The 72,089-nt window shown below is 44.6% G+C and overlaps 1 protein-coding gene across 1 annotated transcript; it reads right to left on the bottom strand.

Annotated features, from left to right (window-relative positions):
* Window positions 1-39,017: 39,017 nt before the first annotated feature.
* Window positions 39,018-71,066, bottom strand: wnt11 (wingless-type MMTV integration site family, member 11). Its single transcript, XM_084319809.1, has 6 exons — window positions 70,893-71,066; window positions 68,570-68,774; window positions 62,455-62,699; window positions 58,733-59,010; window positions 57,442-57,734; window positions 39,018-40,226 (listed from the first exon to the last, which is right to left on the bottom strand). Exons 2-6 carry the CDS (start codon window positions 68,650-68,652, stop codon window positions 40,052-40,054), a joined length of 1,074 nt encoding a protein of 357 aa, XP_084175935.1. The 5' UTR covers window positions 68,653-68,774; window positions 70,893-71,066; the 3' UTR covers window positions 39,018-40,051.
* Window positions 71,067-72,089: the final 1,023 nt, after the last annotated feature.

Below are 72,089 nucleotides of genomic sequence, written 5' to 3'. Positions count from 1 at the left end.
TTAAGCCGGTGCAACGCTCCTTGGCTCCGACTTGGGATCTTCAATTGGTCCTCGGTCGGTTGTCCTTGGCCCCGTTTGAGCCGCTCGAGCGGGCGCCGTTGGGACAGCTGTCCTTCAGGACCGCGTTCCTTCTGGCTGTCACTTCCGCTAAACGCGTAGGTGAGCTCTGTGCTCTCTCGGTACGTCCAGAGTGCCTGTCTTTCCGGACCGATTGCGGTGTCACTCTGCGACCTAATCCTGCTTTCGTGCCTAAGAATATCCGGAGTTCCTTCCGCTCCCGGGATATTGTGGTTCAGGCGTTTCGTCCTCCTCCTCACACTGGTGAGTTAGATGCGGGCCTTCACCTGTCATGTCCAGTCCGTGCTTGGGGATTTACCTCAGCCGTACTCAGGATTTCAGGGTTACCGACCAGCTTTTTGTCTGTTACGGTGGGGCTCGTGCTGGTAAGGCACTGTCGGAGCAGCGCCTGTCCCATTGGTTGTGCGAGGGTGTTACCCTCTGCTACACGCTGGCTGGGCAGGATCCCCCTGGGGGCGTCAGGGCGCACTCCACTCGTGGGGTGGCTGCCTCTGCCGCTCTCCTGGGTGGGGCCTCGGTGGAGGCCATCTGTGCTGCAGCTTCATGGTCCTCCCCGGGCTCCTTTGTAAGGTTTTTCCTCATGGACATGACCGGGGGTTCTGTCTCCCAGGCGGTTCTGGGGTCTGTGGCCTTTCCTGCTTCCCGTCCTTTGGTCGGGTAGCAGGAGTGTATGGGTATGGGCCGCAGTGTGTTGAGTCACACGTGGTTCCGCCTGTACGGTGTGTTCAAGGGGTTCTGGCTCCCTCTTGTTCGCATTCAGGTGGAGTTGACTGCGCCCCCCCTTCGTTAGGAAGGATGGGGTGACAGGGCTCCCCGCACCCCTTGATGTGGGCTTACGGGTCCTCAGGGGGTACATCTGTCGGGTCTCGCACCCGCTCTTCCCCATTATCTCGTAAGGCTCAGAGCGGGAGCGATGCCATACGAAATATAACGATAGGTTATGTAGATAACCTAGTTATATTAGTATTGGCTGAGCTCCCGCTCTGCGCGCCCTGAGTTCCCTCTTGAGGGATCTTTTCCTGGGACGGGTTTTTGGCGAGGAAGGGTGTGTCATGACCAGAGTCATGATTATATGGGTGGTGCCACCATAAGGGGCGGGGCCCCATACAGGTGGGGTGCATGTGTTTTTGTTCGTGGGAGATACATTAGGTATCACAGGCGATATAGAGTATCTCGTAAGGCTCAGAGCGGGAGCTCAGCCAATACTAATATAACTAGGTTATCTACATAACCTATCGTTATGTGTGTACATTTATAGTTAAATAACCTAAGGGGTTGAGCTCTTTCACTCACACTCCCCCGAGTGATTAGGGTTGACTTTAAACAATAATAATAATAATAATAATAATAATAATAATAATAATAATAATAATAATAATAATAATAATAATAATAATAATAATAATAATAATAATAATAATAATAATAATAATAATAATAATAATAATAATAATAATAATAATAATAATAATAATGATAACGATAATGATAATAATAATAATGATAATAATAAACATTATTTGTACAGCACCTTTCATATAAGAATTGCCGCCCAAAGTGCTGGAACAATAGACATAAAGTGAGCATAAAATAGACAGAATAAAAGCAATGCAGAGAATAAGAAAAAAGGTAAAAGCAATGCAGGTAATAACAATAGAAATATTGTCTGACACAGTTTAGACCCTGACAGTTTTTCTTCCTGTTTGATACCCCACAGTTACAAACCTGACTGTCTTTCTTCCTGTTTGATACCCCACAGTTACAAACCTGACAGTCTTTCTTCCTGTTTGATACCCCACAGTTAAAAACCTGACAGTCTTTCTTCCTGTTTGATACCCACACAGTTAAAAACCTGACAGCTTTTCTTCCTGTTTGATACCCACACATTTAAAAACCTGACAGTTCTTCTTCCTGTTTGATACCCACACACTTTAAAACCTGACAGTTCTTCTTCCTGTTTGATACCCACACAATTTAAAACCTGACAGTCTTTCTTCTTGTTTGATACCCACACAGCTTAAAACCTGACAGTCTTTCTTCCTGTTTGATACCCACACAGTTAAAAATCTGACAGTCATTCTTCCTGTTTTCTACCCACACAGTTTAAAACACGACAGTTCCCTGCTTTATACAACAATAAAATAGCTCTAATTTACAATACAAACAGTGTGGATGTACAGTAATGAGTGTAAAGTCACAGAAAGGCTATGGTGAAGTTTTTTGTTTACTTTTGAAAATATTTTGTGAGCTAATGTCCATGTCCTCCCTAAATATTGGTGAAAGTGGGCCAGGCCACTATAAGATCAATAGACCTCAGTCATCCAATCCTGTTGAACAATTTAACCTATAACCTGAGCAGTGTCTTAATTTTTCTTTGTTAATGACTAACTGGTTTGGAATACAGATACACACTGCAATAGTCACACACTGAAGCAATAATATACAGTAGTTCACCTACAGTATGCAGTGGTGTATAAAGTACTTGAAAGCCATCCTTGAGTAAAAGTAAAGATTACTTGAAAGTGACCCATAAAAAATGACTTGAGTAAACGTCTTAAAGGTGCACCATGCCGTTTTGGGGAGGGGGATTTGTTTACATTACACAATTAGTGTACAAAACATATTCACTATACATGTAATCCTTATAATTATTGTATCTTGTGTTGTCATAAATCTAAACAACATTATTTTGAGGCACCGTGAAACAAATGTAAGCCTTCTTTGTAAACAAGAATGCGGGCCCTACCATTGTAAGCAACGGCAGTGAAATTTGACAGTTTGCTTATTCAGTTATGAAAATATACCATAGAATTCTTTTCAATTCTCAGAGTTTCACATTTCGGAAATGCAACGTCTTTTGTTTCACCGAGACTTGGTTGACTCCGGATGTCCCAAACCATGCAATAGAACCGGCAGATCACTTCTTCGTTCTCCGCAAGGACCGAACGGCAGAAGAATCACTAAAGACGAGAGGAGGCGGCATAGCTTTCATGGTAAACAAGGAGTGGTGCGATCCATGCAACGCAAAGGAATTGTCTAACCACTGCTCCCCAGACCTGGAGTTTATCACCATCAAATGCCGAGGGAGTTAACGTCCATCATCCTGATCGGAGTGTATATTCCACCACATGCAAACACTGGGGTCGTACTCTCGAAGCTTCACGATGAGGTAAACAAACTACAGACAGCTAATGTTGACGCTGCCATTTTGGTTCTGGGCGATTTCAACAGCGCAAGTCTTAAAAAGGTGTTGCCGAATTTCTATCAGCATGTGACCTGTCCCACCAGAGGCGAGAACATATTAGACCATGTATACTCGCAATTTAAGAACGGGTACAAGGCACAGGCTCTTAGTCCATTCGGTAAATCGGACCACGCCGCCATCTTTCTTTTGCCAAAGTACAAACAAAGTCTCAAGCGCGCGCCGGTAGTATCGCGAGAGGTTAAGCGTTGGACTGTGGCGTCAGAGGAGACACTCCAGCTTGCACTTGAATGCACAGACTGGAGTGTGTTCCGTGATAACACAGCCAATATTAACGAATACACTGAAATGGTGCTTGACTTTGTCTGTACTCTGGTAGAAGAAACATCTCCTTAGCAAATTATCTCAATACCTTCTATGCGAGGTTTGAGGCTGTGAATAACAACACCAGCCTACAAACCACTGCAATGGAGGGGGGGGCGCTGCTGATGGAGATTCAGTGTTCAGGATAACAGAACATAAGGTGAGGAGGACCTTTAAGAAAGTGAATATCAGGAAGGCAGCAGGACCGGACGGCATCCCCAGCCGCGTCCTAAAAGTCTGTGCCGACCAACTGGCCCCGGTATTCACTGACATATTTAACCTGTCCTAAGAACAGGCTGTCATCCCCACCTGTCTGAAGAAGTCCACCATTATCCCTGTACCCAAAAAATCTACGCCCGCTTGCCTCAACGACTACCGCCCTGTAGCTCTCACCTCCATAGCCATGAAGTGCTTTGAGAAGCTAGTGAAGGGCTACATCTGTTCCTCCCTCCCCATCAACTTGGACCCCCTGCAATTTGCATATCGCCCCAACAGGTCCACGGAGGACACCATAGCCCAGGGGTCTTCAATTAAGTTTGGCCGAGGGCCACATTTCTTCCAAGCCATTGTATGGGGGGCCGGCAACAAAAACAATGGCTAATTTATATTGATAGTGAAAACATTTTAACTCTGTGACAGATCACCTTATAACTAAGACATACATTTGTGGCAGAGGCATGAAGAAACACACTCCTCAATGTCAGTTTCAGAATTTAATAACAGACAAAGATGAAGACACCCTGAAACAGACACAGACAGCACAGTCAGCTGACAAAGTATATCTTGAATACACAATCACACTATAGTGACACATAAATATATATATCTATATAATGCATATATAATATAATATATAATATGTATGAACAGTAGAGCATCTCACATGAATGATGAACGAACGTCTCTGCAGGAGGCGAAGTGAAGAATGACAACTAAAATGTCCGCTCAGCGTAGTGCACGGCATATCCGGTTGGATGCTGGTAAGACGCTGCCCTCTAGTGGCCGGCGATAAACTCTTCATCCCCCCCAGACCGGAAAGCTAAGGGTCGGAATAGATTAACGGTCTAAATCCTGTATCCAGCTGCCGGACTCGGGCTCGTAGCGTGCAGGCGGCCTCCTCACGCGGCCCGGCCGAGTAGGCAGGGGCAGCGTCGGTGGCGACCGCGGCACCGGGAGCGGCGTGCCCAGGAAGGCACCGGCAGGAGCGGTGAGGTCAGAGGCCGCCCCATCTGCAGGCGCCGTAGGGAAGGCGCCCATAGCCGCGTCGCGGAGCCCATCAGCCGGCTGCTGAGCAAACCCCTGGGGCACCGCGGGCGGGGGCTGACGGGTGGGGGCCAGGGTGGGCACAACGGGTGGGGGCAGGCGTCCCAGGGCAGCAGGTGGCGGCGACGGCGCAGCCGACTGCTGATGGGCGCAGGGTGTGGCCGGTGTGTAGGCGCGGAGGAAACGCCGGTTGCGCAATGTCAGACGTCCTGAACCGTCGACCCTGACCCGATACTGGTCGTGGCCCAGTGACTCCACCACCACACCCGACCTGTCCCATTTGTGAGGGCTCGGGCCCTGCTGGTTCTGGAGGAATACTCTCTCGCCGAGTGCCAATGGGCGGAGCGGTCTTGAGTGAGTCCCCAGAGACTCGGTGGTACGGGACATACGGGTCCGAAGGGCGTCCTCCTTTGCCGCCCATGCCTCGCGCCACAGCAGGCGGATATGCGGGTTCGAGAACTTCTCGAGGCGGTTCACGAAGGAGAGCGAGCCCCGAAGTGGGCGGCCGAAGATGATCTGCGCTGGCGAGAGGTTGCAGTCGGGGTCAGGTGTGTTTCTCAACTGCAGCATCGCGCGCAGGAAGCGGTCCTGATCAAGGCTGCCTGACGGGCCGGTGTTGGACATCAGGAGGCGCTTAGCAGCCTTCACCGCCACTTCTGCCCTCCCGTTCGACTGAGGAAAGCTGACGGAGGACACGCGGTGCTTGACGTGCCATAGGCGGAGGAAGTCCTCAGTGTGGCTCGCCTTGAATTCCGGACCGCCGTCGCTTGAGAGCTCCTCCGGTACGCCGAAGGTGGCGAAGAACGAACGGAGGTGTTGGACCAGGCCTGCTGAGCCTGCCAGGGCAGTACCAGCCGTAGAGCTCAGGACCTCCACCCAGCCCGAGAGCCGGTCCCCGACAACTAGGTAGTGGCGGCCCCCATAGTCGAAGAAGTCCGCGAACACCGCCTCGAACGGAGTGGATGGGGGTGATGATGGCAGGGGGGGTGTAGCCGCCTGTGACGGAGCATTGCGGTTGCAGTCTGCACACCCGTCCCTGGTGGCTTGAATGTCCCCTGACATCCCGGGCCAGTAGACTATCGCTCTGGCATGCTGCCCCATCGCTGAAGTCCCCTGGTGGGCGGCGTGGAGGTGCCGAAGGACTCTCTCACGGAGGGATGGGGGAACCACGACGCGGTCCTGATAGAGCAGAACGCCGTCCTGTGCGTAGACGGACTCACAGACTGATGACAGGCTCGCCAGGGCGGGGTCGTTGACGTCAATCCCACCCTCCTGCTCGATGAGGCGGAGGAGGTGGCCAAGGCCCTCGTCAGCCGCTGTCTCCCGTGCGAGGAGGGGCCAAGAGACGGCACCGAGCTCTCGTGCATCGTCACGGATGGAGGCCATGAGTGCTGACTCCACGGCGTCAGGCTCGCTCGGCAGCCACAGTGATATGCCGTTCGTCGAGCCAGAGGGGGAAGGGTGCCTTGAAGTGGCGTCAGCGGCATAGTTGCTCTTGCCAGGCAGATGCACAATGTCAAAGCGCCACGGGAGTGTGCGCTGCTTGAGTCTAAATAGACGCGAGTTCGTAATCTCATCCAGCGTGCGGTCGCCAAAGATCTTCACCAGCGGCTTGTGGTCGGTGACCACGACGAGGTTGTCGGACCCCTGCGTGAAGTACCGCGTCTGTTCCAGACCCCAGGCCACGGCCAGGGCCTCTCCTTCGACAGCCGCATAACGCTGCTCCGCAGGGGACAGGAAACGCGACCCCGCGAGGGTGATCCTCCATCCTCCTGAGCAGCAGTCCGGTATGCCCGAGGCACAGTGACAGTGTTGCTGGAGCAGGAAGTAGCCAATGCCGAGCTTGGACCAGTCAGGGCGGAGGCAGGTACGCTTCTGCATGTCGTAGATCTCCACGCCCTCACGGATGGCCCCAATTATGGCCTGCTTGGACGTCTGGAAGGCCTCCTCCAGAGCGGGGGACCATCGGAACACACAACGTGGGCTGAGGAATGGCTTGAATGGAGCCATCGTGTCACGCAGCTGGGCATAGTTAGCCACCTGGTTAACAAGGCCGAACCAGCTCCTGATATCCGTCGTGGAGCCCGGTGTAGGGAAGTCCCGGATGGCGTCCAAGTATTTCGGGAGTGGTTCGATGGTAGACTCCGCCACCCTGAAGCCAGCGAAATCGACGCACCTCTCCGCGAATTGAAGCTTATCCGGGTTCAACACGATGCCCGACCGGCCGACACGCGTGAGGAAGTCGATGGTCCTCCACCAGTGTTGCTCCAGGTCAGTGTCATAGTGGATGACGTCATCCACACAGCGTTCCTTGCGCTCATAGTCCGAGAGGACGGCGTCGAACCGGCGGTTGTAGCCATCCCCTGACGACAGGAAGCCCTGCGGTGCCCTGGTGTAGCGCCAACGGCCGAAGGGCGTGATGAAGGTAGTGAGGTGGCGATCCGACTCACGCAGGGGGACGCTGTGGTAGCCGTTCCAGGCGTCAGTGACGGTCTTCCAGGTGCCCTTCGGGACACGACGTGCGAGGTGGAACGGGGACTCCGTGGCGAAGGTTTCACGTTGGCAGAATTTGTTGAGGGGGGAGAGGTCCACAGTTCTACGGGGGGAACCGTCATGCTTCCGAGTAGCCAACCTTTCATCCGGCTGTTGTTCTCTGGCGTACAGGGGAACGGCAGTGCCGCGGGGCGCGCGGGGGGGACCGTGCGCTGGGGGCATGAGCACTGTGCGTCTTGGGGGTCACCTGGCCCTACGCAGCCGCCGTTGGTTGACCTAATAGCATTGACGGACAATGGTCGGTCTGGCGTGTCAGCCGTGTCAGGGCTACGCCCGTCCCTGGGCCCCCCTGTAACGTCGTCCGACGGGAAGTTCACAGGCAAGAGGCCGAGGTTGAGCAACGACTCGTAGGAGAGGAACATAGTCCGGACTGAGCTGCTCACGTATACCATGGAACGGCAGGACGTAACGCGCCCCCCGCTGCAGGTCGTCGAGAGCCTAGCGAAGAACGCTCCCTCGATGGCTATGGGGGATCGATTGGCGGCTGATAGGCTGAGGCTGACGGGTCGCAGGTCGTCCCGCGCGAAACCGCAGGCCAGGAACTCCTCCAGAGACCAAAGGTCCGACTGCGCGCCAGTGTCTGCGACGGCAGATATCCGAGCCCCGTTGGCTGAGCCCCGGTTGCTGGTGCCATCCTTCCGTCCGACTGGCATGTCCACCGAGATGGTGATCAGTGCTCGGGGGTGGTCTCTCAGCCTGGCTCGTCTCCATTCGCCCTTGGAGAAGATGTGGTGCTCGAGTCTGATGGGTGCAGGCCTGTTGACACAGCCATGCGACGTAGGGGCGTGGCGTCGGCGATGGCTCCCGCAACGTCGGCCAGGGCGGGCTCCAGCTTGCACCGATGAGACCTGGGAGATCAGCTCCGACCCCACGGCGGCCTGTTGACCGTCAGATGGTGGCTGTTGACGCCTCTGTTGTCGGCGGGCCCTGTAGCAGCCGATGCACACCTGGTGAGGCTTAGGATTCCACCCGCGAGGCCCCTCCGTGAAAATGTTAAAGACGCTCTTGCATTCCGGGCATGACGCACGTTTAGCCCCGTCCGCAGGGCTCGGGGCGGGGCTCGTCTGTGGAGTCGTCCTAAGGCGCCGGAATGACGACATGGCTGACAGGGTGGACGACGGGAGAGCGTTACGGGCCATCTCCTTGTTCTCGACGAGCGCGATTACCTCGTTAACTGGCTTGACTAGGATGTCAGTCGTCCCCAGCGTCTCACGGCGTATGTCCGAGTCATAAATGCCATTGAGCAGGACATCGCGGACAATGTGGTCGGTGTAGTCGACGTTCGCACCACACACGCATGCCGCACTGTATGCGCATGTCTCTGCTTTGCCCCGCACTCTGGCAGCGAGTGCGCGGAATGTCTCGTCTCGTTCCTGGCGTAGCTGAAGTAGCTCAGTGCGCAGGACGCATGTAGCGACCGGGATGACAGCCAGAGAGCGCATGACGGCGATCAGGTCCTGCAAAGGTCCGGTAGCGGCGCCGGGGGCGGCTTTCAGTAGGCTGTCTCCAAGCACAGGCCCGGCGCACTGAAACAATTGGACGGGGGCCTGGGCATCCTCTATGCCTGAGCCGGTGCAGAATACGTCCCAACGTCGGATGAACACATTCCATTCCTCTATAGACACGCCCACGTCAACCCTGGGCCGATCGAGTCTCGGGCCGCGAGGGGCTGGGGCCTGGGCCGGCGCGGCCATGACAGGCGCTGCGTGCTGGTGGGCGAGTCCATGATTGTTCAACATAGCAATGGCGAGTGCTTCAGACACGTCGCCGGATGTGAACTCACAGGCGGGGACAGAGCATCCAACGACGACCATGGTGTCTTCATGAAGAAACACACTCCTCAATGTCAGTTTCAGAATTTAATAACAGACAAAGATGAAGACACCCTGAAACAGACACAGACAGCACAGTCAGCTGACAAAGTATATCTTGAATACACAATCACACTATAGTGACACATAAATATATATATCTATATAATGCATATATAATATAATATATAATATGTATGAACAGTAGAGCATCTCACATGAATGATGAACGAACGTCTCTGCAGGAGGCGAAGTGAAGAATGACAACTAAAATGTCCGCTCAGCGTAGTGCACGGCATATCCGGTTGGATGCTGGTAAGACGCTGCCCTCTAGTGGCCGGCGATAAACTCTTCAAGGCAGAGAATGGACAAAATAAACTAGCTGCATAGGTGGCATAATAAACTGTAAACGACATACACATTTGCACTGAACATTATACCTTTGTCTTTTTGCCATTTTATTATAAAACCAGAGACAAGCGCCTCTCTCTTATCGGTATATCTTACATTACGCACAACCAGCCCGTCTATCTGACAGCCCTTTCTGTGGAGCGCACTGGACTATTGAGAAACAATAGGAATCTTCCATTGGTTCTCCCAGTCCACGTGACCATTTCTAGCATTTCCATTGGCTATAGTGACAGACATAGATATATGATAAATGGATAGATACAGCGGATTAGATGCAGTCCAGAGAAAACAACCAATCTAGATATTTCAAGATTCTATGCTTTACATCTGCGCATTCTCTGAGAGATGCACACAATTTTTAGATGACAATCGATACAATAAAGCAAGTCTTTATCACAAACAAATCCAAAGATATTTAATGTTTTACAAAACATGTCTAGTGTTGCGCCCGGCTTTAGAGGGTTAAAAGCCTAATTGTATTTTTTATTTAGTTAATAAATGTCTTGTTGTAATTCCTTATATACCTAATGTAGCGCATCTTCTTGAAGCAGATTCAGCTTTTTTTGCTCTGATTTGACTTCAGTTTAATTGCATTGTTACTGTTCACATGTGTGGTGCCATCAGTCATATAAGTAAAGATAAAGTTTGAATGACTTACTGAACTGCTGTTTTAATTTCACACCACACTGCTTGTTTGTTATTTCAGCACTAGGCGCTGTCCACCGACTTTTTTCATGTTGAGCAAGCGCTACATTGTACCTCGCTGCCTACCTGTTATTCACTCTCAACATGGATAAAACAAAGTATAATAAGCATTCTTTAGGTGGTGGTAGTTTCTCTATTTGGACGTTATAGCTAACATATAGCCTAGCCTAGTTGAATTTTTTAATTTTTTTTTAATAATCTGAGGGGCCAGATATTATTGCTGGCGGGCCAATTTCGGCCCGCGGGCCGCCTATTGCCGACCCCTGCCATAGCCCATGTGCTGCACACAACAGCATCACACCTGGACAAGAGGCAGGGGAACTATGTGAGAATGCTGTTCATCGACTACAGCTCAGCATTCAATACCATAGTCCCCTCCAAACTCATAGCCAAGCTCAGGGACCTGGGCTTGAACTATGACCTCTGCCAGTGGGTCTTGGACTTCCTGACGGGTAGACCCCAGGTGGTAAGAGCAGGCAACTGTACCTCCTCATCCATCACGCTCAACATAGGGCCCCCCCAGGGCTGTGTAGAGTCCCCTCCTCTACTCCCTGTACACACATGACTGTGTGGCACAGCGGAACAACAACACAATCATCAAATTTGCTGATGACACAGTAGTGGTGGGCCTGATCTCTGCCAACGACGAGAGGGCCTACCTGGAAGAGGTAGAGAATCTGTCGCAGTGGTGTCAGGAGAACTGCCTCTCCCTGAACATCAGCAAAACAAAAGAGATGATTATGGACTTCAGGAGGTCGGGGGTCAGGGACTACAGCCCCCTCAGCATCAATGGGGCACCGGTTGAGAGAGTGAACAGTTTCAAGTACCTCAGAGTCCACATATCCGAGGACTTGACATGGACCACACACATTGACAGTGTTGTAAAGAAGGCACGGCAACGCCTCTACTTCCTCAGGCGCCTAAGGAAGTTCCAAGTCAGTCAGAAGATCCTTAAGAACTTCTACTCATGCACAATAGAGAGCATCCTGTCTGGCAATATCACCTCCTGGTTTGGGAGTAGCACCGCACAAGACCGTAGCAGACTACAGAGAGTGGCCCGTTCAGCCGAACGCACAATTGGAGGGGGGCTTCCCACTCTCCAGAACATTTACAACAAGCGGTGCATGGGTAAGGCTAAGATAATTATCAAAGACTCCAGCCACCCAAAAAACTGCCTCTTTGAACTGCTGTGGTCAGGCAAGCGATACCGGAGTCTCATGGCAAGCACAGAAAGACTCAGAAGAAGCTTCTATCCCCAGGCCATCAGGATGCTCAACGAACAATAACACTATGTAACAACCATCAAATGCACTCACAGTACACACATCCACACGCACACACTCACTTTAAACAAACAACTCACTGCAGCACCCACTTTACACACTTTAGAACACCTAAACACACTTTATATTTATTGGTAAAGAATTTGCACTACAACCCATACCTCATTACACCTTACTGTAAATTGTACCTAAATTGTACCTCATCCCATTTCTGCTTTGCACTATATAGTATATTGTATATTAGTATATTGTATAGTATATTGTATGGTATTGGTAACTCAGTTACTTCTACTCTGCATTGAACATTGTACATATGTACATACTGAACACTTGTGTCTACGTACGTGACTTCTATTTTTTACTTGCTATACTTATTTTATTTTATATTTATCTATTTTTGTCTAGCACAGTCTCTGGAGCCTAACAGAAGAAGCATTTTGTATACAAGTATTCTGTACTTCTGTATGACAACTAATAAAGAACCTTGAAACTTGAAACTCTCCAAAAGCTGCATAGTGCACCTTTAAAGTAGTTCACATTAAATGTACTTAAGTATCAAAAGTATTTACCTGGTTAAAATGTAAAAATAAACAAAAATGTATTTTTTTTATGGCCAAACTTTAATATATTCTCCCTCCCTCACCAGTTGATTGGTGGCCAATTGCTTGACATAACTCGATGCAACAAAACAAACATTTCAAACTATGTAAGCATCCTGCCAACAGTTTGTATACAGTATACAATAGCGACCTATGGGAAGAGTGTCTGTGTTTTCCACTAAATGGACCTGGATGTACTGGATGTCTGATCGCTACGTATTAAAGGAGCCTAAAGGAGGACCATTTAAACTGAGAATTTCTTCCTAAAGATTATTATTTGATTCATTGTGCACATCCATTGATAATGAAAGCATTTTTTAATAAAGATTAAAAAAAAATTGGCGTGAAACAAGGTATCCAATGTTAGTATTGTATATTATATGGTAACTCAGTTACGTCTATTCTGCATCGAACATTGTACATATGTCTATACTGAACACTGTGACCTCATTTTCTACTTCTAAATTACATGCTATACTATGTTATTTGATACTATCTTGTCTAGCACAGTCTCTGGAGCGTAACAGTAAGAAGCATTTTGTATGAAAGTATTCTGTACTTCTGTATGACAACTATTAAAGAAACTTGAATCATCAAAAATATTATAATAATTGTGCTTTTACACTACATTAAATACATTTTAGTAAAAGTTTAGTAAATGTCAATACTAAAGTAAAGTATAGATACTCCCAAAAAACACTTAAGTACTTTTACTTCGTTACTTTACACCACTGCCTATATGTTCACAGAGAGATTTAAGTGAAGTGAAGTTATACTTTATTAATCCCTGTGGGGGAAAGTATTCCTCTGCATTTGACCCATCCTAAGAAGCAGTGGGACAGACTCCAGTTGTAATGCCAGTACCGTGGTCAAAAGCAATACCTAACATGCACAACACAACAGTGCACACAATATACACACACACTTCCAAGTAGGTCCCCAAATTGCTTATAGATCCCAACTCTGTGTGTGTGCAAGCTGAGGGCACTCAGTCACTCACACATACACAGGGGGTTTCATAATACAAACACGGAGCTGGCAAACGAGACTGCTGCTGTCAATCTACACCCCCCCACCCCTACACACACACACACACACACACACACCCTCCGTAACCCCTTCCCGCCCTCTCTCTCCTTTCCCCCCAGCACAGAGTCACACAAGGTCCTGAAAGGACAAATGTTTGTTTCTCCCTTCAGAATTAATGAGCGCACCGGGTTTCAGCCTCCTCCTACTACGCCCCCTGTGCCGACAGACTGCACCCAGCTCCCGCTCTGCCTGGGCTTGAGAGGAGGAAGTAAATATTAGGACGTGACTATTTAGAATGAGCAGGAAATGTGCGGAGCAAGAGCAGGGGCCATGAGAGGGCCATGAGAGGGCCATGAGGACAGAGGGCCACGAGGACAGAGGGCCACGAGGAGAGAGGGCCACAGGGACAGAGGGCCACGGGGACAGAGGGCCACGAGGACAGAGGGCCATGAGGACAGAGGGCCACAGGGACAGAGGGCCACGAGGACAGAGAGCCATGAGGACAGAGGGCCATGAGGACAGAGGGCCATGAGGACAGAGGGCCATGAGGACAGAGGGCCACGAGGAGAGAGGGCCACAGGGACAGAGGGCCACGGGGACAGAGGGCCACGAGGACAGAGGGCCATGAGGACAGAGGGCCACAGGGACAGAGGGCCACGAGGACAGAGAGCCATGAGGACAGAGAGCCATGAGGACAGAGGGCCATGAGGACAGAGGGCCACGAGGACAGAGGGCCACGAGGAGAGAGGGCCACAGGGACAGAGGGCCACGGGGACAGAGGGCCACGAGGACAGAGGGCCATGAGGACAGAGGGCCATGAGGACAGAGGGCCACAGGGACAGAGGGCCACGGGGACAGAGGGCCACGGGGACAGAGGGCCACGAGGACAGAGGGCCATGAGGACAGGGGGCCACAGGGACAGAGGGCCACGGGGACAGAGGGCCACGGGGACAGAGGGCCACGAGGACAGAGGGCCATGAGGACAGGGGGCCACAGGGACAGAGGGCCACGAGGACAGAGAGCCATGAGGACAGAGGGCCATGAGGACAGAGGGCCATGAGGACAGAGGGCCACGAGGACAGAGGGCCACGAGGACAGAGGGCCACGGGGACAGAGGGCCACGGGGACAGAGGGCCACGGGGACAGAGGGCCACAGGGACAGAGGGCCACTGGGACAGAGGGCCACGAGGACAGAGGGCCACGGGGACAGAGGGCCACGGGGACAGAGGGCCACTGGGACAGAGGGCCATGAGGACAGAGGGCCATGAGGACAGAGGGCCATGAGAGGACCATGAGGACAGAGGGCCACGAGGACAGAGGGCCACGAGGACAGAGGGCCACGGGGACAGAGGGCAGAGGAGGGACAGTTGAGTCACCTGCGCGGTGATTGATTGAACATTTTATTAACAGATTGCAGAATGGGTACAATACAGTACGGCTCAATACACACAATTGTTAACACATTCTACGCCATGCAGTATGCCCATCTTATACCACTCTCTGCCAGTGCTGCCTGTAACCCTATGGAGTGGCTCACCTTCTTTGCAGGGCTATAACTTTTTAAATATTATAGCTATATCGACATTACTATGGCCCATTCAACATCGGGTGTCTATCGTTCCGGATGTGGGAACGTTATATTTTTCCATTCATACATTGTCGTGTTAGTACCGTCGAGAATATAAGTATGTTTTTAGACTGTATAGCAGTAATTCCTAGAACGCGCGTTATAGGCCCCATCGATTGGCATTTCGTTCCTATACACGCTATATTAAAAAAGAAAATTCAATCATGCGTGAAGAAAAGGGGGGGGGGGGGGGGGTCGTTTATGATTCCTTGATTGTCACTAACGGCTTTCTTTAGTACGACACCATACGTCGATCGGATAGATTGCAATGAAATAAATGGACAATCGAGCTGGAAATAACGTTAGATTCCTCTTACCTGTGGCCGATGCGTCTGGTGAAAAGAAATTCCAATTATTTGATGTCGATCTGCTAGATCCATTTTCCGTTTGTATGACGCAATAAACACCGAAAGCATTTTGATTCATGCGTCTCGAAAGCGATCCCATGCACTCGAGTGTGTATCTTGATCCACGTTACAAGATATCTCTACCGGAGCTTTTTCCCCGATGCACAGAGCGCCACTTCCGGTTTAGAGTGGAGTGCAACTCACCCGAAATACACCAGGCGGCGGTATTGAGGCGTTGAAATATCAGACAGGGTCCAGCTGGCTCCCGGAGCCTTCCTGGATGAATTATGAATGCCAATAGCGAATAAAGGAAATAACGATCATAAAAATGAGTTTACTCGTTGTTGGCGCTATTCGATTGGCGGGCAATAACGAGTAAACTAGTTTTTGGCGCAAGATGTGTTAACACTTTGAGAGCCAGCCGTGTTTTCCTATTTACCCCCTTGAATGCCGCCACCCACTTCAATGATAGAGCTCTCATATTTGCAAACGCATAAACTACATCTTAAATTATGGCTATGTGTCTAATGTGGCCGTCGCTTATCAATGACTTGTTTGCAGTCAACATTGTCGAAATGGATTGTTTTTTAATCGGTTCATTTCCGTTTTATACCATTTTGAAAAACGCTTGTTTCTTGAAACTTCCAGAAGATTTCAGAAGATTATGTGATAAACACCCTTTACTGTATACACAAAACACATTGTAATTTTTCGGCCTATTTATGAATAGTTTTCAAATAAACGCTAGATTATCGATAGTATATGTGTACTTATGCACGCTATAGAAGCGGGCTGAAAAATCTAATCTCTTATTTCCTGATCGCACACACACACACACACACACATAGGGGCCCACGTTGATATCTCTGTGAAAAAAGCTCTGAATATCCTAAGACTGGTCAAATATCGATCGCGTTTATTGATCCAACACTGGGTGCTCGAACACATTATTCCACGCTGTTCTGCGGGACCACAAAGACTGCAATCGACTCCGGTTACTTGCCTGAGAAGTAAAATGTGGATTCCGGACAGTTTTTTTCCCATGTGGTTCATTCAATCCATTCCAAAGGGGTGCAGTACCATCCGGCAGACGATAGGGGGCGGTATTTTCCCAATGGAGCTCAGAGAGAGTTTGCAGCACTAACGTGAGGCTAGATTGATGAAATATGAATGGAAATCGCTAATTAAAAAAATAACGATTAAAAACGAGATATCTCTTCGGCTGGCACTCAACGGTTGGCATGAACTAACGAGATATCTCATCCGTGGCACTCAAAGTGTTAAGGGGATGCAGACCAGAGAAAGGCTTTTGTCTTGTTTACATCAGGGTCCCCCATTTTCAATTCATAATGAATTGTAAATAAGGGTGCAATTAGCACCGTGCAATCCATTCTTTGTGGATCCCACCCCCAGTGTTCCTATTTGACATATTTGGATGGGCACTTGGGGCAAAAGGGCAGGGGCTCAAGCCCCCCTTCGGCCCTATCAGTGCTCACTCCCCTGCTTTTTGTGATGCCTCCCTCTGTTGTTCACCATTGAAAGGAACATGAATCTCGGTCCTGCTTAATCCATCAAGTTCACCCTGTGTCGGCAACCACAGGGGTGGGGTCGCTGTTAGACAGGGGTGGGGTCGCTGTTAGACAGGGGTGGGGTCACTGTAGGGGTGGGGTTGCTGTTAGGCCTGTGTTGGACAGGGAAGAAAGCCCAGGGGTGGGGTCGCTGTTAGACAGGGGTGGGGTCGGTGTTAGACAGGGGTGGGGTCGCTGTTAGACAGGGGTGGGGTCGCGGTTAGACAGGGGTGGAGTTACTGTTAGACAGGGGTGGGGTCGCTGTTAGACAGTGGTGGGGTCGCGGTTAGACAGGGGTGGGGTCGCTGTTAGACAGGGGTGGGGTCGCTGTTAGACAGTGGTGTGGTTGCTGTTAGACAGTGGTGTGGTCGCTGTTAGACAGGGGTGGGGTCGCTGTTAGGCCTGTGTTGGACAGAGAAGGAAGCCCAGTGCATTTGGACCTGATAATAATGTATTTGAGTGTGGTTGGTGTTCATCCAGCCTCCCAGGTTACGTTGGCTTCAACTCCCAAACATTGTATACATTCAAAAACGATTTACTGCACAAGATTGTTCATCAGAATTATGAAATCAGATTAGGGGAGGTGTGTAGGCTGATAAGCAGCTGGAAGACTTTGAGTTTGATTGGAGATGATGGGGCCAGGTTTTTTTGGGGGGGGGGGGGCGTGGAAGTGAGAGTCAGCGCTACAGCAACCATCCGCCCCTACTACACCAGAGTGTGGATTTAACAACCCAGCCGAGGGGCTTGAGTCCATTCCAGCACTGTAATAGGGGCCAGTAAATCAGGCTGGCGTCAGACTGCAGGTATGATATAGCGGACCTGTGGCCTGTGGCTTAGGGGCTGTGGGTCACAAACAGCCCGAGGGATGGCTCTCTGCACCGAGCTCCCAGCTCAGAACAACACTGACAACAACTTGGCAGGGAATGTAAAAATCTAGTGTGTAACACATGGGGTCTGATGAGATCATGAGATATAAATTTTAGGTGTGTTTTTGCCATTCCCTTCATTTATTTATTATTAAAAGGGAAATGTGTCGATCTCCTTCTCCTGGTGCTTAGAGTATTACCTACTTCCCTGCTTAGTATTCGATCACTGATTATCACTGATTAAGGATGACATATCGTCTCCAAACTGTACTTGTCAATAATGTATTCTTAGCTCGTAAAAAGGAAATGATTCTCTATTCCCAGTGAGCGTGTCTCCAATCAGTCAATTTACAAATCACATCAGCACTGCAAACACTGCTAATCACACATAATGGCCGCGCTGGCTGCCATTCCCACTCTATTGTAAATAGAGGTGGCATTACCTCATCCAGTCTGAGGAATATGGAAGCAATTAAAGAAAAGGGGGTAATCTGGCTACCACTCAAAATCACCCTTACATTAGAATGGAAGATCGATTGCAATAAATATAATTGTGTATGTCTTTAATTCCCCTCTCAAATCCACTATTTTTCCTTCCTCTAAAAAATGGTCCTCTAAAATGGAGCTCAAGTTGAAAGATTTGCAAGGGCGGGAGATTGATTTACTATGATGCGCTTGAGTTGCGGCAAGAGGAGTAACGTCTGAATTCTATACCTCAGCCATTCATTCGGCAACTTGAGAGACTGGCCACATTTAACCAGATCAGAGGGGATTCGGGCCATGCAGTGAGCTCATGCAGACTGCTTTACGCACTTTAAGCCAAGGTTTGTATGTGTTTTGATCACTTGTGCTGTGGTTGAATGAATGAATGAATGACCTTTATTTATATAGCAGCCTTCACAGCACGAATGCACAGGGTGCTTTACACTACAGCTAGCATATAAAAAAAAAAAAAAAAAAATGACAACTGGAATGGTGCAATTATTACTTTGGCCTGAACTTGTCCTCATATCCTAATATTCAACAGGTGTCTGGGATTGAACTAAAACACAAGTAAGAACCCATGAAAAAACATTTCATTTAGTAAACAAAAAAAAGTTACATTTGTTTTAAATAAAATATTTTATTTTATAATCTTTTTTCAAGTTCAAGTTTCAAGTTTCTTTAATAGTTGTCATACAGAAGTACAGAATACTTTTATACAAAATGCTTCTTACTGTTGCGCTCCAGAGACTGTGCAAGACAAGATAAGTATGAAATAAAATAACATAGTAAAATTAGAAGTAAAAAAAATGAGGTCACAGTGTTCAGTTTAGACATATGTACAATGTTCGATGCAGAATAGACGTAGTTACCATACAATATACAATACTGTGCAGTGTACTAATATACAATACTATATACAATACTATATACAATACTATATAGTGCAAGGCAGAAATGGAGAAATGGGACGAGGTGCAATTTAGGTACAATTCACAGTAGGTGTACGAGTTGTAGTGCAAATCCTTTATCAATAAATATAAAGTGTAAGTGTGTTTGTGTGATCTAAAGTGTGGAGAGTGGGTGCTGCAGTGTGTTGTTTGTTTGAGTGAGTGTGTGCGTGTGGGTGTGTGTGCTGTGTGCATTTGATGGTTGTTGCATAGTGATTATTGTTCGTTTAGCAGCCTGATGGCCTGGGGATAGAAGCTTCTGAAGTTTTTGTATTACATTTTATTAATTGACTTACTAATCTACTTAATTAAAAGCAGAACATAAACAAAAACAAGCAATTAGTAAACCAACTCAAATAAAAAAGATTTTATAAAATAATCAAGAGATAATTCTAACTGCCTTTTTTTTGTGCCTTGCATCAATGGTTTGCTGCTCCACTACCAGCATAGGTCCTATGTAGGCAAACGATAGGTTATAACTATAACCAAGTTCTGTGAGTAATGGTGACGCTCAGCGTCACTACTGCACTATACTTCACTCGTGCACGCGCACTGAATAAAAAATTCCACAATGTACCTTTACATCCCAACATTCGTCTGACCACACCCCTATCAGCTTACCTTCATAAGCAGGTGTGTGGCCACCTACTCGCCTCCTTCCCAAGCTTTCACCACAAGGTGAGATCAAGGGCCGCAGCGGCATCTGACACTGAGCGTCACCATTACTCACAGATCGTTCTGTTTCGTATGGTTCTCGCTCAGCGTCACTACTGCACAAGGGAGGCTGAGCGAGATCCATAGCCCGCTGAGGCCCCCCACAACCATCAGATCGGGGAGGACCGAGCCCCCCCGACCCTCCCTAATGGAGGATACCCCCCCTATTGGAGGGTCACGGGAGGGCGACGGACCCGACCGTGCGAAGAGGCACTCAAGCAACTCAACGCACAGGGTGAGCAGACCATGGCTTGACCCCACGACTACACACACGCACAACCCGCATGCCACCCGGGAACGAACGGAAGGAACAACCTCGTTACCGCCCCCAGAAATCACGGGGTCAAGAGGAAACCCAACCCCGTGGCAAGGCCGTAGCAGCGGAGCGCGAAGGAAGACCCAGACCCACTGAAGGGACTGGATCCCCTGGAAAACGGGGGCCCGGAGAGGTCAATGACGCCAGGCATCAAGACCCCACCAGGTCGCCACTTAGTGACACCACCCCCCACATCGCCAGCGTATTCGGATAAGGCCCCTCCAAGAGCGGGCCCTTTCCCCCCAATAGCACACCGCCTGACACACTGACCCTGCAGAACAGGCAGTCAGCATGGCCGTAAGCACACAAAAAGGTCACCCAACGGAAGCAGGCAGCGCACCGGGGAAACCAGGCAACAGGCTGTAACCTGAGCCTGGAGCACTGCGGACGAGACAGGCGCCAAAGGAGTCAACTGAAAACAGCCACCCCGGCGGAAGGGGCGTATGCTGGCGTTGTTGATCACCATGACAAAGCCTCCATTAAAAAAAAACCACCCAGAGGGGTTGAGGCAGAGAAGGCTGACATGATTGGCAGACGTCATGAACGTGCTGGGGCACACTCAACCGGGTAACCCGGGAGTTGACTCTGCTCCAACACACCAGGGAACCAACCACCTTGTCGTTAACCTATGCGGTTGTTGTTCCTATAACCCCTCAAAACAAAAAGGGTTATTCCAAGTCTACGGTATCAACAAACTTTACTTCGGACCGGACCCGGCGGCCTGGGACGCACACAGGGTTACTAGAGGAGGTCCCGAAGACCACCCCGACAGCCCTCCCTCCGCCATGCGTGAGAGAGGAGCGAAGAAAAAAGAGAACCAGCCCCATAACAGTGCCAGGTACAAAAGAGTAACGCCTAACCTTGTGACACCCCAGGCCAACCACCCCCGAAAAAAGCACAAGTCCCTCAGGGTACCAGAACAGGAGATCTGCATCCCCGGCGGACAACGGGTTAACTTATCTGGACCAGCGTGACCAGAACCAGTCCCGTGCCCTAACCACGCCGACATGCCTACTCCAGGAGAAGGGGCAGATATGCGTGTTGATCTTAAAACATGAAAAGAAGGCGCCACCCAGACGGTCGGTGCGAACCGCGCTCGGTGGCCCACCCCAAGGGCGTGAGACCCCTCTACATATGTTCAGATCCATTCCGTTATCATCCCCCAGATATGAACGAGAATCCGTCGATAACCAATAACAGGTTGTCGGAAGAGGAAAAAACCTCCATCCCAGTTGCTTTATAAAAACGCTGTTTCAACCACAAGCAACCAAGGCGTACTAGCTACCCGCATGATCTTTAACAGAACACCCCGAGCTAGCACTTAAGCGTGCGTCGGGACACAACCACATCAATGAACAGGCTAGTTAGACCTTTCAGTGAATCCCCAAGGCGCCCAGGGGAAACGACAAGAGGGGTGCGGCGCTTCCTAAACTCCAACTCTTTTTAATAAAAAAGAAAAAAAAATACATGAATCCCATTCTACACAGCCGAGGGTAAAAACTGTTTACATTTTTACATCCAGTCACCCCTTTCACAGAGGATTTAGACCGAAATTCCCCAGAGAGCCTTCCCACGTGAGTCGTAGAATGAAAAAGCCATGGCAACTACGAGTCACGTGACCAACTTACACATAAAATCGAGCGTAGCGGACCCGTAAGTCCTACGCTCTAACCCGACACTTTGACACAACAGGTCGTACGTAAAGATCTAACTCACGGAAGCCATCGTCATAGCAACGTACGTAGTGTCGTATGCCATGACGGGGGGAAACCCAACACTCAACTCCTGTTTTTAATAGGAGCAGCAGAGTCAGGACAACCCTTCCCCCCCCCCCTCCCTGCCAAGGCGCCTAACGGCTTGGCCCTGACTGGCCTAACAGGAGATGAGAAAACCCCCCTGACCAATCAAGTGGGAAGGAGGGGTTTATTCGACACCCCCTCACAAAACCCTTCCCCCTACACACAATAACAACTGTAGCATATGAAACCTTTGGTAGAATGCTAATGAATAGCGCAAGCTAATACAATGCACGCTACCCACAGAACTGTGAACAGGGTTTACAACAAAACCAAGTCGTGTGTGTGTGTGAATCCTACACCCGCATTCCATGTTGTACATAGAAAAACACTGATAGAGAGAGTAACGGCTAGGCCGTGGAACGTGTGTATACGAGCATTACTGCAACTAACACAACAGTGTTGTAGCTCAACATTACTTCTTGTGTAAGCAACAGACCATACAACCAGCTTCTACCTGCATGTGGAGTGTCAGGCCGAGATAGAACCTTTCTATAACCGAGGAGTGTATGCTGCAGACCTTGCTTAAGCTCATAACACGAACGTAACCCTTCTATCAATGTATACTAGTGCAGATTCACACTTTGCAACCTCATCATATGTTTTGGTGAAGAAACACACAGTTTGTTTAACAAAAAATACAGTCCCCCTTTAGAGGGGACTTTTTATTTATGAGCAAACAAATAATATGAGTGGCCGGGGAGGGGTAAACAGAGGGGACCGCAGGGGGAAAAAGTCACTGGGTCTAGCGGCGTCTGCTGCCTCGAGCCGCTCGGGCTTTGCCACCCCGAGAAGCCCCGGAGGGACGGTAGATAATCGGTTGCTGGTCACGGCGATCCCTACTGTCTCCTCCGGTCGTAGGTGGGCCGGCTGCAGCAGCAGCACCGTCTCTCCTCCTAGCCTTCTTCGATGGGCCAGCAGTGGCGGTGGAGGCAGTAGCAGCCACGGCGGAGGAAGCTCGACGACGTGGAAGCCGTCTGACTCCACCGGCAATGACGGGAGGGGGAAAATGGGGTTGGAGCACGGATCTCTCCTCTGCCATCTCTCTGCACGTTGAGGTCATCAATTGCAGGGCCTTCCCGAACAGTCCAGCATCGGAGAGGGTGGCTGTTAGAAGAGGACCTCTCTTCTTCTCCGGCACACAGGCCTGCTCCAGCCAAAGGTGGCGCTGGATCAGAGTCGCCAGGGCGCGCACTTTCCCAGCGGCTATGGCCTGCAGCTGAGCAGGGACGTGCACAGGACTTTAGAAAGGCAGGTGCCGGAAAAGGAGAAAAGGGCATCAATTATTAAATGCAATGCGAGCGCGCACAGCGCGCGAGCCCGATTTTTTTGGTTAATACAAGTCTATGGTACATTCAGTTTCACCGATGTCACCAAAACTACATAGTGTCCCTTTAATAACACAATATGCGCTCCAGACCAACAGCTGCGGGCGCGCTGTGTTGAGAGAGCAAGAGAGAGAGAGAGAGAGAGAGAGAGAGAGAGAGAGAGAGAGAGAGAGAGAGCGAGAGAGAGACCGCATTAACTCACTTGTTAGTTGAAACGTGGTCCAGGTCAGGAGGGCTTGATGAAGTATTATGTCCACTGTCCCACAGTCACAGACTGTTGTCTTGATGTATATCGACTGTCCAGACTGCATCCAGCCAAATAGCTTATTGTTAGCAGTTAGCACAACACAAGTACTGATGAGCTGTGTCTACTGTCTGTCTTTGCCCATTTCCGCGTCGAACAGCCTGCAAACTACCTGGCGTTCTATCGCCATGCTCTAAGACAAACTCTAACCTTAACCAACTTTGAAAGAGTGCCTAAGCTTAACCGTCGAAAGAACTTGCCGTCACGCTCTAAGACAAACTCTAACCTGAACCTACTTCGAAGAGTGGCTATAGGCTTAATAACCAGTGTAGAAACTGGCGTCGGCCAATCAGAGAGCGTCTGCCAGAAATGCGGCTACGGAAAGTATACAGGCATCTGGCAGCGCGCGTAAATAATGGGTCCTTCCAGTTCCAGGAGAGGGGTAGGGGCATTTATCTCTCTTTCTTTACCTAATATTTAGATTCTATCATGACATCTTTCATTTGGAAGGGCAGGGCAGTCTATCTATATGTGCAACAGTAATAAAAAAAAATTAAAAAGGGGGCATAAAAAGGGCACTTTCTAATGAAAAATGAAAAAGGCAGGTGCCCGGGCACCCCTTCACGTCTATGTGTGCACGTGCCTGCAGCTGAGTCAGATGCAGGACAGCTCCTGCCGCCTGGGTGAGCTGGTCATGTTGGACATCAGTCAGCTCTGTGCTGCCCGTCATTATCCCGGATATAAATCTTGCCAGCTGCGCGACATTAGACGCGGCAGCCAGAGATTGTGTACCAGAGATGAACGACTGGTCGCTCCAATAAGCCAACCGCCTAGCCGATTTTCCTTGAAGAACCGGCTTGCATAACGGCTCCCACACCACTTCCGGACAGAGGAGAGCGGCCATCGGCCTATCAAGCCGTGGCACGCCCTCTCTCATACCGTCGACCAAACCCACCACCTGCGTAACCGGTACGTAGGCGGGGGTGAGGCCCATGATGTGGGACACCACCTGGCCCCGACGAACATAGGCCCCCATTGAGGGGAAAAATGGGTAGACAACGTCCACCCCTCTCACCGGGCGACGTTGCCAGAGATGACCTATTAGATCATCAGGGACAGGAGCAGGCAGTGGCTGCGGCAGCGGCACGCCGTTTGCAGCGGCCGCCACCGCCATAAGCTCGGGGAACAAAGCCCGCAGTTCCCCCTGCAGACTTTCCTCCACCGAACCCGCATCCCTCACATGCAGCAGGCTTCGACTGGTCAAGGAGCCACAGTCTGATGTGGCTGATAGTAGGGCATCCTGCCGATGAGGCCGAGGGTTTTCCCCGACATCCTCGAACAAGGCGCCCCAAGGAGGCATTTCACCCCCCTCCAGTGTTACCTGGACGGGTGGGATACTCGTCTCTACTGGGCCTTCAAACAAGAACCCGTCTGCCTCTACCATGTAATCCTCTGTTTCCATCGGGCAGATAGAGACCGACGCATCCTCGCTGGTCTCCAGCAATTCACCAAACCCAGGCCGTTCGCGTCTGCAAGCCACCATCTTGCGACGGGAGCGAGCAGACGCAAAAAGTTTGCATCTCAAATCCTCCGGAACCAAAGGAACCGGCCGCTCAACAGCGGACGATTCCCCGGAAACAGAGGAACCAGAGCCAGGACCAGGCCATCGCAGAGACGACAGCACCGGTGCACCGGCTCCTCGGAGAGGCAAACTACCCATCGGATGCCTACCGGGCGTGGCTGCCACCCACGAGAGAGGCAACAGCCCCGCACCAGAACGCACGACGGAGGCGGGAATGGAGAACCGCTGGTGAAGAGTGGCTCTGCGACTCTCCGAAGTAGACATTATGACTTAGATTTTTCTATTGAATACTTATGAGAGAAGAAAAAAATAAGCACAATGTAAACACGTCTCAACTTTCTTCAACTAGCAACCTCGTCAAGTGGGGATCTACCGAAGGCACTTCCTTGTGGTGAAAGCGAAGAAGGAGGCGAGTAGGTGGCCACACACCTGCTTATGAAGGTAAGCTGATAGGGGTGTGGTCAGACGAATGTTGGGATGTAAAGGTACATTGTGGAATTTTTTATTCAGTGCGCGTGCACGAGTGAAGTATAGTGCAGTAGTGACGCTGAGCGAGAACCATACGAAACAGAACCGTGTTTTAACCCTTGCACTACCACACTACAGAAGGTTAACCTTCTGACGGTTAACCTTTCACTGCCACACGACAAAGGGTTAACCCTTTCACTACCAGACTACAGAAGGTTAACCTTTGTAGTGTGGTAGTGAAAGGTTAACCGTCTGTAGTGTGGTAGTGAAAGGGTTAACCTTATGTAGTGTGGTAGTGAAAGGGTTAACCATGTGTCGTGTGGCAGTGAAAGGGTTAACCTTATGTAGTGTGGTAGTGAAAGGGTTAACCTTCTGTAGTGTGGTAGTGAAAGGGTTAACCTTCTGTAGTGTGGCAGTGAAAGGGTTAACCTTCTGTATTGTCACAGTGAAAGGGTTAACCTAAAAGGAATGTGAATCACTACCCACTTTCAAAACGACTCTCAAAGAACACCTACGGGAGACTGCAATTCGAAACTGGCCCCTGTAAATATCCTAAACCAACCCCCTCCAATGTACAGTAAATGACCAAGTATGGTTTTGTCAATATTCCAATGTACAGTTTTTGTACAGTGTCCCCCACCCACCCCTCCTACCCAACCTACCCAACCCCCGCACCCCACCCACCCAACCACCTCCAATGTACAGTCCCCCCCCCCACCCACCCACCCAACCCCCCCCCCCCCCCCCCCACCCAACCACCTCCAATGTACAGTTTCTACGTCAAATGTATATACTCTCTTTTCTAGACTATTTTTGTCAAGTCAAGTCAGTTTTATTTATATAGCACATTTCCAGGCAGCGGCAGCTGACACCAAAGTGCTTCACAAGCAAGTTGATAAAAACAAAATAGTGTGATGCAAGGTATAAGATTAAAAAAAAACATAGCAAAGCAATATTTTTGTATCACAAACAGTACTGTATTTGCAAATCTGGTATGTCATAAATGTATAGATGTAGCAGTACTGTCTATCTGTATGTCGTGTATGTCATATATGTTATGATGAATTGAAAATGGGGGACCCTGATGTAAACAAGACGAAAGTCTTTCTCTGGTCTGCATCCCCTTAACAATTGTATGTATTGAGCTGTACTGTATAACTGTATTGTACCCATTCTGCAATCTGTTAATAAAGTTTTCAATCAATCAATCAATCAATCAATCAATCAATCAATCAATCAATTGGTAGTGTGGTAGTGAAATGGTTAAAGGCTTATTTTCTTTTTTTTTCTGTACAGCTGGAATCCATGGAAACGTTTATCTTGCCAGAAGTAAGGATGTAACACATTTGGCATCGGCCCGTTGTAAATACTTCTGGTTATCCTCACCAGGCAGAAGCCTGGGGGGAGATCATGTAATCGGTCACATGTGTCGGTTTATCTGCACATCTATCCATCCAGCCACAAATCTCACAACTATACTACAGGGCAAATTGGTCTAATTTTTTTGTTACCTTTATTTCACCAGGTAAGAAGCTTGAGCTCAAAGCGCTCTTTTTCGAGCAACACCTGACATAAAACAACAACAAACAACCATACAGGACAGTAAATGAACATAGACAAAGGACAAAAAGATCAAGATAAAAAGAGCAAGCAGCAGCCCGGGAGAGCAAATGCTTAACCTGAGAAGCATTTGCACACTCCCATATCGGTCATTAAAAGGTCAGTAATTAGTGTTTTAAAACTGTGCAAAGTAATAAAAGCCTGGGAGATTTTTGAAGTCCATTCCAGGTAGATGGAGCAGAGTACACAAAAGCCCTCTTCCAAAACTCAGTGCAAACTCGTGGGACTGAGGTGGATAGAAAGTCCTGAGAATGCAAGCTGTAGGAAGAGTTTGACGCAAGGTGTGTACAGAGATATAGAGGTAACAGTCCAATTAATGCTTTATAGAGGAAGATGTACCAAAGATGAAGCCTACGAGCAGGCAGGGACAACCAACCTACCTTCTTGTACAAAATGCAGAGATGAGTGAAAGATCTACAACCAGTATTGAATCTTAACGCACCACGATAAGTGGCATCCATGCATAAGCAACGAGGTAGAACAGGCATTCATATACAACACGTCACCATAATCGAGTAATGGCTAATATTTGTTGTGTCATAGGACCACTACAGGAAGAAGCCTATTGATGTTGGTGACCCCATGACATTTTCTTTATAGCGCCACCATCAGAAGATAACCTCCGCTGATCTTAGGTCTGCCAGCTCAGCTAATGAAAATCCCTCTGAAAAATAAACATAATTAGGAATTGCTTTCAGTTTTATCCATTTAACATCTTCCGCCTGTGCGGTCCGTCAGCGGACCGCAAATGACATCATGTCATAAATCAATCTCTCCAGACTGTTTGACAAAAGTATATATTTTTTTCTCCAAACATATTCAAGTATAAACATCATAACCATGTCACAACAGCATTTATAATGTATATTATCATCAATACGTTAGTTTAGCAATAGGTTAAAGTGTTATTAGATTTTACTTTTCGATTTGGTCATGTTTATTTCCCAAGAGGCGACCATTTTGGACATTTTGAACCATGGAAATTGTAGTTTTTTTGCAGCCATTTCCCAAAAGACTCTATGGGGTTTCAAGCGTCATACTTCTGTATGAATCTTTTTAATATCTCTTATTATTCGGGATAATAAACCACAACACTTAACGCTATTGACATATTGACAGCGCAGTTAGTTTCTCTGCCCTATTTTTTGCATGCAGCAACAATTAGATTTGAAATTAGTTTCAAAACGGTTGCACCCTGATCAAAATAAAAAAGTACAGTAGATTACAGTAGATTTCATTATCTGTTCTTATGCACGCCTGGTGATACTAAATCCAAATTTAACTCTGCCATTTGAAAGATAATATATGTATATATATATATATAAATGTGCGAATTGGCTATAATAAGCCTGCTATTCTATATTCTATAATAATATTGCAATTTGTCCGGATGGGAGAATTCAGTACTGTATCTACAGAACCTTCTGTTTAATCATCTTCCCTTTATTCATTTCCTTTGATTTTTTGTACACATGATCTCAAGAAGGTACTGAACAGTGGCAGTGCATGGTGTTATTCACTGTCAAAGATGCAAAGAAAAATCATAATTCATATTCTCCTTTGTTTCATCACAATTTAAGCAAGCCTAGTAATAGACACACTAATCCTGACACTGGGAATACATTCACCGAGGTCCATAGGGAGGTATAGTGTAAGTCATTTTCGTTTTTTCCTGTTCCACCCTCTGTTCCACTTAATGTATTTCCCCATTGTCCATTTCTAAATTGGCTCGTTTAAAAGAAATAAAACATGGATATTGGCATGGTGTACCATAGCTCAACATGAAAATATTCACAATTAACCCTTTAATCGCCAAGGACGCCGTAACACGTCATTCTCCGCCATGCGTAATCTGCCAATGACGCCGTAACACGTCATTGAGATCAATATTTCAAGAATCTGTGATGGCAATCATATTTCACCCGCGGAGTCTTGAGATCCCCTGTTGATCTCCTCTCAACTCTCCAACGGTTCAAGAGCGCCATCTGGTGGCCGATCGGCGGATCGCCCAAACAGGAAATGAGCAGCAGGAACTGGTGCTCATCCATATTCGGTCCGGCTCGAGCTCGACACAATGGATAGCGATCCGTTGCCAATAACTCGATAAACAACATGATTTGGACGTATATACTATTATACAACCTGGAAATGGATAGCATATTTCAACATCCCATAATAGCAATCTTTTTGCTCCACGCTCATCGCCCAACGGCCCGAGGAGACTGGGGTAAGTTTCAGCGTTTATTATTACCGTGTTCGATACTTAACTGCTCTGATGATCATATCACCCACACTACATGAATCATCTAACGTTGGCCACGGAATTATAAACGACCCCCCCCCCATCCGGTCAACATCAGATGATGTGTAGTAACTTCTAGAAGCACGTACATTTGAAATTTTTTATCTGGTGCCGATCGCTATCAAACTGTATTTGATCATCAATATAATGCATTTAGGGCTATAAATCACGTTCTGCAGAATGCTGCAGAAAACGATAAAAACATATTTATACTTTAGACCGTATTTTAGTATGAATATGTGAATGAAAAAGTAGAACGTTGCTACATCCTAACCGATAGATAATTGACGTTGAATGGGCCATAGTGTCAATTTAGCAATACAATTTAAAAAGTTATAGCCCTGCAAAGAAGGGGAACTTCTCCATAGACAAATAGAGCTGGCAGAGGATGGTATAAGGATGTACATAAGCGTGGCAGAGAAAGGGTTAATCATAAAGGTAGCAAAATAACAACGTTTATGTTTTCGTTCACTGGGAGACTACACTGCCGTTTTGGCGCTGCTGACTGACGTCACCACAGCGCAGACCTAGGATCAGATTTCCCTTACATTCGATAAGCTTAACAATTCATACAATGGGAAAATTAAATAACTGACCCTGAATCTGTTGCTAGTATCTGTTTCACCAACCACAATTTTTTTTTTAATATTTCTATTTATCATTTAAATCGTATAATGTTATTTCGCTGCATATCAAATCACTGTAAATACTAATGTAAATCATTGTTTCATTGTACATATTGTGTATAGTTTATAACGTTATTGTTTTTTATATAATGTTAGTAGCTAGCTAGCTTGCTAGCCATTCCCGAAACTCCTCCACATGCCCAGATTTAAAATGGTTCTCTCCTCTTTGTATACTTTTGTCCTCACAAACAAAGTATTCTGCCAGGGAACTTATGGACACGACAGTAGTAGTTATAAGGTTTTTGAGCTTGTAACGTTAACGTTAGTTAGCTATCGTGGTATCAGTGGGCCGTGACGTGTAGCTAGCTAGCTTGCTAGCCGGCATGATGCGTGCAGTGCAAAGGTCTGAGAAGAGGACCTGCACATTTTACTCGTTCCCGAAACTCCTCTACATGCCCCAATTTAAAATGGTTCATGACAGTAGACATTGCTAACGTCTAGTATGTTTAGCAGAGTATACAGCTGGCCGTGACGGGGATTAGGCGACAGCCTAACAGGCTGCGTACTGAACAACAGGCTGCCATAGGTAAATGTAGTTATTTTTTTACGACAAATTAAAACCCTTATAACTACTTTTATTTCAACCAAAAATGCTTAAACAATAATGTTAGTGGTAGAAGGGAACTCATTTTGTGCAAAAAATGGAAGCTTGTCAATTTCCATGCAGCAGAATTGTTACAATAGCCGATAATCCATTTTCCCAATGATGAATCCCTATACGGGTGGAACAACCAGTGACGTCAGACTACACCTCCCTATAGATGTCCCTAGATACCAAATATGCAAATGGCCTTGAAGAAGTGGAGCAATATTCCATTTACTTAGGTATGTATTTTAGGTGGATTTTCAGAAAATAGGGCTCCGGGCTAAAGTGGTTAAGCCTTTTGTGAAAGAGGAATATTGGATAGAACCATTATTGGCACAAATATACAAACAGTAATTACCCTGACAAACGTCACTGGCTCACTTACTTTGATGACAGGAAACCGGGAGTTTTCTTCATGTCAGAAATAGCAGAAATAGTCCCTGGAAAGTACACATGAGTACACATGACTCAGGACACAGACACCATCCAAAAAAATACCTAAATTGTGAGTATAACTAACTACAGCAGTTCTCAAACTACTAAATGGGGTCGTGGTATAAACAAGTTTGAGAACCGCTGGACCATACCAATAAATAGTTTACTTCTTTATATGGAGATCGCTCCTGTTTTTAACAAATGTTGTGTTTGTAGGTGTACACAGTGTGTGTTTCAGCTAGGGATGTCCGATATTATCTGCCGATATTGGCATTCAAATGTAATATCGGAAATTATCGGTATCGGTTTTCAAAATATAAAAAATGTATTTACATTTATTTAACCTTTATTTACCCAGGCAAGCAAGTAAGAACAAATTCTTATTTTATTTATTTTCAAAAGTATGTATAATGTTGTGTTAATTTCACAACAAGAGATATGTAATGTTAATAATTACCTGAAATTATTGAGTTTTTTGGGGGGGCAAACCCTGCATATATCGGTATCGGTTGATATCGGTATCGGAAATTAAGAGTTGGACATTATCGGTATATCGAATATCGGTAAAAAAGCCAATATCGAACATCCCTAGTTTCAGCTGATACCAGCTTACCCTATACAAAATGCCATTCAAGCTGCCATTGATGTTGAAAAGGGGTGGAAAATACTCCACGACACTTGAAAGTTGTTTGAAAGTTGTTAGGCATAATGTAACATAATGCACACACTGCTGCTACTTACACTGTAGAATATTTTCTCTTTCTCTTTTTAATTTATCAACATATACGTTGTATTGTATAGTTTGTATAGATAGAATATACATAGTATAAATAGTTTAGTTTATATTTTATAGTTTTAGTTTATAGTTTATAGTTTTAATTTATAGTTTTAGTTTATAGTTTATAGTTATAGTTTATAGTTTATACTTATAGTTTGTAGAGATCGAATATACATTGTGTATTATGGGGGAAAACAAGCATCTCACGTTTTTCTAAATGTATGTACATATAAAAAAGCTGTGACAATAAAATTATCTGAATCTGAATCTGAATCTGGAAGCACAACACAGAAAACATCCACATTCAGTTGGGTGTGCTTGTTATTAATATTATATATATATATATAATATTTAAATTATTGATCTATTGTCGATCTATTGTAGTAGAGTAATACAGAAACATTAGCGAAAATAAACGACAGTTCACACGGGTAAATTACCTATAGCGATTTCCATGTTTCATGGAGCATATTTTCAACTCTTGTATTTTATACACTTATGAACATGAAATGTGTTAAAGATAGGGACAATCTCTGGTAATGACGAGAAGACCATAGTCAGACTAGTGTGGTCCTTTTTAAATTCAAGATAAGATAAGATATTCCTTTATTGATCCCCTTGGGGAAATTCAGGAAATTTGCGACAATGAATGAACTCGTTTGTACTGAATATATAGCCTGTTATTGAACCCAGCCAGACACTCGGTACACAGAGATGTTTTATTGTCCTTCATGTGAATAAAGCCACTGCTACCCTCTTTAACCCCTCTCAGTAATGTCAATTAGTTAGCTGCTTTCTCCCCTGGGTTTGTTGACTCCTCAAATCAGGGTGAAGCCAGCTTTGTGTAGCCCCCACCCCCCTGTGATTACATGGACCCCTGTTTACTTTTCCCAGAGTGCTTAGCTCTCAGTCTCTTTTATTCACATTTCTTTCTTTCTTTCTTTCTTTCTTTCTATCTTTCTTTCTTTCTTTCTTTCTTTCTTTTCTCATTAGGGATACAGAGCTTAGTTTGAAGATTAATTAATGGTTAATGCAAAACATGTGGCAATATATTTTGGGAGTTTAAGAGTAAATTTTTACATTCTGGGAGTTTACTAGTCAGGAAATTAATATGAAATATAAAAAAAAGTTTGGATCATTATTAAATAATCATTAGTGTACACTTTCCTAGTCTCCAAAGATCAAGAGTTGCATATGACCTTGATCTACTATTCTGCAATTACCAGGTTAGATGAATTTCCGACAAGCAATAAGCACATTTAAAAATGTATCATTGGTTGAAGCCCTATATTCAAAATGTCTGACCATCACATTGTTGTTATAAATATAATAATAGATTTTTACTTCAGATGTGCTTCTACTCTAATCTGTGGAACACATGCAAAGGAACAGACATCCCCCCAGGCAGGAGATCCTACCGTTATCCACCCATCCAGATAGTTTGGGATATATTTATTATATATTGTCTACCATATTATATATTTGTGGCATTCATAGCGCTAAATAAATACATTTGGAAAAACTCAACAGACATTTATCTTTCCAGAAATCATGACATGGTTACTCAAGATAATCCACAGACCTCGTTAACTTGTGAACAGTTTAATTTAGGATTATTCTTTTTTTTTTTTTTTTACTGAAGTACACCCCTACACTATAATATATGGCAGTGTGTGGTAGAAGTTACACCATCCTGTGTAAATAATGTCTTTGGCCAACTTGATTTACCACCAAATAACCTCTCATTGCAATCATTATGTCCTCCTCAGCCATCTTACTGCTGTTTTGTCTCCATTTAGGAGAGCACATGCCTCGTATGATCTGCTATCTCCCGGCAACATGCCTAAAGGCTGAGGACACATTCTAACTGACCTGTACACACACACACACACAGAGAGGGGGGGGGGGGGGGGCATTTAACAGTGCATACTGCTGGGGACCTATTTACAAAAAAAAAGGCTGGAGGGTGGGGGTGTAGCTCACAAAAGTCCATTTACAGTACGGGTCAGTACATCTCAAAGCCTTTACCACTCCAGTCAAATTCTTTGTCTCCCCTCATTCACAGCAAGTTATCTAGACCACGGGGCACACAAAAAGGCAATTGGCATTATATTGTCTGGGCTGACATTAACCCCTGATATTTTCACTGCGGTCCATTAAAGTCCCCTTTTCCCTTTCTATTACAGGGCAATTCCCACAGTGCTGGGGGTCACACCGCCGACCACCGCTACGACACAGACGTGGATAGTTTTATACAAAACAAAAAGAAAGAGAGAGAGAGAGAGAGAGAGAGAGAGAGAGAGAGAGAGAGAGAGAGAGAGAGAGAGAGAGAGAGAGAGAGAGAGAGAGAGAGAGAGAGAGAGAGAGCGAGAGAGAGAGAGAGAGAGAGAGAGGGAGAGAAAGAATGAAAGAAAGAACGAGACATAAACTTCAGTGACAATTAGTTCCGTTTCTTTTTGTTTTGTTTAGTCAAAGGTCTTTTAACAGCCTGCCTGAGAGTCGGTGACGTGACTCTGAACTGCAGCCCCATTCTAGTCATGTCAGCTCACACGTCCTCTTCCGCTTTGTTTGTAGACCAGGAAGCCAGGAATGTGCAACATGTCGGGAGTTAGAGAACAAGTTCATTTTAAGTTACGTTTTTCGGTTCTTTCACATTATTTCCAGTTCAGTTACTTTTTTTTTACATCATATTATGAGAAATATGATTGCAATTGGATCTGTTGTGTCTAGTGAGGATAGTTCAAAGAGGTTAGCGAGAGGTCAGCTGAATGCTAGCTCAATCTATTGATAACAAAGGTTGCTCAGAGGGTCAACTCCAGAAAAAGGTTAGTTTATAGATTTGGAATTCAAATCTAATCTTTTGAGGTGTGCTGAATTGACTCTAAAATGACTCTTATAGTATTTTGTGAAATAATTTCACAATGTGGTTTAGATGAGATCAATTATTGTAAATATTTTGGCCAGACTTAAATTGATTAAAGATAAAACAATGAATAATTTATTTCTGTGCACTGAGAAGTTTTTTCAGAGTTCCAGTCTTCCCTTTTGATGAACAATTTTCACCAGTTATTGGTAGAACTCCAAAGTACACATAGGTACATAAACAGTATTTATTTGATTTGTTAAAGAAGCAAAATAAATGGCCATTCCTCCACACAGATTGGTCCAATGGTTATAAAACCTTAAATAAAGGTTATCAAACTTATTTTAATTTTTTTTTGTCATTTCTTCCTTCAGTGTTGGCCTATTTGGTCAGGATCATTATGTGTACCAAGCACATAAAAAGATGTGGGTGTTTTTGAAAAGGAAAATGTTTTTTTATTTTATTTTCTTTAATGTTTTTTGTAGATTTTTTTTATCGTTTTTACTACCGGGCAGTCCGGTAGAGAGAGAGAGAGGAAGAACGGGAGACAGAGCGGGGGGGAGACACCCGGCAAAGGACGCCGGGTCTGGGAATCGAACCCGGGTCGACCGCAGCGCGTTACATGGTTCGCCACTTGAGCGCCCCAGGAAAATTATTCTTGATAGCACATTCAAATTTACAAATATTCACCACAATAGTGACTATAACTCAAACAAGCATTGGTCCGATCATCATAGAACATCATACCTATGATGAATAAAGGTTTGGGAACATACAGTGTCAGTATATGCAAAATTATAAACACTTCACAATAATGTACAATATGGCTCCATAATATACCAGTTAAAATGCTGGGTTAAAAGCACAGGCCAAAACAGCAACAACAGGGAGGAATGGGTGGTTTGCTATAGCTAGTAGGTCGTAGCTTATCACAATTGATGAATGTTTTTACATTATTACATTATTAAAGGATTATTGTAGAATTCATTCATTCCTGTGTAGCAGGTTTAATTTTACACATTATTCTATTGTTTGATCTCAAACTTGTGAAGGATAATTCTTGTTGTTTTTATAATCTTGCATCATACCAATACATTTTGCCAGAATTCTCGTCAACTGGACCACTACTGAATGAGCTGTCCCCAACTTCAATTCACACCAAATGGGCAATTGCATCAAATATATAAAAAACAAACACCAAATGTATTTTTAACACCAGTGAGAAATGTCATATTTAGCGTATTCAGCGCATCATGACCTGAAACGTAAGTATTGAGAACTGTGAAATGAGAAATATATGCATGAAGCAAGAGATGAGGACGTTTTGAAGCAATGCCTATAATGTCAACAAAAAGTGAAATAACAATGAGAAAAGCTTGTCTTGTGACAATGTTTGAATGAAATGTAAGTATGTCTCACTCACACTGTGGGCGTTCAGGTATTAAAAAGGACATATTTGTGTTTTATGAGGTAAGGTAGTTATCTTTCTGTGATAAGGTTGTCCTTATAGACTGAACTGGAGCCAAGGGAGCGCTCTTCTAACTCAAACGGCTGAAAACGCAGTTCCTTTAATGGTGGTCAGTTGACAAGACTTTTGTCCATTATGCCAGATGCTAGAAAAATAGGGTCTAGGCCGAAAATGACTGGAATGACAATTTAATAACGTGGTGCTTTCATTTGTATTATCCACCATAAAGCATCCTTGGGTTTCCTGAAAGATATAAATCCAAGCTAATATTATTTGTTATACAACGACTTTGATATCATAGATATTGTTCATTCTTGTTTGTTCACACATTCATATTGGATCCAAAGTAGTCTTTTTCTACTCTTTGTCTGACTGCTCCCACCTCACCAAAACTATAGTCACGTAGTCTGGCACCATTTATCTCAGCCCCATAAACTGTGCTCTGCTTATATATACGAAATACATTATGTCACCGTCCGAGGTAGACAGACCCTTCCGTGGCCATATATTCAAGAGCTTAAACAGCGAAATGCCAAAGGCGACATCCACTATCAATTCTGTGTCCAAAGTTACATGCAGACGGATTTTAAATCACACTCACATGCTATACTAGCATGACTTCAGTGGCCTCATAAACGTCAGGCTTGAATTTGACTTGTTGTTTTTTAAACGAGCGTGGGCCGGCCATCACCCTTCTTTAGGAGTAGGAAAGAGTGTGGAGACGGGTGAGAAGGTTCTGGTGGATCTGACCACTACACCAGCTGTAGGTGAAGGTTCTGGTGGATCTGACCACTACACCAGCTGTAGGTGAATGTTCTGGTGGATCTGACCACTACACCAGCTGTAGGTGAAGGTTCTGGTGGATCTGACCACTACAGCAGCTTTAGGTGAATGTTCTGGTGGATCTGACCACTACAGCAGCTTTAGGTGAATGTTCTGGTGGATCTGACCACTACACCAGCTTTAGGTGAAGGTTCTGGTGGATCTGACCACTACAGCAGCTTTAGGTGAATGTTCTGGTGGATCTGACCACTACAGCAGCTTTAGGTGAATGTTCTGGTGGATCTCATCTGACCACTACAGCAGCTTTAGGTGAAGGTTCTGGTGGATCTGATCACTACACCAGCTGTATGTGAAGGTTCTGGTGGATCTGAACCAGCTGTAGGTGAAGGTTCTGGTGGATCTGAACCAGCTTTAGGTGAAGGTTCTGGTGGATCTGACACCAGCGTTAGGTGTAGGTTCTGGTGGATCTGACACCAGCGTTAGGTGTGGGTTCTGGTGAATCTGACACCAGCGTTAGGTGTGGGGGGTGGCGGCAGGGTTTCTAACTCTTGTTCAGCAATTGGCCATAAAGGCTATAATCTATTCTAGAGGACAGCTTGTGAGTCTTCACTCAACAACTCCGGCTCCACTTTGTGTTGCAGTGAACCCGGCGACAGACAGCAGACATGTGTGCGGTGCACGCACACACACACTAACCTCTGCAGTGCACGCACACACACACACTAACCTCTGCAGCTGCCAATCTGAGGAATTCCAATGACTTGACGGGACCCCTCACCCCACTCACCTGCACACAAAGCTATGCCCTGTTCTTCACTCACACAGACCTCTAAACCCACACAGCGCGATAAACTGTGCCCATCCTTATGGACAGCTGATAGAAACGCCTACAGAAGGTCCTTTGATAGCATCTCAAACACGTCATGTTCAGTCAGTAAACTCTGTGATTGTACTACTGTTCTGCTGCCATTGGTTCTTTGTTGGAAAGGTTTATGTATCTGGATTACTAAGGTAATGAAGGATCTCAAACCTGGAGTCACATTTCTCCCCCCATTACTGGAAGTAGAACATGGCTAATCAGCTCAACTTGACCTGTGAGTTTACAAAAAATTGGCAGCTGCAAAATGAACCTGTGATCATAAAAGGCTCCCCAGTGATAGAATTATAGTAAATATACCTTCTTTATTGTATGTCACTGTTTTGGCAGTGTATGTGTCCACCCACAGGCTAGGGTCAAAGGTTATACATGTGCGAAGCAGCCAGCTAGCGGGTGCCACAATGTGTCATGTGAGCTCACAGCATGGGCCCTTAACATCCTCAACTATTTCTGTCTGTGTAAAATCATGAGAACCACTTTGGCCAACACAAGGCTGGTCGGAGGGTATTACTTCTGCTCTGCAGTGCCAAGTCCAACAATCTGGCTCTATGTATCAAACTAAATTAGATTTCTGCATTTTTAATTGGATGTTTGACCGTTTGAATTCTGCCCTTCATTCAGATGAGTGTTGGGGAGTGTTAAAGTGATGAAATGCTCTTCACAATGGCCTTAGTTGGGACGTGGAATGTCCAAACAAACATTCAGTGGGTTACCAAGGTTTCAGTAATTCAGAGGCTGATCCCAGTGGGTTCTCAGGTTAAACTCTGCAACTCGTTACAAGTGTGCCGGTTTGATTTACAGTCACTGTGCGCTATAAAGTTGTGCTAAATTGTTATTTTTCAACCCTGAGAGGTGTAATAAATTATGCCACTGCTTAGGAAAAAAATAAGCTCAGTCTATTCCAAAAGCGATTAAGCCTGGAGGCTGTGGATCTCTCCCTGCCAAGTTTCTGCAAATGTTCCTATTTGTCATGATGTGAGGTGCGGGATCAGGAAAGGAAAGAACTTGCCATTTCCATGTAAAGAGCTTGGTAAAGATTATTTAATTAGTTTATAAATATTTCTTTCTTTATTTCAGTATACAAAAGACAGTATGTACATCCACACAACAGTGGTTTATAAAATGGCATTGTAGGAGACCCATGAGTTCAGTTTATATGTTCTGCAAGTAGAAGGTTTTGGACTGTCTGCATGTCAGACATTTCTGGGGTATGATGCACTGTTTCACAAATTAAAAAAGTTCTTTGTCTTCTCCTGAAGATCCACAGAGGTGCAGGCATGTCTCCTGAAGATCCACAGAGGTGCGGGCATGTCTCCTGAAGATCCACAGAGGTGCGGGCATGCCCCCAGTTAAGCTCCTGTGCTCAAATGTCGAGAGTCAAAAACCCCATGAACCACGAACACGCCAATCCCGAAAGATTTTCCACAATTGAAAAGTACTTGAAGTTCCCTTTGTGTGTTCCTTTTTTCCTCTCTCTCTCCCATCTCTCTCATTTAGATCAGTACCATTTGAGGATCCTTCAGAACCCTTTGCATTCCGTGGAGCAGGTTCTGAAGGTAAACACCAGTCTTTGTCTTGGGGGGGGGGGGGGGGCGCGGCTGGAGATACAAAGACCCCTGAGGGGACACTCTTTCCTCCGAGAAACAAAATCCAATATTATTTCTTTTAATAAAAGATATAATAAAAATAGGACTTTCAATATCCAAGTAGGAGCAAAATGTATGCTCATTTTAAAAAGAGAAGGAAAAATAAAAAATAAAAACCAGGAGGACGGTGGTCTTCATTGTAAACCAACAGGCATTGTCACAAAACACCCCGAGTTCACATTCACGTGAAATGAAAAAGAGAAAAGACAACTGAGAAGTCCACAATCGGCACGCCTTTGGAGATTCATTCAAAACGAATAAACTTTGTTTCTTGTCGAAATATACATGCTAAAGCTTAAGACAAAAGTAAGCCTTTCTTGGGCATCGTAGTGCTTTGGTTATCTGTAGCCCGGTAGACACTGGGGCTGGCTGGCTGGCTGGCTGAAGGTAGAAGACTGCTGGCGTGGTAGGTAGGGGGGGATCATTTGCAGACATATCTCTCCACGATCCTCTCACACTTCTTACAGGTCACGTAGCAGCACCAGTGGTACTTGCAGTGGCAGCGCTCCACCAGCTTCTCCGTGTAGGGGTTGTAGCCACGACCGCAGCACATCAGGTCACAGCTGTCACTGCCGAGTGACGTCTTGTTGCACTGCCTGAGAAGAGGGAGAGAGAGAGAGAGAGAGAGAGAGAGAGAGAGAGAGAGAGAGCGAGCGAGAGAGAGAGAGAAACGTATAAGTTACACATTCCCATTTAGCACACATCCAATTATGTTTTCAACAACTTGCTCTCTCTGAATCATGTTGTCCAGCAAAGTGCACATTCTCTCAGACCGAGAGGGCCACAATGGCCCCCCTTAACCCTTTCACTACCACACTGCAGAAGGTTAACCCTTTAACCCTTTTACTACCACAACCCTTTTAACTGTCTGTAGTGTGGTAGTGAAAGGGTTAACCTTCTGTAGTGTGGTTGTGAAAGGGGTAACCTTCTGTAGTGTGGTAGTGAAAGGGTCAACAGTCTGTAGTGTGGTGGTGAAAGGGTTAACCCTTTGGTAGTGTGGCAGTGAAAGGGTTAAACGTGCTTAACCAACGCGGTGCTGTGTGTTCCTTGACTTAAGGTGTCTCTTTTGGGCCTGTGCACTGTCAGTGGACGCTCGAGAGCCTTTCATTTCGGAAGCCCGGGGCATCCAGAGTGAGCAGAAAATAGCCCCCATAAATCACACTGAATACACGAAGGGGACCTCCCTCCATTTAGCCTGCCCTTTCTACATAATTGCATTGTTTTATAATGGGAGAGCGTTAATGACCAGTGTGGCGAGAGAGAGACAGTGGGAGGAGGAGGGATGGCTGCTGGAGTGGAAGGAGGACCAGGGGAGTCATTAGGAATGTAGGACAGACTCATTACAACGGGGTAATAAGAGGTCATTACAGGGAGTAATCAGAGGAATAGATGCTATAGAGAAGGCAGTGCTACTAGACGAGTTAAAGTTGTATAATGAAACCCAGAAAGAAGCAGCTCCAACAAACACAGCATGCACATACCAGGCCATCAATAGGTGTTAAGATATCTCAAGACATCTTAAAATCTCAAGTAAAGTCAAGTGAGGCGTATTGATGGCTGGGTATGTAGACACAGAATGGGGGGGGGGGGGGCAGATGGGGCAAGTTCCACCCGGTGTTTAACCTTTTAAACTCTGCTTGTCCCCGTATACAGATTCGCCGACATTGCTTGCATTTTAACTAAACCTAACCCCTACCCATTTAACCCCTACCCATTTTACTCAACCTAACCCCTACCCATTTAACCCCTACCCATTTAAACCTAACTTCTACCCATTTTGAGTCATAGGAGCCCTTTCAATTTGTGGATATTTCTTGAAACTTGACCTTGTATAAAAGTATCTATTGTGACCTATAGGATAATCACAGCCTTGTGAAACTAAAGACTCCCATGAAAGACATTGGACGTTCAGACAGTGTATGGTATACCAAATGCATTATGTTAGCCAAGAAACTGGGCTGCAATTATGAATAAACAAGGCTATTGTTAGTTCAACTTAGCAACAGTATAGGTCAGCTTTGTCTTTGCTCAATGAAATCTCATGTTATTCCTCCACTTCCATCTTTGCAATGAAAAGAAAGAGTAATGTTGAGCAGGGAAGCCAACAAAGAGACGAGGGACAGGCATTTGCTGCTTTTCTACCTAAAAGATTGATTCATTTGAAAACCTTAATGTGTTAAAAAACAATAACACAAAAGCTCTCGACTCCAACTGCCTCCCGTAACTGGGCCCTGTTTCTTGTACGTGGTTCAACTAAGTCGATCAAGATGTCATTATCCAGCTTCAGTTAACCCGATGTTTGAAGCCGGGATTTTCCTGTTCCAAGAAGGTGAATTCAGTCTCGTTAACTCAAGCCAGACTTGATTCTCAGGATCAGTGCGCGCGCCCGCCTCAGCTGAGAAGACAGCAGGTGTCGATCGCAGAAATCCTGATTCTCTAGCGGCATTGATTGATTAATTGATTTAAAACGTTATTAACATATTGCAGTACGGCTCAATCGCCTCGCCGACAAGTTAAATGCGTTATCTATAGGCTAATTCTAAGTCCCTCATTACCTCAATCAATCAGATTATATTTCTTTAAACTTGCCTGCTGGATTGAATAATCAAATGAGATCTTGCTAGCGAAAATAATTAGTTAACTGTTATACAGAATTACGATACGGCTCTCTTACCCATTGATTGATGTATAGTCAATCTTTAACTTATCTCCAATGTGGTCTAACGGGTTGTTCTTTTGACTTTCACACGGACGACCGGGGTTCGAGACCCTAGTCGTCTCCTTCTTCTTGCAATATAGGAATAATTCAATTTGGTGCACGTTGAGAGCTATATAATGAATGACATCCTCAATGCATGTAGATTTATAATATTTTAACTTAAAACCAGGCTACTTTGGCGTATAATCATTAATATTATATTCAAAAAAATCATATTGGAAACACCGGGATTTGAACCGCGGTCGCTGGGTTGGCAGGCTTGAGCACTACCGCTGGGCCACTGGGCCAGATGGGATAAATTCATTGTTTATACATTAATGAACGAGAGACCCGTGTTTAGAATATCCTTTGTTTTGAATGAAGTTTATCTCTTTATCCTCATTCATTAATGTGACGTCAACGGCTCATTCAATTTCTCAAATCCGTCAAACAGCGCATCTCATCAGACATCTTAATCCCAGTTACAATTAAAATAACCACATAATGTGTACATCGCACGAGCGAGCGCCACCGTCGCCACGGTATATATAACGTGCATTATTTAGGACAAAGTGAATTTAGTATCAGCATTTTGGGTCTATTTTACATTTCAAAAGCCCCCTCTGGAAGAATGGAGCACAAAAACGTAATTCAGAATGGTATAATGCAGATCGTAGACTGTGGGAATAGTTTCAGGAAACGGGCTGTCACTTCTTTGCGGGGGCGTGGCGATGGTTCAGGCTAACTTGAACTTGAACTCTGCTTTCGACCAGGCTCAAACTTTTGGATATGTTGTCATGGTGATTTGGAAAATCCACGTACATGAAACCGGAAAGTCCGGCTAACCCAGTTATCCAGTTAAAGTTATCCGGCTAACTCAGTTATCCAGGTACAAGAAACAGGGCCCTGGTGTGTTTGCTTTTCCGATCCCTCTGTCATGCAAATGCAGACGATGGTGAACAACCAGATGTCCCCTGGTTTTGTTGAACAGCAAATGTCATTATGGCAAGTTTCTGAACAGACCTTTGGATGAAACAAATGTTTTATGTGCGTTGCAGCGATTAGAGATCTTTCCACCAAAACGACAAGCTTTAAAAGACTACAGACCGGACATATCTTTTCTACTCACGCTCACAGCAGCAGGGACAACTCTGTCAATGAAGCTAATGTTACATCAGTGAACAGATGCATCCCAAAAAGAAGATTGTCATCTAACATTATTGAAGACCCCTGTGATTATCTTGATTAATTCCCTAAATAATTTTGTCATGCATTTTTTCATTACAACAGCCACTACAGACTATTTGCATTTAATCGCAATTAACACATTGGGTGCCAACAACGAGAAATCTTGTTGTTGGCCGCCATGCGTTGAGTGCCAATGATGAGAAATCTCGTCATTTAATCGTTATTTCTTTTATTAGCGATATCCATAAATTTTTCATCCATCCAGCCTCACGTTATCATTGGGACTGGCTTTGAGCTCGGAAAAGGCAAATACCGCCCCCTATCGTCTCCCGGATGGTATTGCACCCATTGGAATGGAGTCAATGGAAATGCATGAGAAAGAAAAACTCCGGGCTCCACATTTTACTTCTGAGCCATGAGACTATTGAGACTAACCTGAGACTATTGCATTCATTGAGGCAACCGAAAGCAGCGTGGATTATCTGTTTCGAGGTCTAACGTTCGATCAATAAACACGATCAATATTTGGAATGGCGATCAGGAATTGGATTAATCTTTTTGCAGAACATCTGATGTGAGGTAAGGACTTTATTTTACCAGTCTTGGGGTAATCAGATGTTTTTTCACAGATTTCACAATGTGTCTCATATGTGTGTATGTGTGTGTGCATAACTTTAGCGCCAGGCAGGGCATAGATAATCGATTTTTCAGCCCGCTTCTCTAGCGTGCATAAGTACACATATACTATCGATAATCTAGCGTTTATTTGAAAACGATTCATAAATAGGCCGAAAAATGACATCGTGTTTTGTGTATTCCAGTAAAGGGCTATTTTCGCGGATTTTTCTGGAAACACTAGAAATCTTCAAAACTATACTCGTATTCAAAACGGTATAAAACAGAAATGTACTGATGAAAAAACAATCCGTTTCGTACATGTTGACTGCAAGCAAGTCATTGATAAGTGACGGTTGTATTAGACACAGCCATAATTTAAGATATAGTTTATGCGTTCGCAAATATCCCCGTCCTCTCATTGACTAAAGCGCTGGCACTCAAGCGATAAATAGCGCACCCCCTGCTTGCAACCAATGTGTTAATCACAGCCTACCATGCGATACAACAGACAAAAGTCACATGCACCTTTTCAAAGCATTGCATTAGATAGTATTACGTGTGGTTAGTTACAATATAATGTGTTCAGAAATCATGAGTGCATTACAAATGTGCCCTGGTGAGTGGTGATAGCCATAGCACAAATAGCAAAGGTTTCAGTAATGTTTCCAGTAGGGCTGACCTCGTTTAGTTGAATAGTCGACTAACCGATCGAAATGAGCCGTAGTCGACTGCCAACCTCTTAGTCGAATGCACACACAAAAAAATATATATATATATTTTGTAATCATTCTTTCCAAAAGCAAAGAGGCCTAGAAGCGTGGCTAACGCTAATGGCGCAACATACCAGCGAGGCTAACTGCCTAAGAAAACGGGCACAGAGGCACTGAAAGAGGATTTCACACACTAGACATATCAAGATGTATCCATCAGTGGACCAATTGCATGCTTTCGCAGAGGACAAGAAGCCTTCAGTCGACTTCTTCAGACATTAAGCACCCCCCACAATCGACTATCGGCCAATACAAGTCGACTATACAAATCCTTAGTCTGGGACAGGCCTAGTTTCCAGTAATTGCTGGGAAATATAATTATATCGACATTAGATGAAAAAAATTCTTGGTACATAATGGTATGCTGACTGAGGACAGGTTGTGTGTGTGTGTGTGTGTGTGTGTGTGTGTGTGTGTGTGTGTGTGTGTGTGTGTGTGTGTGTGTGTGTGTGTGTGTGTGTGTGTGTGTGTGTGTGTGTGTGTGTGTGTGTGTGTGTGTGTGTGTGTGTGTGTGTGTGTGTGTGTGTGTGTGTGTGTGTGTAGGTGGGTGGGGGGAATATACTTGCGTATTGCATGAACCTGAGACAACCTAGAAGAAGGAGCCCAAAATAATCTAGAACGTGGCTACTTCTATAATAGCAGGTTACGAAACATAAATGCCACCATAAAAGCCTCAGCGTTGGTCTATGTGTATCGTGACCCTCACATGCTAGCTCTACTACACTGCATTGCGTCGCCATCAGTTTCACAGCAATCTGCCGTTCTACCTGCTCCACATTTCACATTTCACACATTTCATAGGAGCAATGAACCGTCACTCTGGGAAAAAAACACAAGCTATGTCTGTAGCTCACTGAGCTAAAACAAACTACAGTACAGCCAGACAGTAGGTTACATTTATAGGATTTATTTAGATGTTTTTGTCACTTTAAAAAAAAATTCTGTCCCTTTTCAATCGAACATCATCACCTATATGGATTCAAATTAATTATTTGATTTTTCATGCGAGTCAATGCCAGAAAACAGCCAAACTCAACCTAACCTCTCTATATTTCACTGCACTGTATGAGTGGGGGCTCAATGTGTGCATCAGCCGTCAAGAATCGAACCTCTATGATTCTGGAGCTTAGATGCAGCCATTGGACGTGGTGCAATGTGGGCAGTGTAGAAACTATCAGTGCTTAAAAAGGAAGGGTTGGGTAGGCGGGGTGGGGGGGGGGTAACTGTACATTGGATTATCGACTAAACCTTACTTGGTCTCGTGTATTATTGGGTTTAATAGGACATTTATTGTACATTGGAGGGGGTTGTGTTAGGACATTTACAGGCGCCAGTTTCGAATTGCAGTCTCTCGTAGGTGCTCTTTGAGAGCGGTTTTGAAAGTGGGTAGTGATTCACATTCCTTTACAGCTGTTGGTAGGGCGTTCCACATTGATGTGGCATAATTACGAAACGTGTTTAGTCCCTTGTTTGAGCCGAATCTGGGTTTAACATGATTTGTGGAGCTCCCTCTGGTGTTGTGATCGTGGTATTCACTGACCTTTGGGAAGTATTTTGACATGTACATGGGTACTTTAGTCGTGTAGTGTATCTTGTAGACCAGGCCCATTGCAAGTTGCTGTACTCTGTCGTCTACTCTAAGCTATCCTAGGTTGTCAAAGTGGGCAGGGGTGAGGTGGGTTCTAGGAGTAAGGTCAAGCAGTAGTCTGACCAGTTTGTTTTGAGATGTTTGTAATTTAGTTTTTAGCGCCTTTGATGTGCTTTGGTACCATGAGGTGCAAGCATAGTCGTAGTACCCTTGAAACAACCTAATAATACTGGAGTAAAGTACAAATCCCCTAAAACAGTACTTAAGTATTGTAACAAAGTACAATTATTCATGTACTTTACACCTGGATAAAAGTTTTTTTTTAAATAACTCTAGAGCAGCTAGTTATCTATAACATCATAAATGCGAACATATTACAGAAAAGGGACAAATGTGAAGAAGAGTCTATAAATATATATATAGATATTTTTGGGATCATTCCATTTGGGCTGTGGGGGTGCTTAACACATTCGGGGCCATTGGGATGCGTCTAATAAATCTCTAGAGGACCGGCAAATGTAAACAGACGTGGGGCTGTTTGTAGAGCTAAATCTATACTTTATAGTATTGCTATCTGTCCATTCTCATTGTCAATTGGGACCATAAACCGTCCCTTCAAAATGGATTAAAGAAATAATTTTTTCATCAATACGTTCTCATTTTATAGCGCCGTGAATATAAGCGTTATACGGCATTTGGTCTAGTATATTTCCTGGAAGGCGAGATAAAGGGCTAATAGATACTAACGTTATATCCAATGGCATTTCCGTTATACAGATGCTACAGTTAAAACTCAAACTGCATATGATCGGCACAATCCTTAAGCATGTATGCATGAAAGGGGGGGGGGGGGCGGGGGACGTCGTTTCTTATTATTGATTACCAATAACTGTGTTCGTCTAAGTAGCCACATAGGCCGATCGTATCGTATCATAACAAGGCTCGATCGGGCTGTAATTTACGTGAAAAAGATCTTACCATGAGCCGGTTGGATCCCCCCGAGCATTTCCCCGTTATCGATCGCCATCTGGTAGATCGATATGTCCATTAGCTGATGATAAATCCCCTTATTGCATAGTGAAATCCGCAATCCAAAACGTAATCCAAGCTACATGCTGCACATCCAGAATCGAGCTAACTGAAAACTCCATTGAAAGTCAAAAAAAATAATGCTCCGTTCAGCCACAGGGCACACTGCATTATCGCGATTAAGAGGATCTGGCCGGTATTGCACTGTCTCGAATTCAAAGAGTAGGGTACATCTAGAGTGCATCGCGGCAACCTTGAATAGGTTATTAAAATGGAATAAAAGCAAAAACAACTTGCCACGGATATATCCGTGCTTCTGTCCACAACGGGTGGAATCGAAACACGGAGATCTCCGTGGTCGGGCGCCATTGTGTTAATGTCTGAAGGAGTCGACTGAAGGTTTCATGTCGTCAGCGAAAGCATGCAATTAGTCCACTGATGGATACATCTTGATATTTGTCTAGTGTGTTCATTACACGGGTGAAATCCTCTTTCAGTGCCTCTGTGCCCGTTTTCTTAGGCAGTTAGCCTCGCTGGTATATAGATATTTTTTTGCATTAGACTAAGAGGTTGGCAGTCGACTACGGCCCCTTTCGATCGATTAGTCGACTATTCGGCTAGTCGAGGTCAGCCCTAATACATCGAGTAGGGGCCCACAAGGGATCTATGTAATTTCGTCCAATGCGAGAGATCGAGATTGAAACATTTCTGAGATTGAAATAAGTTGTACATAAGTACATCTATTCACAAATCAGCTGCCAAAATCTATGAAAACGTTATACCGACAATAACAATTGAGGTAATACGCTACTGAACAATGTAATTCCCCTCATCAGCTTGTCTGCTAGTGCTACCACCCTGTTTCTATCCTTACATCCATCTCGAAAGTCATGGAAAAAATAGTATACGAACAGGTCGAAAAGTACCTTGCGAAAAAAAATCGAATCTACGAATTCCAATCTGGCTTCAGAACATCCCACTCCACTGACACATGCCTTCTCTATTTGAACGACCACATCAAACAAGAGGTGGACACGGGCAAATACTGCGGCATGGTCATGCTGGACCTACAAAAGGCCTTCGACACTGTCAATCACACCATTCTGATTGACAAGCTAAAAGCAATTGGTTTTGATAGTCTATCAGTGAGCTGGATACAATCCTACCTGGAGGGGAGAGAACAGATGGTGGAGGTAAACGGTACCCTATCCCCCCCCCCTCCCAGTGAGCTGTGGTGTTCCACAAGGAAGCATACTAGGACCGCTACTGTTCCTAATTTATGCAAATGACATGTCGTCAGCTTGTGACTGCAAGTTGTTCCTGTTTGCGGATGACTCAGCCCTGCTGGTCTCTGACAAGAACAAGTTACAGGTTGAAAAACCCTCAGCTCGTAACTAGGCAAAATCTGCATATGGCTTGCCGATAACAAACTATCATTACACATGGGCAAAACAGAGTCCATTCGCTTCGGTTCAAATAACAAACTCAGCAAGACCGACGGCTTCTCAGTTACAGTGGGTGACAATATTGTCACAAGGAAAGATGAAATTACCTACCTGGGTTCCATCCTAGAGGCTAATCTTTCCTGTGACAAAATGGCATCCAATGTAATAAAAAAAAAGTCAACCAACGAACTTGATTCTTGTACCGGATCTCCTCTCTGGTACACAAGAATACCCTGAAGACTCTGGCAGGAGCACTCATTCAAGGGTACTACGACTATGCTTGCACATCATGGTACCAAAGCACCTCAAAGGCACTAAAAACCAAATGACAAACATCTCAAAACAAACTAGTCAGACTCCTGCTTGACCTGACTCCTAGAACCCACCTCACCCCTGCCCACTTTGACAACCTAGGATGGCTTAGAGTAGATGACAGAGTACAGCAACTTGCAATGGGCCTGGTCTACAAGATACACTACACGACCAAGGTACCCATGTACATGTCAAAATACTTCCCAAAGGTCAGTGAATACCACGATCACAACACCAGAGAGAGCTCCACAAATCATGTGAAACCCAGATTCGGCTCAAACAAGGGACTAAACACGTTTCGCAATTATCAATGTGGAACGCCCTACCCAAAGCTGTAAAGGAATGTGAATCACTACCCACTTTCAAAAACACTCTCAAAGAACACCTACGGGAGACTGCAATTCGAAACTGGCCCCTACAAATGTCCTAACCCAGTTGTACAGTAAATGACCAAGTATGGCTTTGTCAGTATTCCAATGTACAGTGTACAGTGTCCCCCACCCATCCCCTACTCAACCCCCCCCCCCCCTTGAATGTACAGCCCCCCCCCCCCCCCCCCCCCCACCACACCTACCCAACCTCCCACAATGTACAGTTTCTACGTCAAATGTATATACACTCTTTTTTTTTCTGGACACTTTTTGTATCACAAACAGTACTGTATTTGCAAATCTGGTATGTCATAAATGTATAGATGTAGCAGTACTGTCTATCTGTATGTCGTGTGTGTCATATATGTTATGATGAATTGAAAATGGGGGACCCTGATGTAAACAAGACGAAAGTCTTTTTCTGGTCTGCATCCCCTTAACAATTGTATTGAGCTGTACTGTACTGTACCCATTCTGCAATCTGTTAATAAACTTTTCAATCAATCAATCAATCAATCAATCAATCTAACATAGCTATGAAGCAAGTTAGCTAGCTAGCTAACATTAGCTCTATGACTTGACAATGGAACTGGAACAAAGACAATGGAACTGGAGTGAATGCAACAGCAAAGTGAATCGAGTGAAGACGCATGCCTGTGCCCGGTGTATACAGTCTGTGGCCCGGTCATACTGATAAAGCTAGTGTTGGCTACTAACTTAGTTAACATTAGCTCTAAGAAGCTTGCTAGCTAATGTTAGCTCTCATTGTGAAGCAAAGGGAACCGAAAAGGCTGCTGACTATGCCTGGTCATACTCAGGGGTGCGTTGGTGATTTCATAGCTGGTTGCACTGTGTTTTAATGAAGCCACGTGCATGCACGCTCCTGGGCACGTGCGCGCGCTCCCGCGCATGTGCATAAATGTTCGCTCGCATGCGCACAGACTAAAGACAATGCCTAATTGCCTCTAGGAATGGAATGTAACACATTTCATTCACAAGTTTTGTGTGAATGTATCTGAGGACGTATTTGAACACACCTGACGATCTGAGCTATTGTTATGCAAAGTAGCCAGGTGGGTACTTGGCGAGTTGGCGCATCAGTCGAGTGCAGCGCATTCCTGTGTGCACGTGCGTGCACATCCGTGCGTGCGCGTGCTTCTGCTCACAGAGCCGGTTGCTCGGCGTGCAACCCCGTCCCATGACCAACGCACCCCTGGTCATACTGACACCACCAGCTGCAATTCCACCATCTTTATCAATCATTATCAGCACTGACTCCATGCCAATAACCAATTAACAACTAGCTAGTAACTAGCTGAAAAACCGGCTAAAAACGAGTGACAAGTCATTGAACAGCTGTCAGTAGCTGAAGGGGCCAAAGAGGGATGTCTGGGTTAGGGTTAGACTAGAGGGATATCCAAGGGTCACATCTGAGAGGAGGGGCCAAAACCGGCTGCATACACTGTAAACTGTAAACATGGCAGGAGAAAATAATCTGCCTTCCATCACTCCCTTGTGCTGTAAATGGAACAAAGTAATAGGACAGGAAGCACAATGATTCAGAACCATCACACTTGCTCTGTGATTCTGGCCCTCTTTAGACTTTAGGCCCATGACACTGATCACACATCACCCATTAGCTTTGGGTTAGTCACTAAGATTCTATTTGCCCTCGTCCCAAGATCTCTGGTAAGATTAAACCCACCCACGGTGCGACTACAAAGAGCAGAGCACAAGAGGACACTGCTAAGAGGACAAACATTCTTAGCCAGCTGCTAACTGCTGCTGTTCGCTCCTTCTCTTCGGATACTGTCGATGGGTGAGAGCTATCCATGCCGACGAGTAGTAAGATTAGAAGTCACTTTAAGGGTAAAGCCAGATAACAGCATCCTGAAGTGGCCACCCTCGAACAAGGGGTCTGAGAACAGACTCCCAGAGTGCACCAGCCGCTTAGAGGAGCAGGTTAGAGGAGCAGAATATGATGTGACCGCGTCACGTGGGATTGGGTGGTTTGTACACCCTCCAGATCCTGAGTCCAGACCTTCATGGAAACACCCTAACGACAGGCACGTCCACATAACACGTCCCCTTGGTGACGGCCACCATTTGGGAGCCTTGTGACTTGGCGTAAAGCACTAAATATGCCGCAGACTGCGTGTGACTCATGTGTTATCACCTCAGGGACACGGGATGCATGGGGACACAGTGAGTGCACTTGACATGAAGCATGTCTTCAGGTTATCGGCGGAGTGGCCAGGAACTGAGAGACACCAGACATACTGTAGCATGTTTGACATTTAAAGGAACACGCCTACTTTTTGGGAAATTAGCTTATTTGCCATCTACCCTGGAGTTAGACAAGCAGATATATACCCTTTTCTTCTCTGTGCATGCATTAGGCTTAGGGAACAGCCGCACCGTTAGCCTAGCTTAGCGTCATTCACTGGAAGTAGGTGTGCCAGTGTAGCCTAGTTCAGTCACGAAATACACTCCAAATACAACTCCAAAACGTTACTGTAAACATGTTGTGACCTGTGTATTTACCACGTGGAGAACAATTCTTTGTTGACATTTTCGTTTTCTAAGCAGATATATACTCAGATTTTTTTTTGCCGAACCACTGCTGCCTGGGCGCAGTGATTTCATCACCTCAAAAGCCCAGTTTCAAAAGCCCAAGCCTAGTCAACGGTTAGAGGTTTCCCACTGAAGTGAATGGAAAAGCTTTTTCCCCCCTCTCCATAGGTTGACTTATCTGAAGCTACACGAGACAAACACTATGAATGTGTTTCTTTATATTATCATTTCATTTCATTCATAGCCAACTTCCTGTTCTTTGTTACACGAGCCCTATATCTCGCTGTGCTTTAGGCTGCCACAGAGGAGGAGACCCCTTCTGTTGAAAGGCAGCTGCTTTGATAAATCCTGGTTGAGTGGGAGAGGAACACTCTGCGGGGCCTTAAAAACCTTAGCGAAGTACAGATGGAGCCATTTTAGAAGTCCCGACATTCACCACATGCTCCCCTGTGCTGGCTCATCCCAGCCGGGGGAGAAATGCTTTTGACACCTCAAATTGTATTCTCTTTCCAGTCACAAGAAGGCACAAGGACATATATACGTCCGAATCAGCTGATTGAGAGACCTAGATTTAGTATTTTACAATATGACTATTTTTTTTGTGCAATATTTGAGAGAGAACAGACAGCAGTGACAACTGCAATACTAATACAGTCTTCTGTCCCCCTGACCACTGTATAGGAAACAATTGACAGAGGAACAAATTGCAACAAGAACGGGAAACAATTGGAAACTTGCAAAATAATGCAATTCTCTGAAATTTTGCAATTCTTTTTTTTTACAGTAATACTGTTTGGAAAAAGATAAATCATCTGTCAGCAGCAGTCAGGTTTTAAACTGTGGATACCAAACAGAGAAGGTAAAGACGACTTTAATTAAACCGTAATCCAGAACTATTTTATTGCAGTGTAAAAAAAGTATTTCTATGTATATGTCTGCACTTTATGTGCTCATTTCATGTCTATTCTATTCTACTACACTATTTTACTCTGTCTATTCTATCTTGCTCTTTTTATTATTGTCTATTTTTTAAACTGAATCAAACCATAAACAAGGTGGCCTGTTGGGATGTTAGATCCTAATGTGAAAAACTGTGATTTTATATGTCTGCACTTTATGTCCTCATTTTATGCCTGTCTTTTTTCTGTTGTGAAGCACTTTGAGCACTTTGAAAGGTTTGAGCACATTCCCCTCTGGACACTCCCCTGATTTATCCTCTAGTAACTCTACAACTCATAGCTTTTAATGCCATTGTTACATTATCAAATAAAATGTTCACTTCTCCAAATCCACTGTGATCATAAACCTCAAAGGGTTAACTTTTTAACAATATGCAAAATAATGAATGTTCTTAATTCGGTCTTCTGTCGTAAAGTATTTATTTTGTTTTGTCACAACTCCTGTTAATAAAACAGGCCAGCATTAAGCTGTGGGTCACAGCGGCTGATAAAGTAAAGGCCACTATCTAGCAGCGGAGCGGGTTGAGGTGTTGGTCCTGGGGGGTTCGGGGGTCCTGGGGTGGGAGTGGGGGAGGAAATGTCTTTTGTGATGTCTGTAATAGTACAAGTTGATTTTTATGTTCTGTATTTTTTATTTGTATTATTGCTAATGTCGTTATTGTTCTTGCTATTATTATTGTTGTGGCACTGTGTGGTCTTGTTATTATCATTATTGCTGTATTGTGTTGCCTTGTTTTATGTTTAATTTTTTTTTTAAAGAGTGTTAATTTAGCTACAGTTGCAGTTATACAGCTAGAGCCACTGAACTTGTTATACAGCGTTAGACTATCCTAAATGATGGATGTCTTGCTGTTTAAAAGGAGGTATTTAAGCATTACATCACGCGCAGAAGTGTGTTATACTCATTAGATCACGCCTAGGGGTGGTTGTTAGGCCCGACGCGCAGCGGAGGGTCGTTAGACCCCCCTAGGTGTGATCTAATGAGTATAACACACGACTTCAAGTGATGTAATGCTTTTATACAATGGCCGAATTCACCCAACCTTATTGCTATACAATAAACACACAGTAATTGAAGCATAATGGAGATTTATTCACAAAACCATCCACAGAAAAAGTAGGTCAAAAAAATTAAAAATAAGTTGCCTCCGTGTCTAGAAGCAGAGGGAGGTGCTACAAAGCATGCCATCTAACAACAAACTTCATATAAATCCCGCAATTTATTATTGTTTTGACAATGGGTCATGACAAACCAATTACATAATCCAACATATGTGTAAACAACTAACATATTCCAGTTGACTGTATCTTTTTTTAATTATTCGTTACAAATATATCCATACTTCCATTGTGTCCGGGACATCCAGTGAAATCGCTTCGTGTGACAGTATCCTTTTGAAGCAGAGGGAGGTGCTACAAAGCATGCCATCTAACAACAAACTTCATATAAATCCTGCGATTTATTATTGTTTTGACAATGGGTCATGACAAACCAATTACATAATCCAACATATGTGTAAACAACTAACATACAGTATTCCAGTTGACTGTATATTTTTTTTTTTTTTTTTTTTTTTTTTTACTTACGTTTTTATTTTCATTTTTTTCAACAACATACATAGACAATACATTTCAGCATACAAAACTATAAAGTCTTATCAACAAGAAATAGAAATAAAACAGATAGACAAAAATGAGAAAAGAAAAAGTGTGGCATGGGTCCTTCGGTCCATTCTATATTTGCATCCTTTATTTACATTTTCAATCATTTCCTTGTATCCTTTTCAATCCTCTGTGATGTCGTTCCTTCCCCTCCTATATTCTTTCCACTTTTCCCATTTCGATTCAAACTTCTCCTCTTGCAGCCTCAGCAAATGCGTGATTCTCATCATTTCCTGTATCCCCTCTACTATCTCTATCCATTGTTCCTTCGTCGGCGCTTCTACCCTGTACCACAGTTTAGTTAAAGCTTTCTTGGCTGCCACTATTAGTATCTTAATCAAGTATTTGTCTTCCCCTTGAATTCCTTCCTGTGATAGGTTCCCCAGATACAACACTTGGCCTTCCTGTGGTATTTCGTATCATATTATTTCATTTATTATCTCTCCTATCTCTTCCCAGACTGTATCTTTTTTTTAAATTATTCGTTACAAATATATCCATACTTCCATTGTGTCCGGGACATCCAGTGAAATCGCTTGTGACGGCCATTTTTTTATTTTTTTTGTCTGCGATTTTTCCTTTGTTTCACAATGGGTCATGACAAACCAATTACATAATCCAACGTAACGAACTAACATATTCCAGTTGACTGTATCTTTTTTGGAGGATTCGTTCAAAATATATTCATACTTCCATTTGTCTATCTATGGCGGATTAATTCAGTCTCATAAAAAAATTAAATAAAAGTAAGTCGGTTGTGGGAGGGATCTGAGGTCACGTGGAGTGTGTTATACGAAATAACAATGTCTAACTTGACTGTTTCAGCCAATCAGAATCAAGAAATTTGCATGCCATTGTATAAGCAAAAATAATTTATTCACTTTCATATAAGCTCCTGCCACTGAGGTGAATCTGGGTGGGTAATAACCATTAACATCACAGCTTTAGCTGCCACTGAAGTGAATCTGGGTGGGTAATAACCATCAACATCACAGCTTTAGCTGCCACTGAAGTGAAGCTGGGTGGGTAATAACCATCAACATCACAGCTTTAGCTGAAACCTCTTATCTTATCTGTCAACACAAATTAAGGCTTGTTCACACACTTTATATTCTAGTTTTATTCTTTGTATTCATCATTATTCTTCATATAGTTGGATATGGTAGGATAAACAAGTCAAAAGATGATTTGACTTGCATTCATTTATTCATTTTACATTTTATTTTGGACTTATTTTGGACTTCATTGTGTTTTTGTTTTGTTCTTGATTTATTGTGATGTTTCTTCTTGACTTGTTTAAAGAAGACGTGTCCGGCCCATGGGGACATTCACGTGTGTTGCCTTACAAATACATTTTATTTTATTTTTTATTTTTTTATGACATTTACATTTACAGAAGAACGTCAAGGATCACACACTAGTCACTGTTTTACCATAAGCATGCTGCAGTTAAAACCCTGAAATATCAGATATTCAGCCATGCTACTAAAAATTATTCCATCGAGGATAATGGATATAATGGAAATTTGAAATTCCAAATACTCAAAAATAATAGAGAGATAGTAGCACACATTTGTAGCATATTTTTGTTAATAGGGAGGTGTAGTGGTTACGTCATTGTGGTTTCCGGCCAGTCTACTTAGCTTGAAATTGCAATGTATTTCCATTGGCATGGTGTACCTTTCTGTGTGTATTCATCCACAATCTATAGCTCAACATGAAACAATTCACAATTAATCGTAAAATAATTACGTATAATTGTATTTCAACCAAAAATGCTTAAACAATAATGTTAGTGATAGAAGGGAACTCATTTTGTGCAAAAATGGAAAACTTGCCAATGTTCATGAGGCAGAATTATAACAATAACCAATAATACATTTTCCCAATGATAAATCCCTATACGGGTGGACCGCGCGGGAAACTAAAGTGACGTCAGACTACACCTCCCTATGGTGGTTGTCCAGACCTCTCTGGGTAACTGGCACCTAGAAATTATTTTCTTACTCCCAGAAAGATTCTCACGGAGCACAAACCAACAACACAAGTCCCTGGTCCAAAATAAAACACAGGCTGAATAGAGCGAGTCTTTCTTTATCTTTGGGGGAACCATTACCTATTTCCCCTTTGTGTGGCACCTCTCAAGCTCTATATCAGCTGAGTGCACTCAGACCTAAGAATAACTGCATTAGTCACTGCGTTCTGATAGCGGAACAAGGGCCCCCAGTCACAATGGCCTTGTCAGTGACACGTGCTTAGACATGCCACAGACAGGCCATGCTGAGGGACCATTGGCTGTTATCAGCCAGCCTCCAAACTCTAAATGGTGCCACCAGGCAGGCCGGCACTTCACTAAAGTCAACATCCTGGACGATGCAGGCAAACGGATTGGTCATTTCCTATTTGTCGGGGAGAGGGGGTCTGTCACGTAGGTTCTGATAATGAGCCTGTATCTCCAAACGAGTCAGGAGTACAACACCACACACTGTATCAAACTTTCCAATGATTCCAACAATTCAAGGCAAAGGTTTTTTTTTAGGTTTAGAAAATACTCACAAACAAATGTTGCAAAACACTCTGATATAGAACTCTCTCACCTGTCCTGTGTGCCGACGGACCCCAGCTTGTCGTTCCTGGCGCAGAAATCGGGGGAACTCTGCAGGTAGACCAGCTCGTTCTCCCTCACGGGTCTGATGTCGATGTCCTTGGGCACCAGCTGCTTGCGCGTCCCCATGGGCCGGTGCACCACTTTGGTGGCAGACAGGTACTTGGTCTTCAGGTCCATGGCAACGTCCCTCAGGTCCTGCAGGCCTCTCCAGCAGGTCCTTATGGAGCAGGAGCCCGAGACACCGTGACATTTACACTTCATCACCAGCGCGTCTCTCAGAGCCTGGACAGAGGAGGGGAGAAGAGGAGGACATGGAGGTCAGACACTCAAAAAGCAGAAACGCATTGTGTTTCTATGATAGTGCTGATTAGGATATATACTGTAGTTCATTCTGTGTATTTGGAGACGAGAACAAACGGCAGACGTTCCAAGTTCAGAAGTTCAGAACCTGAGGAGCTACCATCGTCACGGCAACGTGTTTGATGAGAATCCATTCTGACATTGTTGTGATATAAGATGCTCATTTTCCAATAAGGGCTTTGTATATAAACAAATACTTATTGTGCCTCTCAGACAGAGAGGACGACCCTACCTTAGCAAACAAGTTAACCCTTTCACTACCACACTACAGAAGGTTAACCTTTCACTACCAGAAGTTCAGTTAACCTTCTGTAGTTTGTTAGTGAAAGGGTTAACCGTCTGTAGTGTGGTAGTGAAAGGGTTAACCTTCTGTAGTGTGGTTGTGAAAGGGTTAACCATTTGGTAGTGTGGAAGTGAAAGGGTTAACCTACTGTATTGTCGCAGTGAAAGGGTTAACCCTTTGGTAGTGTGGTAATGAAAGGGTTAATCCAATACTGAAAAATGGCTTCAATAATTATTTTCCTACTAAACATTGGGGTTCCGTTTCTGTACAGGAAGCCAATTTTGTTGCAGCAAAAACAAGATTGTTAGCAATATTGTCTACTCTCTGACAAAGGCATGTGGCTGAAACTATTTTAACTCTTTCACTACCACACTACCAATGGTTAACCCTTTCACTGTGACAATACAGAAGGTTAACCCTTTCACTGCCACAGGACAAAGGGTTGACCCTTTCACTACCACACTACAGAAGGTCAGTACACCTTGGCCAGTGGAGATTCCCCTTTGGCTGACCGGTAGATGTTTGGTTTCCCATGCCAGATGGATTACATAACAAGCAAAACTCGAAAAACAACACAAAATCTCAGTTTATGTAAAGAATCCGGGGGAGCCATATTCTAGAGACAACCAATGCGTACCTGTCTCCCGACTTCACTGTTGTGCAGATGCATCAGCTTGTTGGCGTGGGAGCCGGCCCTCTTCATCTTCATGGGAGCGTCGGAGAACTTGGAGCCCATGACGAGCCCATAGTGCAGGTTGTCCGCGCAGCCGCCCCAGCGGTACCCGGGCTCCGGGATCTGCCCGGGGATGGGGCCGCACGAGCACAGCCGCAGGTCCCCCGACGTGCACGCCCGCGCTATGGTGTGACTGATGGCCGCCGCAGACAGCGCGTACACAAACGCGGACTCCCTTGATCCTGATAAGAGATGTAATAGTAAATTGTTAAATGTTACATCGTTTGTACAGCTTATTGGACATGTTTCATAGCTCTGTTAAATACATATTCTCTGTACAGTCTTGACTAGTTAATATAGGTTAACTAGCTAAAGCTCAGACACTAGGACGACAGTCTGACAGTGTTTCTTAAAACAACAGCCAAAAGGGCCAGGAGATATGACACGTCCAAGGTTCTTTTCGACTCCAGTTCTTGTGTGAGACATAACAAAGCCCTAGACCCATCTTTTGTTTTCATTTTCTCACTAGGGCATTTGTTTACCTTTCTTGTCAGATCTGTTATAAATGTGTCATCTTATGTACGTCATGTCAACTTTGTACTTAATGGTAAATCTGACCAAAGCTCTTTGTGTAAACTGATCATATTCTTTCTATGACCATGGAAACAGATAATAAACTATGTTATTTTTTATACAAATTGACTCATTCTGAATTTCTACAGCTTCACTGTTTGGCTGATAAAAAAATTCCACATGAACATGAACATGTTTTACTCATTAATATTGAGAACATAAATATCTATGTATGGAATAACTTGTCAACAAGTGTCCTAGCGGTTTGTTACAGATCTTGCGGTAAAGATATAGAGTGTACGGTATAACGTCAATGTTAATTGGTGATGACGTGCGTACAGGAAGAGAACATAATGCATGTTGAGAGTGGGGGCTAATGGAGGAGAGGGGAGAAGTATGCAATGATCAAGGACCGGCTAGATCAAAGCTAACCCTGGATAAAGAAGACCCACTTCTGCTTCCAACTGCCAACAGCCTCAGAGGAAACTGTTCATTTGGAAAATGGAAGCTATGTACTTTCATCACACAACCCCGTCTCTCTCTCTCTCTCTCTCTCTCTCTCTCTCTCTCTCTCTCTCTCTCTCTCTCTCTCTCTCCAATTCTCTTTTTAAAACGGGGAGACAGACATGCAGTCAGATCACAGTGGGAAATTTGGAAGTAAGATAATTCAAACAGTCAAATATGACTCTTGAAAGGGATAGAATTCTGTATCAAATATCCTTTCCCATTTCTCACTTCAAGAAGGATCAAATGTATTGTAACACGTGAGCCCAGAAAAGCTTGGGAGGATTATTACATCAAATGCTTTGAACCAAGAAGTAAATAGTATATCAAGGAGAATGGCCGCTTGGGCTTGAAATATTATTCCTGCTTCTTCAAACATTCAAACCGCCAAAACGAGAATACCTCCATTTGTTTCAATAAAAACACATGGAACAACTCTCTGGACTCAGCTGTGTTCCAGACTGTGACGGCAATCCATTTACAGATGCCTCTCTCTACCTTAACGCGACTTGGTGAAAGCGGGAAGCCATGGTAAAACGGTACATTATAAAAGTCATGGCAACTAAAGTTAAACGTGTCGTTTTTTTTTTTTTTTTTTTTTTTTTTACACTGCATAGCATACAAAAGTCACGCCCACAGCAGTAAGCGGCCAGACCCAGAAAGCATGTTACAACAATGGGATTTTTGCATAGGAGAAAACTAAAAAAGTTTTTCTGTTGATTTTTAGTTTTTTACTGTTGACACACACGAAGCAATCGTTGTTTCTCACATATCTACAACATTACCTACAACATTACCCAATCCTTAAGGCTTTTCAAAATTGTCAAAAGGGAATCTTTTTTTGTGTGTGTGTGTGTGTGTGTAGCCTGATGTAAAAGAAAAAGATATTTAGTTTTCTCCTCTTGTTTCAATTATTCTCAGGTGCAACAGGTCATGGACCGTGACTTTTGTTCTCTAACTTATATACTTTTATCAGGGTTCCCACAGACATTGCAAAATGAAATTCAAGGACTTGTAAGTACTTTTCCAAGCACTATTTTTTATTTTAAAAAGGCATTCGAAAGGATACAATTCACTTTTAAATGCTGTTTTTTAATCGGATCCAATATTTATGGCCTAAAACCAATTTCCGACCATTAGTTACACTTTAGATTAAAAAAATATATTTCTTGATTCAGAACTATTTTATCATGGATGAACAAAACTTAATGCGAATTCCGGTCAAATCTGACTGAGTGACTTCGTACATATTGTGTTTTTCATCCAATTGCCTCAATACCTTATGTTATCCTCCACACTAGGCCTCTGAACATATACAATTGATGATCACCACTTGCATTGAATTTTGAGTGATTTATTTAACCTATGATGTTTTCGGTCAGAATTGACCGCCATAGGAAATGAATGGGTATGAGTATATTATGTTCATCCTGCAGATGGAAAACATCTCCACACACACACACACACACACACACACACACACACACACACACACACACACACACACACACACACACACACACACACACACAGACACACACACACGCACATACACACTCTCATACACTCACTCACTCTTTCTCTCTCTCTCTCTCTCTCTCTCTCTCTCTCTCTCTCTCTCTCTCTCTCTCTCTCTCTCTCTCTCTCACACACACACACACACGTACATTTCTTGTGCTTATGTCCCCCCACACCTTCCAGACAAAACTATTTACTCTAAGTTACGGGAACCTCTCACTTTCTCGCGCTGCAATGATATAAATGTATCATATCTTCTCACAGGTGCAAGCTCTGTGCCCCTCGAGAAAAGAAAACCCCCCACTTTCTCACGCTAAATGCCCCCCTATATCATGCATATATATTTGTGCCTTGCTCTCATTTGACTCATTGACACAATGAGTAGGCGACTGATCGGGCGACTTTCTGTCAGAGAGGCTCTGGACCTCATTCTTGAACCAGATGAAGAGAAGATTGAACCAGAGATAGAGGAGGATGTCTCAGAAATGGAAGACAACAGCGATCCAGACTATGAGCCTGACCAACAGCTTTTATATTCATCACAGTGAATGCTGAACTTGATGGGCCCACCGGTGGGTCCATATACTGTAGTTGAAAGTACACAATGAAACACAGGCTTGCCTTTGTCAAATCAATACATCCCATACATCATTGGGACGGCAGGAATCTCAGGTACAACACTCCAGTAAACACAGCCTACATGGCAAGCATTTTTATAATATACAGTAATGTACAGTAAACACTATCTTTGAACTTACTGCAAAATTATAACATGAAATTCACTCCTAGTGTCATTCTGTCTGCCACCCCTTGATTCTACTTGCTTTGACTGTTCAAATGAGATGTCAACCATCAAAATTGGATAAGGGGTTCCAGAGATATCACTGTGCAAAACACACCGGCCAATTTTGACCGAAAATAGTATGGGAAGGGGGGTACGACCGAATGCAAGAGAAGGGTTAAGCACCTTGTTAAAAAATTGGCTGTTTTCAAGGAATTCCAGGCCTTGACTTTTTTATTTTTTTAAATGAAGCACTTTAAGCACTTCAAGGACCTTGTGCGAACCCTGTTTTATAGTCATGACCTATTACCTCGATCGAGGTCCGGACGATACTTTGGCGAGTCGGCGGGGATGTCGATGGAGGAGCAGTTCCAACGCATGTCGGCAAAGGTCTTCTGGCAGGTCTTCTTGATCTCGCGGGCGGCCTGGACGATGGTGTGCATGAGCTCCAGGTTACTTCGGCACAGCTGGGCCTGGGAGGAGACCAGGCCGGGCAACAGCTTGCAGTGCTGCGTCTGGTTGATGGGTAACGAAGCCGGTGTGTGTGATAGCGCTCTGCAAGGGGGAACCACAAGAGGTGTGCTATGTTCAGTATTTGTAGTTAAGTATGCACTTTTACTCTGTTAACCCTTTCACTACCACACTACAAAAGGGTTAACCCTTTCACGGCAACAATACAGAAGGTTAACCCTTTCACTGCCACACAACAAAGGGTTAACCCTTTCACAACCACACTACAGAAGGTTAACCCGTTAACTACCACACTACAGAAGGTTAACCCTTTCACTGTGACAATGCAGAAGGTTAACCCTTTCACTGCCACACGACAAGGGGTTAACCCTTTCACTACCACACTACAGACGGTTAATCATTTCACTGCGACAACCCTTTCACTGCCACACGACAAATGGTTAACCTTTTCACTGCCACATGACAAAGGGTTAACCCTTTCACAACCGCACTACAGAAGGTTAACCTTTCACTACCACACTACAACCGTCTGTAGTGTGGTAGTGAAAGGGTTCAAGTTTCAAGTTTGTTTATTATTTGTCACAACAAAATACAGAATACTTTATGATGAAATGCTTGTTTCTGTATGAGCCCCTGAGAGTGTGCTACATACAGTAAAAAGTAAGTAAAGGAATGTTCAGTCAATATACATTATACAATACAATATACAATACAGGGTTAAGTGTGATGAGGATGATGATGATTTCACCATAAATACAGGTTTTAAGTTTGTCTGAAAAAAACCAATGGGCTTGTGTAAATGTGTGGAAGAAACCCTGTTATGGATAAATGCAAACATGCAAACATGCAATAAAAATGTGTATGTTCTCTTTGAGGTGTGCAATCATATTGGTGCGGTTAGGATTGTGAAAACTCAACATTCTACTGACGTCGTAATGATGGTCACTGGTCATTGAAACATTTAACCCTTTCACTACCACACTACAGAAGGTTAACCTTTCACTACCACACTTCTGTAGTGTGGTAGTGAAAGGGTTAACCATTTGTCGTGTGGCAATGAAAGGGTTAAGAGTTAGAATAGAATTCTGAGGACATTTTTTAAAAGATGTCATGGTTAAAAGAAATACAAAAAACTCACAATTAATAATTACATTTTATTCAGTTGTATGTTCATCTTTTGAGGTGCGTTTGAACACAGATTTCTAACTTCTATGATGATCAACATAAAGGAACACTCCATTATGCCCATTATCTCATTTGTTTATTTTTGTTTATTGTTATTTGCACTTACAAACATACATTCTGGAATAAAATAAGTAAAAGAGTTCAATCTGATGTCACTTATTCCACAAAGTATTGAATATAGCTCAATGAAATTATGAAAATGAAAACAAAATATATACTGTATGTATCAATATTTTTGCATATCATCTTGATTTTTTTTTTTTTTTCATTACACTGAACTCTATTTAACGTTTCCTTCTCTCACACAATAACTCAAATCACATTAATTTGTACAAGAAGTTAATCGTTTTGGGATATGACAATGGGCATAATAAATCAGCTTTATTTCTTTGGGTGGTTTTCCTTTAAGAAAAACAACTGAAGAATAACTTTTTTATTATTATCAGAAAGTAGACTGTAGATGCCAAAGAAAGGCTAGCAGTGGAACGTCATAAAATACAAAAGGCATCTTCTTGGCACAACACTTTTCTTTTGTTCCGCACTACAGAAGGAGCCCTCACACTACAGAAGGAGCCCTCACACTACAGAAGGAGCCCTCACACTACAGAAGGAGCCCTCACACTACAGAAGGAGCCCTCACACTACAGAAGGAGCCCTCACACTACAGAAGGAGCCCTCACACTACAGAAGGAGCCCTCACACTATACAGAAGGAGCCCTCACACTACAGAAGGAGCCCTCACACTACAGAAGGAGCCCTCACACTATACAGAAGGAGCCCTCACACTATACAGAAGGAGCCCTCACACTACAGAAGGAGCCCTCACACTACAGAAGGATCCCTCACACTACAGAAGGAGCCCTCACACTATACAGAAGGAGCCCTCACACTACAGAAGGAGCCCTCACACTACAGAAGGAGCCCTCACACTATACAGAAGGAGCCCTCACACTATACAGAAGGAGCCCTCACACTATACAGAAGGAGCCCTCACACTATACAGAAGGAGCCCTCACACTATACAGAAGGAGCCCTCACACTATACAGAAGGAGCCCTCACACTATACAGAAGGAGCCCTCACACTATACAGAAGGAGCCCTCACACTACAGAAGGAGCCCTCACACTAAACAGAAGGAGCCCTCACACTACAGAAGGAGCCCTCACACTAAACAGAAGGAGCCCTCACACTATACAGAAGGAGCCCTCACACTACAGAAGGAGCCCTCACACTATACAGAAGGAGCCCTCACACTATACAGAAGGAGCCCTCACACTACAGAAGGAGCCCTCACACTATACAGAAGGAGCCCTCACACTACAGAAGGAGCCCTCACACTATAGAAGGAGCCCTCACACTACAGAAGGAGCCCTCACACTATACAGAAGGAGCCCTCACACTACAGAAGGAGCCCTCACACTATACAGAAGGAGCCCTCACACTATACAGAAGGAGCCCTCACACTATACAGAAGGAGCCCTCACACTACAGAAGGAGCCCTCACACTATACAGAAGGAGCCCTCACACTATACAGAAGGAGCCCTCACACTACAGAAGGAGTCCACACACTATACAGAAGGAGCCCTCACACTACAGAAGGAGTCCTCACACTATACAGAAGGAGCCCTCACACTAGAGAAGAAGCCCTCACACTAAACAGAAGGAGCCCTCACACTACAGAAGGAGCCCTCACACTAAACAGAAGGAGCCCTCACACTACAGAAGGAGCCCTCACACTAAACAGAAGGAGCCCTCACACTACAGAAGGAGCCTTCACACTACAGAAGGAGCCCTCACACTACAGAAGGAGCCCTCACACTACAGAAGGAGCCCTCACACTACAGAAGGAGCCCTCACACTACAGAAGGAGCCTTCACACTACAGAAGGAGCCCTCACACTACAGAAGGAGTCCTCACACTATACAGAAGGAGCCCTCACACTATACAGAAGGAGCCCTCACACTACAGAAGGAGCCCTCACACTACAGAAGGAGCCCTCACACTACAGAAGGAGCCCTCACACTACAGAAGGAGCCTTCACACTACAGAAGGAGCCCTCACACTACAGAAGGAGTCCTCACACTATACAGAAGGAGCCCTCACACTATACAGAAGGAGCCCTCACACTACAGAAGGAGCCCTCACACTACAGAAGGAGCCCTCACACTACAGAAGGAGCCCTCACACTACAGAAGGAGCCTTCACACTACAGAAGGAGCCCTCACACTACAGAAGGAGCCCTCACACTACAGAAGGAGCCCTCACACTACAGAAGGAGCCCTCACACTACAGAAGGAGCCTTCACACTACAGAAGGAGCCCTCACACTACAGAAGGAGTCCTCACACTATACAGAAGGAGCCCTCACACTATACAGAAGGAGCCCTCACACTATACAGAAGGAGCCCTCACACTATACAGAAGGAGCCCTCACACTACAGAAGGAGCCCTCACACTAAACAGAAGGAGCCCTCACACTACAGAAGGAGCCCTCACACACTACAGAAGGAGCCCTCACACTATAGAAGGAGCCCTCACACTATACAGAAGGAGCCCTCACACTATACAGAAGGAGCCCTCACACTATACAGAAGGAGCCCTCACACTACAGAAGGAGCCCTCACACTACAGAAGGAGCCCTCACACTATACAGAAGGAGCCCTCACACTACAGAAGGAGCCCTCACACTATACAGAAGGAGCCCTCACACTATACAGAAGGAGCCCTCACACTATACAGAAGGAGCCCTCACACTATACAGAAGGAGCCCTCACACTATACAGAAGGAGCCCTCACACTATACAGAAGGAGCCCTCACACTACAGAAGGAGCCCTCACACTATACAGAAGGAGCCCTCACACTATACAGAAGGAGCCCTCACACTATACAGAAGGAGCCCTCACACTATACAGAAGGAGCCCTCACACTACAGAAGGAGCCCTCACACTATACAGAAGGAGCCCTCACACTACAGAAGGAGCCCTCACACTACAGAAGGAGCCCGCCCTCACACTACAGAAGGAGCCCTCACACTACAGAAGGAGCCCTCACACTATACAGAAGGTGCCCTCACACTATACAGAAGGAGCCCTCACACTACAGAAGGAGCCCTCACACTATACAGAAGGAGCCCTCACACTATACAGAAGGAGCCCTCACACTATACAGAAGGTGCCCATACACTATACAGAAGGAGCCCTCACACTAAACAGAAGGAGCCCTCACACACAGATCCACCTGAAGAGCTGAATTCAACCATCACCATTGACCATGTCTCACAACTAAAGGCCTCCTGTGTGTGGCCTCAGTTTGACATGCACCGTCTGTTTACAGACCATTAAATGGTGTCAAGATGACATTAGTACTTATTAAGGATTAACTTAATAGAGGACCCACATGGTCAGGAGGAGCAGGCGGACTCTGATCTCCAGCTTTCTCTCCATGTGTTGCACTCTACCGCGAGTTCGTGAGAACCAGGCCGCTTTCCCTGCACCTTGGCCTGTTTCGGATTAGGGGCTATGAGGGGGCCACCACTCGGTGCCCGTTGATAAGCTGCGACTCCCCTGTGCTCGCCGTAACCCAGCACTCACAGGTGTTTACAGCCGCATCTGTTTTGCATCGGAGGGCTGTGCATCATCAAGACCGACTGAGAGAGAGTCGTTGCTTTGGATTTAGTGCATGCCAAGACCGTCTGCGCTTCGGTTCCCTATATAACAAGACAGTCTTTTATGTTGCTATGGATGATGTGGTGCTAAACTCGACCGTTCCAATAGGAGAAGATCATTATGTTGTAATGAGCCCGTGTCCCATGGATGAGCTAAACTGTAAACTCAGTTTGGGTTTCCATGCTGAAAATGTTTAAGAACTGCTGCTTAAACCTGATTCGTCAAAGAATTAAGGATCTGTCTATCTAAACATTTCCCAAAATCGATTGTACTTTTTCCTGTAACATAAATAGTTCGCTGTCTAGCACTATATAGAATCAGCACTTTACTAAACTTCTTTTACATTTTTAAAAGATGATATTTGTGACATAACACAAGCAGGGGGCATGCTGCGCCCCAGACTAGACAGCCTCCAGAAAGCCCATGCAGCATTTCTTTCTTCATTTCCGCTCTTACATCTTCTCATCAACGCACACATTGGGGAGGCGAATTCAATCTCAGCTGTTTGGACTAAAACACACACACACACACACACACACACACACACACACACACACACACTACCCCCTTTCACTGAAGCTACATAAAAAAGGTTTCAGTTGCCCCCAAGCCATTTGGCCATCACTGCAGTGCCGTCACACGCAAAAAATATAATGCAACCATTTCTTTGATCGGTGACAGGAACAGGCCTCAACGTATTACAAAAGCTGACGTGGACCTTCCTCTCTCGCCCCCCTCTGCACAACACAGAGATGTCAGCGCCACAAATCGTAATATACATTCTTCTTTGTTCTGCTGTGTGGTTCGCCATTCGTCAACATTGCTATGTTGCCAATAATGCATAGCCTCTGTGAAAGTTCAACTAAGAGTTCAACTAATTTCTTTGGTTATACCGATGGGGGTCCCTCTCCGGGTCGAGGCCCATTTCATTTGAAAAAAAACGTGGCACCATGTTCCTGATCTATAAAAAGGCATTGAGATACAGAGCGCAGAGCCACACAATAATGTGTAACGTCCCCATGTTATCTGCAACATCACCGCATGAAAGTACTTTTATGAAAAGTCTATAAAAGAGAAAAAGAGAGCTTCTCGGTTATACTTACAGCCATTTGATACCAGTGCAGACCTGAGAAAGCAGCAGAACTGTGAGCAGACCAAGGGGCAGGACATGAGAGGTGTTCTTCATGGTCTCAGTGCACTTCCAACTCAACGACGGGACACAAATGTCAGGTGGCTGTTTGGTTTCCTTGGCTTTAGAGGTGAACTCAAAAGTCAGCAGTCATGGCACAGTCGCTCCACTTCTATAACCTATTATGAACGGAATACAGGCACGGAATGGTTGGAAGCTGCACTCCAATGGGAACAACTGATACGTCATAATGTGATCATAATAGTCTGGTGATTATTCTATGTATTCGAGGCGACTTTTGACCCTATTAGGGCAAACTCTGTTTAGAAGGTTAACCGTGGGTTTGTATTAGTCGACCAAGATTTTGTTAGTCAATTAAGAGAATGCTAAGCAATGGTAAGCAATAAATGTAAAGATAATTTTGCATGATTGAATGTCGGAAATACAATTTTAAAGGTTTGTCGATAAAATCAAGTAATTGATCGTTCGACAGTTCTACACTATGCTATTCATTGGCTGGATTTATTTAGGTCGATGTCAGCTCTTGAGTATTCAGAAGCATGTGAAGGGAAGTACCAATATGAAAGCCATTATGTGAGCTGTAGAAACGATAAAATAAAAGTTGTAGATGTTCAAGAAACAAATATAATAAATAAATAATTAAATCAATAACAATAAGTCATCATTCTTTCTTCTTCAACCATTATCTGAAAAAAAAAACTCTACGTAACTATAGTAACTATAACCTTACTGTCATGCACTAATAAATAATAATAAACTAACCTACACTGTAACACGCAACACTTTGATGAACATTGTTACTCAGCTGATAGAGTTGTACCCTTCCTGATGACTTGTCGTACAGAACTTGTAAGTCGCTTTGGATAAAAGCATCAGCTAAATGACTAAATGTAAATGTAGATGTTGTAAAACGTTTAGCCTCTAACATAAAACGTTTTCAGCTAAAAGCTATTGTTTTTCTTTCTAGGGCTGTGCATCAAATTATATATTTTCAAGAACAATTGTTTCTAGTTAAGCACATTTACTAACAGGCATACTAATCTAGGTGCACAACTGGACCAAACAGAAATATTTCAATAATGTAGGACACTGGGCTTTTCTGATTAGTTGTAAAAAAATAAATAATTTTTTTAATTCAAATCAAATCAAATCAAATTTATTTATAAGGCCCGACAACACACGTTAATGTCCCCATGGGCCGTACAGGTCTTCTTTAAACAAGTCAAGAAGAAAACATAACAATAAGTCAAGAACAGAACAAGAACACCATAAGGTCCAAAAAATGTAAGATAAATGCAAATAAATGAAAGAATGCAAGCACTCCCAGACATGGCACATTTATCTTGAAATTAGCCTTTGATGTAAACTATACCAGTAGCCGACAACTGAGGTGTGTAAACTCTGCTTGACCTGGGGATAAGAACTCGTCAGAACTGGAGAATAATATGGACTAGTGTTAATCACAGGAGAAGGACCACCACCACCACAAACGTGCATACCTCCCTCCAGTGGACACGGCAGTAGTCGGACGCATTAGGCTTTACCTTCATCTGATAGCACTTTGATTGTCCGCGTGTTGATAAGGGATCTCTTTGAAGAACGCTAAAAAATGTGAGCGTAAAACGAACACCCTGGCTTCTCGCTGATTAGCCCTGTTGATATGTGGTCAGTGGCCTAAAGGTACTTCCCACAAGAAGATAGGCTATGTGCTGATAGCCTGACACTCAATGACTATCCGATGGCTCTTTCACCAGGCCATTAGTCACGCTGGGATACTGATTGCCAAATCATGTCAGCTATTAATCAAATGCTATGGCCTATCGATCGGTAGTTGTGATTTAATGCAGCCTAATTGTGAGTTTTTGAAAGATAACCTCGGCAACCTGTTCTATGTATTCTTTTTTTGCAAGAGCCTCCAACCAACATAGTAAATTTAACAAACTGCAACGAAGTTAATGTGTTTACCTGAAACAAACATCTTCATGGTTTGCTTTGATGGGATAAATCGGAAAGAGGCCAAATGTACCATGATTTCTAGAGAGATCATGTGGGCTATTCGTAGAGTGTAGTGTAGGTATCTCACTTTTTATAAGCCTATACTCTTTACCGAACATATGTTATCACCAGGTTCACCTAAAAGCATTGTCATGAGAGCTTTAATTATGTATTGTTCTTACTTATCAAACCTAATGAAATAACTTCTACAGCCCACAGTGCGCAAAGCACCCGGTCATATGCCTATAACTTTCTTCAAATAAAAGACAATTGCAACTTACCTTTTAATCGAGTGCTCAACAAGTCCAATAAATTCTCAGAAAGCCTAATATCCTTTTCATCTATTACCAGCCAGATGTAAATCCACAATTCGGCGATAGAATATCTCCAAGTGAGAGGTAAGCATATATAATGAATGAACTGTGCGCTGCAGGTTGTTCTCTCTCTGCAGCGGAATGTGTGCAGCAGACTCAGGGCAGCAGCGCAGCTCCGCTCATAAGTACTGCTGCGCCGCTTTCATCTCACTGGTGATGTCAGCGGTGATTAGCATAAGAAAGCAGGCTGGATTGAGACTTTCAAGGGGAGTTTGAAATACTGCCATTGTTGTTTCGTTAATACCGAAAAAACGGATTAGCCGTATCCCATTATTTTCTTTAATTCATCCTTTTCTTTAATTCGTTATCATTTTACCAACCCACTTTTTCGTCTGTTAAATAGAGCGATTATAATACGAACATTTGAGGTTTTTAGACAGCCTATACAACGACCGAACTGAGAATGTAATCATAGATTAGGTCTACTATATATAACAAGACGTTTTCAAGATATTTATGTCCCCCCAAAGAAAGAAAATCCAAGTCTTGCATTGTGAACCTTTGAGAACCATGTCCTGTAAAGGTGTCTTCCTGCATGTGCGCACTATAGTGCCATGCTACATGATGTAAACCATTATATAGGTAAGCCTATACCAGGCGATTCCCCAACCTTGGGTCTGGGATGTAAAAATGTGGTCTCTTGAAAAATTCCCAAATCAAACAAAAATGACTAATAATACTTGGTCCTTATTTTGATATGAAAAACACAAACAGAAAACACCAGAAGCCTACTATACGTAAAAGATACCATTTGCATGTGTTTGTTATGAATTAAAATGTTAAATGAATGGGGTCACAGGGATTTTCAAACCTCAATATGGGGTCAGCTGTGACCTTGGGAACCCCCGGACTATACCTCTACTACAGGCTTCCATCAGCTTATGAAGTGAACAATATTCCCGCTTTACTCACAGCTAAACATCATGTTGCAATGCTTTCCTGTTTGTAAACACGTCTACCTTCATTATGCCTTTCCCCTGTAAAAAGGAATCGGCAAATATAGTGGGACAACTGGTAGTTTGGTGGGACATTGGTGTTTCCCTTTTCGTCATGTATATGGTGGAAAAACTTTTAAGAGAGGAGCCACAGCAATTTCACATTTTG

This window comes from Notolepis coatsorum (genome assembly GCF_963971535.1).
Source record: "Notolepis coatsorum genome assembly, chromosome: 8".
NCBI lineage: Eukaryota > Metazoa > Chordata > Actinopteri > Aulopiformes > Paralepididae > Notolepis > Notolepis coatsorum.
Note: the sequence above shows the minus strand (reverse complement) of the source record. Positions and strands in the feature narration are given on the sequence as shown.

Coding starts and splice junctions, on each gene's coding strand:
- wnt11 (XM_084319809.1), bottom strand. CDS start 68,652: ATGAAGAACACCTCTCATGTCCTGCCCCTTGGTCTGCTCACAGTTCTG. Junction 57,735..58,732: donor ACAGTGAAGTCGGGAGACAG/GTACGCATTGGT, acceptor TCCTCTGTCCAG/GCTCTGAGAGACGCGCTGGT. Junction 40,227..57,441: donor TCCGTCGGCACACAGGACAG/GTGAGAGAGTTC, acceptor CCCTCTTCTCAG/GCAGTGCAACAAGACGTCAC.